A 69468-nucleotide genomic window follows, 5' to 3' on the forward strand; every position below is an offset into this window, starting at 1 on the left:
TCTAAAAATAATTTGTTAGTTTCAATGATAAAAATAAACAGACAAGTATATAATTGTGATTACTTGGAATGATAGTATCAAGATGATCAACCAATCCGAATGATCAATATTCCAGAACCCTAGAGGGAAGCCTCCGCGCGAGTAGCGGTGAACCTCTTTTTTCGGTAAATCAAATGCGAAATGGATGGACAACCAATCCAGATGCAATAAACTGGTGAAAACAAAATTTGAAAATGAATAAAAAGGCAAATGGAGAGCTCGTGGTTTGGTCGACCCTTGTATCAATCACTCATAAAAGTGTCTATATTAAATTTTACATGCATGCACTATGAGCTGGTTTTGCACATGCATGTACTATTTATTTAACATCTTATTGCTACATATGACTCGAATATGCGTGTGTGTGTATATAATCTAAAAATCCAAAAAATAAAAAATTCGAAAACACGAAATAATAGAAAAATATGTTACTTGTCTTTCTTCTTGATCTTCGGTGCAGAGAGAGTAATATGAGTTGAGGCGAGGAAAATATTTTTTCCGCAAGACGAATTTGCTTGCATGTAAGTGGTATACGAAATGACAATCGTCTTCAAAATACAACAACTCTGGTCCAGAATTGCATCACCTCAAATTCTAGATGTTAGTGAACAATATAATATATATGTCTGACAAAATAATCCTACTTGAATAATTAGTTTTAGTTGATTATAAAAAAACTCTTAAAAGTCATCTATAAAATTTTAAATTTTAATACGGTCTCTAATTTTTTTAAATAAAATTACTTGATAAAAATATATAATACACAAAAAAATCCATATTCTTTATGTTTTTTTTAAATGGGTGAGAGACGCGGGACAAATATTGGAACGATGTATCTGCATGTAACGATAAGACTGCTAGTGGTTATGGCCGGTGAACGATACATAAAAATAAATATCAAGGACCCGATTCCATCAAGCGAAGGATCATGTTGAAATTAGATTTTTACTTATATCAATTTTTAATAATATATTATTTATTTATTATAAATTTCATGCACTTTTTTCAAAACTATTTTTATGTGTTATTTACATCTCATTGTTTTTAATTTTAAATATTAAAATGGATAATTGACCATTTCTAATTTATCAGAAAAATATAATCTTCAAAACACTACCCGAATCTTTACTTCCTACATAGTAAATCGCTCTCACAAATGGTTAGTCAAATTGCTAATAACAAAAATATAGAAGTTGAGAACAAAAGTAATCTCGTAAAGATAAAGCACTAAACGAAAATGAGAATAATATTGAAAATATGAATATCGTGTATAAAATAACAATAAGGAAACAGTAACCCAAACCAAAGTCTGTATGAAACAAAATTTCTTAAAACAGATTTATCCCATTCGACGGTGCTTCGAGGATATGGACTTAGCACGAAGTAACTACAGTGACAAACTGAAAATATATATTCACTTTATCACCAAAACTTTAAAGGAGGCCAGATGAAAAGCCAACAATATGAAATGCAAGAGAATATGGAGAGCCAAAAGACACTCTCACATTAACATTAATGAGTCATAACTTTCATTTAAACTATAAATTTGATTCAAATTTCCAACATAAATTTCAATTGCAAAACTAGTAACAATTTGAACAAATAAAACAAGGTCGTGAATTTTACTTGAGGCAGTCATATGAGGGTACCAGCAATAGTCGTAGACTGGTTCTCCCCTCAGTTATAACAATGTTGGCTGCATGTGAAGGTGGCTTCTTTTTTTAGGAGTTGGATAGCCAATAGGTGCTAAAACCCAAACAAAGCCCAATAATTGAATTGTACCACCATATGGGCATATATCGATCGGGCTTCTGTGAAAAAATGAAAGCATTGTATTTGAATCAGAAACACAACATTTTCATAGTTCCCTTAGTCCGAAGCATCGATGTTCAATACAAATAAATACACTATAAGGTATAATTTGATAAAATTTAATTTTCAGTATAAATTCACCAGTTCCGTGTTATCGCGTCCGTCGACAACAAAGTTTATTTCTAATTTTACTCATGCATAATTTGTTCTATAACTTGAATGGTCTGAACTTATTAGTATTTCTTAATTTTTCTTCTATTTTATCTCAAAATTCACGTATTTTTTTATTTTATTTATAGTAAGTAAAATACATGAACACGTGGAAATCACGTGCTATGAATATTGATATGAATTAATCTATGATTATTGATATAAATTAAGAATAAGCATGGGTTGGTTTATCCTCGTTTAAAAATTTGTTTTGGGATGTCCGTTAGGCCATGCTAAACAGCAAGTTCCCGAGGGGATAGCGTGCCAGTCTGTAACTGGATATGAAACCTGTGCCTATTTTAATTCTTTCTTTTTTGGGGAGAAAAAACAAACAAACATAGAAAGATAAGTCAACTCCTTCGTAATGTAGCTCACCAATCAATAAAATTCTAAAATGCGGAAATTCTAATTTAGTTTTGTTTCTTTTTTGGATTTGTTTAATCAACCAAACCGATGTACGTAGGAAATAATATTTGATTTGCAATTTTGTTAAATATGTGTAGATATAGGATATAGCGAATAATCATGGAGTTTCTTTTGAAGCTAAATTATTTTATTTTGATGATTTATAATTTTTATGCTAAATTTGTAATACCGTGGTGATACATTATGATATTCAAGGAGATATGTTCGGCCCATTCTCTGTAGCTCGGGAGAATTCATCTCCAATATCCAGATTCGTTTGGAGTTAATCTTAATAGCTAGGGTTCACTAGGAGGCCATCTCATTCACTAGTATCCATTAGATAATCTTGGGACCCACGTTGGATTCTTTTTACACATATTTGTTGGGAAGTTATCCAAGAGATCACCCCTGTTGACCTCTCATATTTTCATAATTTCGTCGATCAGCAAGACATGGCCTACCTGCCGAGTCGAGCTCCAATTGAAAACTTGAATTGACTCTAATCTCATCGGACAAGCCCATTCCTCAAATGAACTCCTACTCAGATACAACAATATGTAATTCACATAAATAAGGCTCATAAAAATTTAATCTAATATTATCTAAGATTCTGAGAATCTAGATTCCTACCGGAGAAAGATTCTAACTCCGTTAGAATCCTACAAAGACTAGAGTTGTAGCCGTCTAAGAACTCTACTCGCATATATCGTGGCTCTTTTCCTATAAATTACAGGTTCTGATCATTGTATATGCATTCATATATTCACTCATTCTGAACACACATAATACTCTCTCTATTTTCTTATTATCTGACTTGAGCGTCGGAGTACTATGCTAGAACAACCTTTCGGCCCTCTTCTAACGTTCATGTCTGTGCTTCAGATTTGAAAGTCCGACCCGAGCTTCCAATACGAGATCCAACCTCTCAACAAATCTCGCAATTTTCATCAACATTGCATTACATTATATTGTCGTACGCATTATTATATATGTATATATTGTCAAGTGTTTGTTAAATATAAGCTTGAGTATTTTTTTGACTGTCTTCTGCATTAATGCCAACTCGATAAAAAATATTACAAGGTTATAACATTTGTGAATTATAGTTCGAGCCAAATATACATCGCTCGAGTCATCCTAGTTGTGTTAGGATCTAGAGCTAGACAAATAATTGTACAATTAAAGTTGATTCCATAAATAATTCCATATATGTCTCATACATATTCCCCTATAATCGTGAAATTACTGCCCACAAATTTAGAAAAAATCTCATACCTAAAAAGCTATTTTTTCAGAAAAATTGACTTGTTTACGTATCTCCACAACCGGTATGAATATTTGTAGAATTAATTATGTGTGATGTGGTTTGTTGACCATAATGAAAGGGGAATGGGGGAGCAAGCGTGCAAAGTCAATTGGCATCTAATGATTCCCGTGAGAGAAAGCATGAACATTAAAAGTTTCCTCAAAAGATATTATTAATTTAAATAGTATTAGGATAAAATATTAATATTGTATATGGACAAAGAATAACTTATATTTCTATATCCGAGTGGGTGAAGTAGATGTGTTTGATCAATAGTCATGGTTCTATTATTTACCAAAAATTTTTCAGACGAATTTGTCACATAGAGTTGTTCACTGGAATTTATATAACTAATGTAGTTTGCATGCTTCTGTTTTAATTATAAATAAAATAAATTGATTGTTTAAAATTATATAATTGATATTTTGTAATAATACTAATTGTTATAATAAAAAAATCAATTTTCATTACAATGAAATAGTTTGATAGATTAATATTATTATATTGGAAAAGAAGAAGAGTGGATTAGAATAGATGAGTGGTTATGACTTATGAGTGTATGAGTCAGTCACCACCCGGCAAATCAAGTCCAATTATTGCTTTCTTGTCCCCTCGCAAATTATCAATATTTCAACTCCTTTTTTTCCTCTGTCCCCTCTCTCTCTTTTTTTTTTTGCCCCAATAAGTTTCTTATTTTATATTTATATAATATACAAAATTAGTTAATTAAATATTTTTAGGATCTTATTATCTTATTTTGGAAAAAATTATAATTTGTTTTCACACATAACGATGAACTTTCTCTCAATGTATTTCTGGTCGCTCACACGTGTGAAAAAGTTAGAATTAGTTTAAAAATAATAATATATTTATCACCATTTTATAGGGATAACAAAATCAGACACGATACATCAATCCGACACGATTCAATCCAAAAAAATCAGGTTTAGGTTTGGAGTTTTCGGGTTTGGGTCAGGTCGGGTTGGACCCGATAGCTGACTCGGAAAAAATAATCGGGTTGGGTTGGGTTGGATTCGGTTGACCCGAGTTGATCCGAAATTTTTTAATTTTTTTAAAAAATATAGTTAATAAATATTGCATATATTTTTATATATTATAAGTCTGAAAAAATATTTATTGTATATTTATATCATAAATGTTCATAATTTAATATTTATTTTGAATATCTTTTATTTTCTAAACAATTATTTATTTGATTTAGTAAATATATTTTATTTTTCTACGATGAGATTTTCAAATTTAAATCATATATACGAGAGATATTTTGTTATTATGTGTTTAAATTAAAATATTATTTTTTTTGAATTTTATTTAATTTTATTTAATAAAAATTCGAAATCGGGTTAATTGGGTTCAGGTTCGGATTGAGTGTTTTCGAGGTGGCTCGGGTTCAAGTTGAACAATTTTTGAATAGTACTATTAGTCAACTCAACTCAACTCAACCCACTCATCTCACCCAAATTGACACACTTACCATTTTCGCAAGAATCAACAAAACTGTAAAAATAAGTCATAATTTACATATAAACAGAATTAATTATTTTAATCTGATTGTCTTCGAACGGGCGCGATTCACTGACATCGAGAAATCCCAGTCGTTGTTCGGAAGAAAATACAAACGAGGGGCACTTTCGTGATTTAAGTCTGATTCTGGGCTTTAGTTTCTCGGCCGAATAAAAAAACAAATCTCTCCCTCGTGTTTTTGTTAGCTTATTCTGCTGGATTGGAGGGACCTTGAGAAAATCTCTCTGCTTTGCGTTCCCTGCTTTTCGTACAGTTATTCGAAATTCTAGAGCATAATCTGTTTCTAAAGCTGCGTTGTGAGTACTGGCACTTCCATAATCCATTTTCTGGTAAGTAATTTTGTTATTATGCAAATGTAACTTTTCTGTTTTCTTTTTGTTTGATTTGGGTTTGGTGTGCTAAATATTGAGATGAGATCTAGTAATCTTTGGTGTATGGTTTATGTTTGTTCTTAATAACTAGCATGTGTTTGATTTGAACCTGAAATGTGGATCTTCTTTGATTTTTTGTTGGTTTAAGTTTTCTACGCTGTGTAATTTTTTTGGCTGTTTATTTTATTGTCCGTGCTAGTGTTTCGCTTGGCTGTGAGGTTGAGAAGCAAAAAATTTAGCTTAGCGATGAACCAAAAACTATTGAAATTTTGGATTTGAATTCTTTATGTATTAGCGATGAACCAAAAACTATTAGCATATTTAATGAGCAAAAACATATAAATCTGCGAGAAAATTGAAACAAAGGGACGATAAAATTCAATACAGAGGGGAAGCAATGGCCCAGGCAACCAACCCCTCTTACTTGGCCACTGGTTCTGGTAGGTTTTGATATCTGCTGTTTCTATTTTCGTTTTATCTTCAATTTTTCCCGGCAAAAGTTGAAGAGTACTACTTTGATGAAGAGTTTTACATGTCTTCTTTTTAATCTTTCATTGCTATAGTTTTCCCACCTGAATGCAGTTCCTGTTGTTTGTCAAAACAAAATGAGAAGATAACAGTGTATTGCCTTTTTGTTTGCCGACCTTTTTCTGCTTCAGCGTTATGTTTTTATTGAACGGTTTGTTTGAATAGTAAACTTTAATTATTGTTTTTAAAAAGCACTTACTTGAACATTTTCTTGTTTTGAATAAGATACACATGAAACAATTGTTTCCCCGATCCCGGTGGTAAAGTGTCAGGATTTTCTCAGATGATAGTTCCTCGGAGTTAGGTTGATAGGTTTTGAATTAATCAAGTGTGACAACTGAATATTTGTTGTGTTGCAGATTTATAAAACAGCATGTAAAGTTTCGACTTTTATGTCTCCACCATTGTCGGGGGTTGAGGATCAAAGTCGATGTAATGTTTCTTTGATGGCTTCTTCAGCATCAGTTGAATCTATCTCTCAGAATGGCCTGGGGCTAAAAGAGCGCAATTACTTGGGATTGACCGATCGTTCCTCGGTAGACAGCTCTACCATTTCAGATGTAACCCAGGAAACCAAGAAGAATTTAACTATGAAGGCCACAGAGTTGAGGCTTGGTCTTCCTGGATCACAATCCCCTGAACGAGATTCAGGCATTAACCTGAACAGCATGGGGAAGCTTGATGAAAAGCAATTATTTCCCTTGGTTCCATCAAAGGATGGAATCTGCTCATTGTCACAAAAGATAGTTGTTTCTGGGAGTAAAAGAGGATTTTGTGACACTGCAAATGAATTACCAGAATCGAAAAGTTCCTTGTTTGGTGTGGGAAATTGGATGTTCAATTCTGCAGGTTCTGATTCAGGACAATCAAAATTAGCTGGTAATACCGGGACAAATGTCATGTCAGATATACCCGCAAAGGCATCTAAGGAATGCAATAAGAAGGTTATTGACTCTAACACCAACAGTGCACCTGCTGCTAAGTAAGTGCTGAAATTTCATGGGAAAATTTAGGAAATGATTTAAATAATTATGGTTGAATGAGGTAGTTTTATTCTATGGTGCTTGCCTCTGTTATTTTCTATACGGTGTTGCAGGGCACAAGTTGTTGGTTGGCCTCCAATCAGATCTTATAGGAAGAATACTCTGGCCACAACCTTGAAGAACAATGATGAAGTTGATGGTAAACCAGGACCTGGTGCTTTATTTGTCAAGGTCAGCATGGCTACTGCACCTTATCTGAGAAAGGTGGATCTGAGAACATATGCCTCCTATCAAGAACTTTCTACTGGATTGGAGAAAATGTTCGGTTGTTTCACCATAGGTAAGTAGTTTTTTCAGTGTAGGTAATTTCTTTTGTCTTTACAGGTTCTAGGAGAGCATTCTTGTTTCAGGACAATGTGGGTCCACGGGAACCCCAAGTAAGGAGATGCTGAATGAGAGTAAGTTGAAGGATCTTCTGCATGGACCAGATTATGTGCTGACATATGAGGACAAGGATGGTGATTGGATGCTTGTTGGAGATGTGCCATGGGAGTAAGCTTACTTTTCTGCACTTTTATGTACGGAATTTATTGTTTTTTCCGGTTTTTGTTAAATGGAAGATGGATAACACTATAAGTAATCCATATGCTTAACAGTACTGAAATTGGAAAAAGTATCAAGTTGATGCAGTTAGCGAAAAAAAATTGCAGAGTTTTCCTGTGTTTGCTAACTAGACATTCGAGTTTCCCCTAAGAAAAACATGCTACAAAAATGTGATATTTGTCCCAAGGGCCACTGCAACAGGGGACATTTGGAAAAATCCATGTATCCCTGGTGGGTGGACTGCCAGCTGCAGCCCAACCAGCCGCTTCAGCTTCTTTGCTTCTTTTTCTCTTAAAAAAATTATTTATTTATTTATTTTTAATTAAAGTTTCTTTGATATACATGCACCCATGCAAGGCCCATTTCATGCAAGCCCATATTTGTCAAACTTTTGTATTGCTATGTGCTATCATTTTTTTAAAATAAAATTTTAATATTAGATTAATTGTACTATATAATTGTCAAAATATATACATAAATTCAATATTAAATTTAAAATATTAAATTTTTTATATGAAACTAATTAGATTAAAGGTAAATTTAAAAAAGGTATAAATCATTTTATTTAAATGAACTAATAAATGAAGAGTAATTAAATGACAGCTAGACCCATAAATATTTGGTTGGTGGGAAATTTGATAGTGAAATGTGAGATATTTGAGAATGAATGAGGATATTTGATTGATATAGACCAATGGACCTACAAATATTTGGGAGAAATATCCTGACAACTGTGGATGCTCTAATATCCATATGCTATGGAGTTTGTTTTTACATACCTCGTGCTTATTCTTTATTCTCTGTACGTTGGAAAGAACAGATACTTGCCTTCTGCGACTGCTATACTGGTGTTGACTGTTGAATAACGTCCTTAAAAGATAAATATCATTCCCTCACTAGCATAGTAGCATTGCAATGCCTGAGAACTCATGTTCTTCATAAGCCTGCATCCAAATACAACGGTCTTCTTCATAAGCCTGCAACCAAGTACGGTGGTAATTGACTGAGTGTTCACCAATCATAACAATGTTTGATTTTCAGTCGTCAAAATCAATATATTTAAGATAAGTAAATACTGATTGAGAAGTTTGACATCAATCATGAGTATGCTTGTGGCAATTACTACTGCAGTTCATTCATACCAAGGAAACTGTTTTTTTCTGTATACTTTGGGACTCTTCTCTCGATTTAATTGAAGCTCTAACCATAGGCGAGTCTCTTATTATGGGTTTACCAACCTGCAGTTAAAACAAATGCAAGGCCATGAGTTGCAGAATTCACAAGGTTTTCAAAATGTGATTATTTTCACATTTACTTTGTTTGTAAAAAATGATAATTCAATGCATCGATAAGAATCTGAAGGAGACTTGAGACCAAAATCTGCATATAAATGACACAACGATGCATCTTGAAGACATTGTATAGATAGGCGATGGCTAAAATTTTAATTCTCACTGCCGTGTATCTACTTATTTAGCTGCGAAAAATTTAATATTTATCCATGATTTTTTTTTTAAAGAAAAAAAATCTTTCAACTGCAAACTTTTATAAGAATGTGTGATAAATGTCTTGACTGTTGGCATATGTCCAATTTAACTTGCATGAATTGTTCCCATATATGATACAATATGCACCCAATATTCTCATGTAATCGACTACTTTTGCTGTTTTAGGATGTTCATCACTTCTTGCAAGAGGCTCAAAATTATGAAAGGCTCTGATGCTATTGGATTGGGTGAGAAATATTTGTTTCTCTCATCGTTTTTACAAGGGAACAAACCCATTTGAAACTATGGTTTTGTTCTGTTCCACTATGGATGCTGATATCCGCAATCAACAACCGTAAATGAGTTTCATTTTCTCTACAGCTCCCAGGGCCATGGAAAATTCTAAAAGTCGAAACTAGTATCCAACTATCGCCGAGCGCTGCTTTCTGTCTGCACGATTGACGGTAAAATACCCAACATGGCAAACAGAAGAAAGGAGTCGAATGTTTAACTTGATGCAATAATGTGTTCGGTATTGCTTTTATTCTCATGTGTTATTGTGTGCATTATCTCCGACAACTTCATGTTATATTTGTAGTATGTTTTTTTCCTTGGCCTTTTCGTCTGCCCCTTTAGTGTAAAATTGTTTGGAAAACTAAGTTGCATATGCGTGTTGTGTATTAAGTATTAATGAATTTAATGTTTGATGTCGGTTGGAATAATTCACTTGTAAAAATGTCATTAGTAATTAACTGGTCTACTATGTGTTGTCCTATTTTAGCATTTTTTTTCTTGGTGCACGTACGGTACAGAACAGTACATATACGTAGAAACATTAAAATCGGAATGTTTCTAAATTTTATATGGAAGCAGAAATGATGACTAGTTCTATTACTTGAAATAAAAACATAATTATTACATAAGATTTACATATTATGTTATACACACGCAATGTACTAGTGCAATGCCAGTTATTAATTAAGGAAGTGACATGTTTTGATTTACTTAAAATAATTCTATTATTTTAACATTTGCCCCTATTTTTGAAGTACTAATGATTAATGATTATTATTGAAATAAATCAAAATAATCCATCAACTATATTTTATTATTTTTTAAATACATACTTTCTTTGGTAACAATTTTTCAACTTTATTTTGGTGATAACAAATAAAAATATAATTAAAGTATGTAGTTCATATTTTATCCATTATTTTACAAAATATTATAGATTATGAGAACGATTATTTATGACTAGTTTGCAAAAAATATCAGATTAGATTATGGAAAAAACTAGTTTTTATGGCAAATATATATGCATGCGAGACACGCATGTATGTATTAAAAATTAAAATTTGATCTTCGGTATATTAAATTTTTTGTAAAATATAATTTTTTTAATATTATTTTTAAGTTTTGATTTTGTTGTGTTTTACTTAGACTTGACTTTTATCAGACAAGGTCAATAATATAATAGGAATTCATGGTCTGCTGACCATGAACGCCGCTGCTTTTGAAGCTATGAGATTCACATGAAAAGTGTTCTCACACCAATATCCGTCTCTCTCAGCAGGATTCTAAAGACAGCCCACCAATGCCAGGCCCTTCGCCTCCGTGTGCAAGCCCGAAGTCTCACCGGAACGCGACCGTTTGATCTCTACGCCGCCAATCATCTCATCAACAAGAATGCGAAGTGTGGCCGCTTGGATATTGCACACCAACTGTTCAGCCAAATGCCTCACACTAACATTGTTTCTTGGACTGCGCTTATTTCAGGGTACGCCCAGTACGGACACGTGGACGAATGCTTTGGCTTATTTTCTGAGATGTTATTTCATATTAAACCCAATGATTTTGCATATGCGAGCGTGTTTTCGGTTTGTGATTATAAACGCGGTGTTCAAGCACACGGGCTTGCGTTGAAAACAGGTTGTGACGGATTGATTTATGTGGGGAATGCTTTGGTAGGAATGTATTGGAAGAATGGTTCCAATTCAGGTGCTGAGGCTTGTAGGGTGTTCGAAGAAATGGGCATTCGCAATCTTATAACCTATAATTCAATGATTGCAGGTTTTGGAATGCATGGACAAAGTGATAAAGCCATTTCTTTGTTTAAAAGAATGTTTCACGATGGAGTTGATTTTGACCGCGTCACGTTCTTGAGCTTAAATTCTTCGATATGTGGACTTGATAATGTTGTGGGACGCTTGTGTTGCTCGCAATTGCATTGCGTTGGTGTGAAAATAGGGTTGGGACTGGATGTTGGAGTAGCGACTGCTTTAGTAAAAGCTTATTCTACTGTTGGCGGGGACGTTAGTGATTGCCATAAGTTGTTCTTGGAGACAACTTCTTCGCAACGGGATGTTGTTATGTGGACTGGTATCATGACAGCATTTTCCGAGAGGGCTCCAGAAGAAGCTCTTCTCCTTTACAATCAGATGAGTAGGGAGCACTTCCGTCCAGATTGTTACGTTTTTTCCATTTTATTGAAGGCCTGTTCAAATCTCATGACTGAGAGGCATGCCGCAGCCGTGCATTCTCAGGTGATTCGAGTAGGCTTTGTGAACGTTCCAGTGCTCAATAATGCTCTTATTCATGCTTATGCTCGATGTGGTTCTATAGATGACGCGAAGCAAGTATTTCATGAAATGCCACTTAGAGATATCATCTCTTGGAATTCAATGTTGAAGGCTTATGCAATACATGGTGATGCCGAAGCAGCACTAAATTTCTTTGAACAAATGGATGTTGTACCAGATGACACTACCATTGTTGCCCTGCTCTCGTTGTGCAGCCATACTGGGATGGTGAAAGAAGGAACTGAGATGTTTGAAACCATGCTCGAGAAATATGGAGTCGTTCCTCAACTTGATCATTATGCTTGTATGGTTGATATTTTAGGACGAGCTGGACATCTTACAGAAGCCAAAAAGGTCATAACAAATATGCCTATGGAACCGGATTTTGTTGTTTGGAGTGCTTTTCTTGGAGCATGTCGAAAACATGGAGAAACTCGTATGGCCAACTTAGCATCATCAAAGTTAAAGGAGTTAGATCCTGAAAATTCCCTAGGATATGTTATGATCTCCAATATTTATTGCTCAAGCAATAATTTTGATCAAGGAGGTTTAATACGGAATAAAATGAACCGTTTTGGGGTAAGAAAAGAACCAGGTTTGAGCTGGACTGAGGTTGGAAATAGGGTGCACGAGTTTGCATCCGGTGGTCAGCGACACCCTTGGCTAGAAGCGATATGTGTATATTTGGAGGAGCTATTGAGACAACTCAAGAAAATAGGCTACGTTCCTACAACTAGTTTGGTTTTATACGACGTAGAAGAGGAGCATAAAGTGGAGCATCTGTATCACCACAGCGAGAAGTTGGCTTTGGCCTTCTCTTTGATGAATGCAGGTGGGACATTTTCCAATGGGGGCGTTATTAAGATCATGAAAAACATACGAATCTGTATAGACTGTCATAATTTTATGAGAATAGCATCGATATTTGTTCAGAAGGTTATAATTGTAAGAGATGCTAACCGGTTCCATCATTTTAAGGAGGGAGCTTGCTCTTGCAATAACTACTGGTGACCGGATTTGTTTTATAACCCGTCAATGAAATTGGAAGGCCAAGACTTTCAGAGATCATTCGAGGAATGGTTAATGCATATCAAGTTGACTGCATATGTGATCCAACCACCGACTTTGGTCTATTGACTGCCCATCTATATTTTTTTTACGAGGCAGACGTTTGGTCATGTGTGTCCCTATATATGTATCTCACCATCCCGATCGCATTCATTTTGTTAAAAATGTACGATGAATCCAATGTGTTAATCAGGTCGGGTGCAAAAGGTTAATGAGGCTCAACTCTGGCATAGCAAGAGACTGTAGTTACTTGAAGTACAAGTATTGATTCAATAAGTTATTCTTTTACACTCCAACGATTCCAAACCAGCTCTAGTTGTAAAATCCAAGATTTTGTAATCTTGATAATTTTTTTGTAATTTAAGTGTGCAAAGATTATTCAATATTTGGATATCTATCTTATTATTTTATTTAAAACGTAAGATCTGCAAGTTTATGTAAAGTTGTGCGGATAATTATATCGTGTAGAATTTTTTTTGAACTTGAGATAAATAAACAGACTATGATATAAGAAATTAAATAAGGTATTTTTGGATTAAAGAAGGTAAATTTTGAGATATAAATTCAAAGTTGAAAAGATTATACCAGATAGAGATCTAAGGTTGAGATGATATTAATATACATGGATAAAGATCAAGTAAGAGAATAATATGATCCCTAATTTTGAAATCTTGGGGTATTTAATGTATGATTTTCGAAATAGTAGAGATAAGGAAAAATCAACACGATAAAAAAATACAGGCATGAGAAAAACAGATTTTAGGAAAAAATCAGAAGTCCTATTTTTGGGAAAATTTACCGTTAAGTTCGAAATTACCAAAGGACATTTTTTTGGATTTAAGAGTGAAGATTTAATTATACGGGAAAATAAAAGGTCTACCAAATATTGGAAATTAGACAAAAAATTCAAATTTTGCAAGCATGAACAGGATAATATTTCGAATATATATTCAAAGAATGGATGTATGGATTTTGAAATTATCCAGTATCATAGATAAAGAATTATAATTATTCTAGATTTAAAGTTTGATTCAAAAGTTCAAACGAGATGATAATACACGATGAGGATAGTAGTCACCTCTCTATAAATAGAAAAAGCTCTCATTCAGAATTTACACTGAAATTTTCGGGTACATGGAATCCGATCTCTACCGTTTAGAATATGCCTCAATAAGTTTCGATTAACATATCCAAAATTCGACCCAATCCAACGGTTCAATAAGGCGCAATCAATTTTTCAAGATGGTTGATTTTCGCAGTGATGCGCTGCTGCGTTTTCGAAGTATCAGTTGCATGATTCTTCTATGGTTTTTGAATTCTCCATGTTTTCTTGCAGGTCTAAGGTAAGTGGGCTTGTTTTAAATTTAATTTCGGTTATGTATAATTTTCGTTTTCGAAAGTTCGGTCGAGTACAAATTCTTCTTCTACCACCTTCTGGTTACGATTGTCACATGATGTATGTGGGCATTGTGAGGATTCAACTTGATATTTAAGGGAATCTCAAATATATGATATGATACTTACGCGATGGGGATGTAACCGCTATATGACCTCGCCCCTTAGAAGAGTAAAAATTTGGGACTGATATCAGTAAACCATAGAAAGTAGAACAATCTCAGTGTCTAGTCAATGATAATCATATGGTATGAATCATACTATGCATGATATGTGTTTCGAATTTTTATGTATTTTGTTATGTTGTGCTCATTCCATCCCAATACTATGCATGATATGTGCTCATACCATCCCCTTACTCTATCATCCCCAGATAAATCAGAAGAAGAAATAGGGAAAGAAGAATCATACATCAGTTTTGGGACTGATAGTGGACGCATGAAGCATTTTAATTAAGAATATGTTCATGTGAGTTCTAATTAAAGTTATAAACTTTTCCACATATTTTTATCGTTTTTAGAGTTACTATTGTAAAGAAGATTTCATTTTTATGATATAAACTGATTTTGGTTTATACTGTACTACGAAGCTTGTTGTTTAGCAATTATGTTATTGTTGATAACGTCGAGCGTGACACTAAGACCAGATCAAATCGGTTGAAATTCATTTTAATTTGCTAACGTGTTAACGATATATGGATTTAATATTTCAACAATTATTTTATTGTTATCTATAAAAATATAATCGTAATATATAGATTCAAATTCATTCATCTAAATACATCATTAAATTATTGATACTGGATTCAATTCAAAGGTTTTAGATTGGACCGGCCCAAATCGGATTTGATTTCGGTTTGATGGGGTCCGGTTTCACTAGATTGGACTGATGTGGTGTATAAGATGTATAAGCACCAAAAAGCCCCGAATGTCATCAATGGCGGAGGACGCAGCAGTGCCCTTTAAACCCTACTGTCTGAAGCACACTCTGAGCTTCCACAAAAGCGCCGTCGCTAGCGTTAAATTCTCTCCAGACGGCAGTCTCCTCGCCTCCGCGTCCGCCGACAAGACCGCCCGCACCTACCTGGTTTCTTCTCTCTCCACCACCCAGCATGAATTCCATGGCCACGAACTCGGCATCTCCGATCTCGCATTCTCCTCCGACAATCGCTTCCTCGCTACCGCCTCCGACGACTGCACCCTCCGCCTATGGGACGTCACTACTGGGTCCCACATCAAAACCCTAACCGGCCACTCCAACTACGTGTTCTGCGTCAACTTTAACCCACAATCCAACATGCTCGCCTCGGGATCCTTCGATGAAACCGTCCGCATTTGGGATGTTAAGTCTGGGAAATGCTTGAAGGTCCTCCCCGCGCATTCCGACCCTGTAACGGCTGTTGATTTCAATTTGGACGGGACGATTATTGTTTCGAGTAGTTATGACGGGCTTTGCAGGATTTGGGATACCTCCACTGGGCATTGTATGAAGACTCTTATAGACGATGAGCATCCGCCTGTTAGTTTTGTCAAGTTTTCGCCCAACGGGAAATTTATCTTAGTCGGAACTCTGGATAACACTTTGGTTAGCTTCTCTCAATTTCATTTCTTGATATTAATCCTTAATTTATTTAGTTGAGTTCATGACTATATGCTGAATTCTTCTTGATGGAACGAACAGAGTATAACGTGTAAATTTTCAGCTTGGTGAGGACATATAGTTCTTTAAAAATCAGTAGATGGGCACCACTTGTTATAACTTATATTTGAGGCCTGAAACATATTTCGAGTAACTATGCATATTTTTAAGATTTGAGGGAGAGACTGCTAAACATTTAACTCCATCGAGACTGAATTCCTCGAATGATATACAAGTTTTGGTTATAGAGGTGCAAGGTACTTGAATGAAATAAGTTATGGTTTCTCTCTCTGGTTCTATCATGTTTCATGAATATGATGATTTGGTTGGCTGGCATGTGCTCAATTTGATTGTTTAGTGTGTTTCTTTTTCTGAGTTAAGTTTAATTATACCTTGTTCAACTTGAAGTGATCGTCTCAGAATTTATATTTATTAGCTAGGAATTGTGTTATCAAGATAATATTGATATTTAAAGGAGCTCCAAATCTGTCATACAAGTAGATGGTCTAAAACCGAATGATTTGCCAGAATGAGTACTTGGTGAAGAAAAAACATTTTGGCTTGAAGAAAATTTCTACTATTTTGTTACTTTATATGCACCGTCATCTTGCTATACCTCCCAGCTCCCACATAGTAGAAATTTTCTTCAAGCCAAAATGTTTTGTATGCACTATCATCTTGCTATACTTCCCACATGGTACTCAAAATGAACAAGATTTGCTAACTCTTGATTTTAATTCTCTCACATTTGTCACGATCTCTCACGAATCTTATCTGGGTGATAATCTTTATCAATTTTAGAAAATTTAACATATAAAAGGTTCCTATCAGGTTGCCAATTGGTGGTAGCGGTTCAATTTTCTTCGACTGTAGAACCAAAAGTTTTTTTTACCACGGTTTCAGACCCTGTCTGCTTAACGAATATAAATTTATGTTCGCAGATATGTTTATTTTCATGTGAGGTTAAATTTATTTAGAGTTTACAAACAAGCAGGCATGACTTGCTAAATGTTCGATGGTATTCACATCTTTCCCTTGACCGAGAACTTTTAAAATTGTTGCCTAATAAGTAAGATGGAGCGCGCTTTCACTTGGTCTTGTGAATCTGCATTGCATTAGATTGACATTATCGAGTTCTCTCCCATGTAAGATTGAATCATTTGCTTGCAGCGGCTTTGGAACCTGTCCACGGGCAAATTTCTGAAAACATACACGGGCCATGTCAACTCGAAATACTGCATTTCTTCAACATTTTCCATAACAAATGGGAAGTACATTGTTAGTGGATCCGAGGAAAATTGTGTGTACTTGTGGGAGCTCCAGTCCCGGAAAATTGTTCAAAAGCTCGAAGGCCATACAGATGCAGTGGTATCTGTGTCATGCCACCCGACCGAAAATATTATCGCATCTAGCGCTCTTGGGAATGACAAGACGGTCAAGATTTGGACTCAGGAAGAGGATTAATTTAGTTTTGTTGCTTGAATTTTGTAACATAGTTATATCTTGTAATTTAACAACATTCCTGAATGAAGATTACAGAACTGGGCAGTGTTGCAAGATTATAGAGTTCCTGTATGTGTGCACTCAAGCCATTTGCTACAATGGTTATATTCTAACGTCAGCTTTAGAATAATTTAAATCATATTTAAACTACGTGTTCAAATAATCAAAATTTAAGGACGAAATACACGACGTTAAAATGGGATCCAGTCGTAAGCCGTTTACTGAAAAGATTGTTACCATATCACCCCAAAGTCACATTTCTGTTTCAACTTTCATGGCTTTACATAACAAAATGGGATTTGAATCATAATTAGACGTAACTAAAATCCAACTTCGAAATTCCGGGTCTAAAGAACCACCAGCAGCGGTAGAGATGAAGAAGGAAGTGGTGGCGACGGAGGCTGCCATGACTACGGCTGCGGCGGGGGTGGCTCTATTAGTAAGGCATCGGAAGCATCGCAGCGAGTGGCGGTTGAGGCATGCACGACGAATATTTCGAAAGTTCGCGAGGGACTGTGCCACACAAGTTGCGAAGCTTTGACACATCGCCGATGAGCTGGCGTCTGTAATGCAGACGGCACTTGCAGTCGGAATGGATGGCGACAGCAGCCCGCCCTGCCCTGCCCTTGCTCGTCTCTTATCTGGCACCACTTCCCACAGGGTAAAAAAATTTAAAATATTACATTCGAATATTTCAAGAAATTTGATATTCGATTGCATTAATCTTTGACATAAATAATATATATGCGTGACAGGGAAGAAAAAGGAACATATTATGGCATTAACCTGCGGGGAACAAATTTTGTAATGTTGCGAGCCAAATTAGACGACAAGAATGAGCCAGTATCTGAACTGCAACGCCCAGAGGTTCAAATTCCTTCTTCTGTAATGGCGGATACCAATTCTAGCAAGGTGCGTCATGTCTCGATGTGTTAAATATATAAAAACTGTCGAGCATAAAAAAATAAGCTTAAACACTAATGGAACACTTGATCCTCATTTAATTTATTAAAGTTAAATTATCAGGAACTACTAGATTTCATCTCCCTTGAACTGGCTAAATTCGTTTCGATGCATCATGCATGCAAATGAAGGTGAGGCAAGATCAAGAGAACATAAACTGGGATTTACAGTGTCGTTTCCGGCAGATCAAGCTGCCTCATTCACCTCTAAAATCAACTTCGAATCGAAAGATTTGTCAGTCGACGCCACCGTTGAGTACTCTAATTAAACCGATTCGATTATTGCAATGATACGATCACGTAATGTAAGTTTGCCCGCGTATAAATCAGGTTGGCAGGGAATTGAGAGACCAAATCAACATGTCCTTGGAAAAGAACAGTTTAAACATGCAAGTTTTTGCACTCGTAAGTTATACATTCAATTGTGGATTCATTTCAGCTTCATTATAAATATTCGAGTAAAATAGTTGATCATGGAAAGTGGAATGTAGGTTGATACAATTGGAAATTTGGCTGGAGGAAGATATTACAGAAAAAAAAGTGTTGCTGCTGTGAGTTTAGGCATGGCAAGTGATGTTTCTTACAGTGAATCACCCCAACAGGCCTCAAAACTCCTAGCACAGCCACCAAATTCTTCGGAAACGGTACGCAAATATGGAACCACCAATACCCAACTGTATTCAGATTGAGTGAGCTTTATTCTTGGCAGGTTGTTAACATGCAATGGGGAAACTACACGTCCTCCCATCTTCCATTGACAGAGTTCGATGCCTCCTTGGATGTTGAAAGCACGAATCCGGGACACCAGGTAATATTAATTTAGGAGTTGAATTTTCTGAAATCAACTTCAATATAATTTAATGTTTTGTCATTAATATATACTTGAATTCTTGGTATGTTTTCCAGATTTTTGAGAAGCTTATTTCTGGCATGTACTTGGGAGAGATTGTTAGGAGAGTATTATTGAAGATGGCTCGGGAAACTGCTTTATTCGTAGACTGTGTGCCACCTAAACTTGCCATCCCTTTACTTGTTAAAGTAATTAAGAGACTAATATGTACATCTGATTATTATTGAACTCTAATATTTTTGGGTTGAGACTTCAGATTTTAGAAATATATATAAAAATGAAACTCGGGATTTCTTCATTTATCTGTGTTCAGGGTCCCCAGATATGGCTGCATAGCACCAAGATACATCTGAGGATTATGAAGGAGTGAATGAGAAGCTGAAGGAAGTCTTCGAGGTGATGTATGATCTATGTTACATTCCTTAGTTTCTTGAATTGTTATTTGATTAAAGGGGTTGCAATCGCCAATCGAGCCGAGCAAAATGTCGAGGTATAACCTATATATCTCGAAAATATACGCTCGGAATGATATGGGATTTTGTGGGATATAGGATGAGAAACCAGTTTCACCAAAAGCTCGAGATCATTGAAAAAAACATGTTGATAATATTTATATATACTTTTAACACTTATGAGGTGGTTTCAGATAAACAATTCAATTCCGATGGCTAGAGAAATAGTAGCAGAGGTATGCGACGTTGTAGTTGAATGTGGAGCTCGATTGGTCGGAGCTGGAATAGTCGGAGTCGTTAAGAAACTGGGTAGACTCGCAAACAAGAGGAGCGTGATAACGATTGAAGGAGGGCTATTCGAGCATTACCGTATATTCCAAAACTATCTGCACAGCAGTGTGTGGGAAATGCTGGGAAGCGAGCTTTCAAATAATGTGATCATTGAGCACTCGCACGGTGCTTCTGGGACTGGCTCTATCTTCTTGGCTGCTGCACAAACACAATATATTGCACACCCCTGATATATATGTTATATATATCTTCTTCTTTTTTGGAGCTAGTTTAGTGATCATTGATATCTCATGAACATTTGTCTCCTCGAGTATTCTAGGTAACATACTTGGATTGACAACAGTAAACACTTGATTCGACATTGAAGTGACTGGGCATCGAGTTTCATCAGTCTGATAATTTCTCAAAAGGTTGTCTTTGTTCCACAACCTGCTTATTTGGACACAGAAGATTGATTCGTCTTAACCGGTTAGATTGTTGTGCTTCCAAAGTCTCATTCAAGAATTGCTTCAAGGTCATGATCATCATCCTTCCCATGTCCTCAAATTTCTCACCTATTATTCATTACCTCCAACTTAGAGCAGGGACTTACTTGCATGTCCCCATCTCTCAGCATATTATCCTCAAATCGATTCACAATTTCCTGGGCTTATTTTCTCCCACTGGACGTGCCAATTTGTTTTCCAAGAAAATTTGAAGGCGTGTCAAATGTCACTTTTGACACCCATTTTTTTGGGTGAGATTGGATATGACTTTTAATCAAACCATGCAGGTTTCAATTTGGTTGATGATCATGACTTATTTGATTATGACAAAACAATAAAACCGAAAGAAATGCTGAAATAACTAAAAAATAATAGAAAGAAACCCCACCCTCAAAACGACATGAATATATAATTATGCCATTAAGGATGGACTTTTAACATATTTTTACAACCTAAGACTCACAAATATGAACAAAGGATTAACTTGCAAACGAAAATGGAATGCTAACTATGAAAGCAACAGGATATGCAAACTAACTGTTGAAAATAAAATGAAAATAGCATGAGCAAAACTAAATTGGAAATATTGCAGAATTTTGTGGGTGAGTTGTCTCCTTCTTTCCTTGAATCTCTTTCATTTTGTTCGATCTCTCAAACTGATCCATTCGACTTTTCCCCACGTTCTGTTAACTGTTCCATTCAAAATCTGATAATCCCGATTATTCTATTGGGCCTGAAGTCCACTTGGTCTTTAACTCGGGCTTATATTAAATTTGGCTACAACAAAAATATTTCTATATTAAAAAAAAATAGTTTTTTTCAATACTAAATTAACAAATTTTATTACATGAATTTTTTATATCAATGTAGTAGGTTTATTAAATAATAATAATATTAATAATAATAATAATAAGTAAATATGTGACCTAGGTTTATATTAACATAAATAATAGAGACGATTTCTGACAGGGATTGATTAGTCATTTTCTTGGCTTCGCACTTATTAGGCAAAAAAGTAGTTCAGTTCTCACTCTCAGTCTGTCGTTCGCCTGCTTGGTCCCGTATATCATGCCACGAATGGGATGGAGCAATGAGGTCATTATTGTCTTTTCATTGGAAGTAATCAAAGGGGGTAAATTGATAATACGGCTAATAACAGCAAATTTTAAAAGTTTAAATTTGGTGCTGTAAAAGCGGCATCACTCATGCAAATCCACATCAGTCAAACCTTTTGTTTGACCCGTGACTTTATCAAAAAACAAACCAATTCTTTTATTAAAAAAATAAAAAAAAATCTGTTTAAAATTAATACAATCTGGAATTCAATTTTCTAAATTTCATAAAATAATACATGTATGTATTTTTTAAAAAATTAATGTACATAGGTTTTCACGCATTTTTAAATGTTTCAGAGTTTTCTTGGATTTATTTAGTACCAGTTTACTTGGTATATTTCGACAACCTTCCAACAAGCATTTTCAGTCTTCAACTATCTTAAAGAGTAACTTCTCAAAGTAGAGATTAGAATTTTCTCCGCGCAATCGAGCCAGTAAAGAAAATCTGAAATGAAGACGGAGATTTTTTATTTTTTCGGGTTTGAGTTTGGAGATTTTTTTAAATCTTCAAAATAGTTCAGGACAAGTATAGGGATATAATCCTCATCTCCAAACACGTTCCGAAAATAATATGAATAATAATATTATTATTATTAACATTATTTTAAAAAAATATTAATAATAATGTTATTATTAATATTGATATTCATTTAATAATAATATAATAATATGTTCGGGTTTGAGGATTCTTCGAACTCGTCCTATTAATATTTTTGAAACGGAGATAATGTTTTGGTCTTCGCTGATCGAACCTAAAAAAAGGGGATAGGATGGGTATGAAATTCGGGGACATGGATGAAGATGAGGATGAGAAACATGCTCTTGCCATACTTCGTTGTCATTTATATTTCAAATATTAGTTTCTTAATAAGTATCTAATATTAATATTATAATTAATAATAAAATAATAATAAGAAGTTTGGATTCGGAGATTCCTTGAACACATTTCCGCCTTGTACGATTAATATTTTTGAAACGAAGATAGGGATTGGATCCCTAGGCTCGTGTTCGAGATTCTCCGGACCTGAAAAAGCGGGTATCAGGCGGGTACGGAATTCGAGGATAAAGATGAGGATGACAAACTCGTCTACGTCCCGCCCTACCCCATTGTTATCCTTATTTCGGACATTTGTTATTTAATAGTATCTCACTTGTGCGATACACGAAGTATTAAAATTATGAATTTTTAAAATACTTAAAAATTTTGATATAATGAATATATTTAATTGTTGTTAAAAAAAATTTATATCATTTGATATCATATTCAAATATGGATAACAATCATGCCATCGAATTAGATTATTTATCATTGCATTTAATACATTGATTGAGTATAATTCTCACTAATAAAAAGAATAGAAAAATGTGTTTAAAAATCATATATTATTTGTATATCAAAATTTTAAATAATAAATAAATATTTTTCAAATAATAATAATTTATTATATGAAAGTTTTGACAAATTATGGACCTGGGAGAGCCGCCGACTTGACTGTATATGGTTTCATTCCGTGTGCTCGGGGTAGAATTTGTGTGCTCGGGGTAGAAGTTTTGTATAAATGTATCGCGATGCTATTGCTATTAAGTATTTTTATTTAAGATCTTGGTAAACAACTATTTGTAACTTGACATAGGGTTTTAAAAAATCAAAACATCTCAAGATAGATAGACTCAAAGGAATTGAAGGGGGTCCCCGCACAATCGGTGGAGCATGTGGTTTAATTCGATGCAAAGCAAAGACCTTACCAGGGCTTCACATGCCGCGAATTCTCTTGAAAGAGAGGGGTGCCTTCGGAAACGCAGACAGAGGTGGTGCATGCCGTAAGGTGTTGGTTTAAGTCCCGCAATGAGCGCAACCCTCGTGTTTAGTTGCCATCGTTGAGTTTGGAACCCTGAACAGACTGCCGGTGATAAGCCCGAGGAAGGTGAGGATGACGTCAAGTCATCATGCCCCTTATATATTGGGCGACACACTTGTTAAAAATTAAATTATTTTGTAACATTTTAAAAAATATTTATATTAAAGTTTTAATAAAATAATAATAATAATAATAATAATAATAATAATAATAATGATAATAATATCGATGCATGGACAAATAATATACCAAGAATTCACGATAACATTCTTCACTAAAAAGTTAAAACCATAATATTATATAAAAATTTTATAGCTCATTTAATATTTTAGAGAGTACAAAGAAATAAATATGTAAAAGTTACAAAAAAAAACCAAAAACAACAATCGAAAATAAATAAAATGACATGATCAATGTAATCATTTAAAAAAAATGTAATTTAGAACTAACATTTTAAAATATAATTAGGTTATGATCAAACGCTAATCAATAGACTAAAAGTTATAGTTATTAGCCAAGACACAATTTTATTTTATTACTCTTGTGACACTCCATGATGCACCTATTTTTCATGTATTATCTCATGCTTCAACAAAAAATTTTGTTTAGATCATTTTTTGGACGCCAAATTTTTAAAAAGCATGGGATGAAATATAAAAAAAGAAAAAAAGAAAAAAAAAATAAAGCATCACTTGATAGGAAAATTTTGAAATAAAAAATAAATTAAGACGAGCTAATAAAAATTAGTTTAATTAATAATTTTTTATTTTATTTCACACATATTTTCATATTTATGGATAATTAAAATTTTAGTTATAATTTTTTTAATAACTAAAGTTCTTGATAACATATATAAGGAACCAAGACTACTAATAAATGTATAAAAAAACAATTAATTGTAACGATATTATTATCTAATTATACTAAAAAATAAATGTGAAGAGTACATTTAACAAATAATAGAATGTAAATATGGTTTTACTATCGAGAAATTGGCCTTCAGTCCCCAGCCGTCGATTTTTTTTGTGTTCAGTCCCTGGATACTTTTTTAGTACCACATTTCCACATTAAGTGTATCACATTTTCACATGAAGTATACCACATTTTGTATGACATAGTACCACAATTTTGTGGGTAGGGAGTGAACTCAAAGAAATATTTTGATTGAGGATTTTTCACCAACTTCTCCTTCTCCTATATATGTACAAATTATGTAAAAATATAATCGTATGATCATAATTTTATTATTTATAAAATGAAGAAAGCAAAAATACAAAGAACAAAAAGATGATTCCCTAGACAAACTTCAGATAATGAAAATCCGTTCAATCTTTTTCCTGAACGTACTCCAGATATTCAAAATCTTCTTGCCCTAATATTCCCCGAACCACAATCCCGTGTAAAAGACAAACTAATGTCAATTAATGTTTTTTTTTTAAAAAAAAGCCCTTTTTAGTCACTACAATTATAATTATTATTTTTACCCCGAAGAATAATCTTTTTTATTATTTATATTTAAATATTATATTTTTTCTAAACCGATACTCGTTAATTTTATATTTTACAAAACAAAGCACCATTTCTCCATATAAAAAATATTATATACAAGTTTTGTGAAAAATTTACATAATTCATAATAGTTAGTGTACTTTTTTTTTAAAAAGATTATTATAATTTAGAATATAAGATTAACCAACAGGCAATAATAACTACACTGACACATGGTAAATCACTAAATCATGAGGAGATTTGTGTGAGCGCATGAGTTCGAATCATATTGACACATTGCAAGTTATACTTACAGCGGGTGGAAGGCAAAATCTACGTTATATGTTGAGGTTGTGCTAACGGCTCGGCCTATAGTTTACATGATACAGATGTCTTCGAGTTTGGGATGCGATATCGAGTTTAAGATCTAATTATTTTAAACTTCTTTCCCAACTATAAAAAATATAAAAACTGTAATAAGATCAAATTTATCGGGGTTAGACTTGGCTACGGTTCGGGTTTGACATGGACCCGAACCGGACCCTAGCTGTTGCCAACGGATCGGTCTATTGGGTCAACGTGTTTGACCTTGAACCGTGACCTTAAACGCTCATATAGGGATCGGTTACGAGTTTCAGATCTAGAACTCGTTTAACCGACATGTTGATGATATATGTTTTTTATTTGTTTGAAATAAAATAGATGAATGTCTTATTCTGTATCATAACCGTTATTTAGGAATTTAATTAATCGGGGTTTGTGTTGGAGGAAGCTCACTTCTTTGTAAGATTGTGTAGAGTTGTTGCTAGCATGTATAAAATATAATGATTCAAAATTGATTTGAATATGTTAGATTTATTAGAATATATTGATGTCATGTAATCAAATTAAAATTGGACGTTGTATATGGTAGGAGGTAATTTTAGTATAAATAATATATTTTGGATTTTAAATTAAAAATATACATAAAGAGATAATGTAGGTAGACACAGATATCAGCAATTAAAAAAAAAAATATAGTAAATTAAAAAGAAAGACTTTATTTAAAGCTTAGAAATGCTTAAATCTAAAACCAAACTCCCCCCCATGTTCTCATCCTCCTCCAGCTCCACTCCCTAAAGTAACACTGAATAAAACGACAAAATTCAAAGGCTGAGACACAACACACAAAATGCGTTTTCTCCTACTCTTCTTCCTCATCCTCCATCTCCATCTCCGCCACTCCGCCGCCTCTAGGAGGCCGAGGTTGCCAGAGTTCCGCGTTCTCCTCTCCATAAAAGCTTCGATCACCGAAGACCCACAATCCGCCTTAGCCTCATGGAACGCCACCACCAGCCACTGCACATGGAAGGGCGTCACCTGCGACTCCTCCACCCGTCGAGTGACTGCCCTCGACATATCGAATCTTAGCCTTGTCGGCACGCTTTCTGCAGACGTTGGCCAACTCCGGTTTCTCTATAACCTCTCTGTTGCCGCTAACGGCCTATTTGGTCCAGTTCCTCCACAAATCGGTGACATTGTTAGCCTGCGTTATCTTAATCTCTCTAACAATGTCTTCAGTGACAGCTTTCCCACTCATCTATACGGTCTGAAAAATCTCCGGGTCCTCGACCTTTATAACAATAACATGACGGGGGAATTCCCTTCGCAAGCCTTTTTACTTACCGAACTTCGCCATTTGCATCTTGGAGGAAACTTCTTTACTGGGGAAATTCCACCGGAGTTTGGTTCTTTTCCACATCTGGAATACCTCGCCGTTTCGGGGAATGAATTAACGGGGAGTGTTCCACCTGAGTTAGGGAAAATGTCTCAGCTGAAAGAGCTGTACATTGGGTATTTCAACGCGTTTTCAGGTGGGATACCGAAAGAGATTGGGAATTTGTCCAACTTGATAAGGTTTGATGCTGCCAACTGTGGGCTTTCCGGTGAGATTCCGGCGGAGATCGGAAATTTACTGACTTTGGACACCCTTTTTCTCCAGGTGAATGGGTTTTCCGGGCCTTTGACTTCGGAGCTTGGGAACCTGAAAAGTCTGAAATCCATGGATCTTTCAAACAACGTTTTCTCTGGCGAGATACCACTCTCATTTTCGCAGCTTAAAAACTTGACCCTCTTAAACCTTTTCAGGAATAAGCTCACCGGCTCTATTCTTGATTTCATCTGCGAGTTACCGGAGCTTCAGGTGTTGCAGTTGTGGGAGAACAATTTCACGGGAAGTATTCCCCAGAATCTTGGGATTAATGGTAATCTGCAAGAAGTAGATGTTAGTTCAAACAAGTTGACCGGAAATTTACCATTGAACTTGTGTAATGGTAAACAGCTACACACGTTGATTACTCTTGGAAACTCCTTGTTTGGCCCGATTCCTGAATCATTAGGTCAGTGCGACTCATTGAATCGGGTACGCATGGGCGACAACTTTCTCAATGGCTCCATTCCGAAAGGGCTGTTCAGTTTGCCTCAGCTAACTCAAATCGAGCTTCAGAATAATCTTCTCTCTGGTTCATTTCCAGAGACTAATGTGACATCCACTACTCTGGGCCAGATTAGTCTTTCCAACAATCACCTAACAGGGCCGTTGCCACCGAGTATTGGTAATTTTGTGGCTGTACAGAAGCTTCTGCTCGATGGTAATACTTTCTCAGGGAGCATACCATCTGACATAGGGAAGTTACAGCAGCTGTCAAAATTGGATTTCAGCCACAACGAATTTGCGGGCCCAATTTCGCCTGAGATAAGCTCGTGCAAGCTGCTAACTTTCGTTGATCTTAGCCGGAATCAAATCTCCGGTGAGATTCCGGCTGAGATAACTGGTTTGAGGATTTTGAACTACTTGAATTTTTCTCGAAACAAATTGGTGGGCAGCATCCCCTCTTCAATTGCTAGTATGCAGAGCTTAACATCTGTTGATTTTTCGTATAATAATCTGTCTGGTTTGGTTCCCAATACTGGTCAGTTTAGTTACTTTAACTACACTTCGTTTTTGGGCAATCCCAATCTTTGCGGACACTATCTGGGGCCTTGTAAAGGTGGTGTTTCTGATGGGGTTGAAAGACCTCATGAGAAAGGGACTTTGTCTCCATCGATGAAGCTTTTACTTGTTATCGGATTGCTAGTCTGTTCCATTATATTTGCCGTGGCAGCTATAGTTAAGGCTCGATCCTTAAAGAAAGCGAGCGACTCGCGTGCCTGGAAGCTTACCGCCTTCCAAAGATTGGATTTCAGTTGTGATGATGTCTTAGATTGTCTGAAAGAAGATAATATAATAGGGAAGGGTGGTGCCGGAATAGTTTACAAGGGAGTCATGCCCGATGGTGAACAGGTGGCTGTTAAAAGATTGCCCGTGATGAGTCGTGGTTCGTCCCATGATCATGGGTTCAATGCTGAGATACAGACTCTAGGGAGAATCAGGCATAGGCACATTGTTAGATTGTTGGGGTTCTGTTCAAATCATGAAACTAATCTTTTGGTTTACGAGTACATGCCTAATGGAAGCTTGGGAGAAGTGCTTCATGGCAAGAAAGGAGGTCATTTACTTTGGGATACACGGTATACGATAGCGGTGGAGGCTGCAAAGGGCCTCTGCTATCTTCATCATGACTGCTCACCTTTGATCATTCACCGCGATGTTAAATCGAACAATATCCTTCTTGATTCCAATTTCGAAGCCCATGTAGCTGATTTTGGACTAGCCAAGTTCTTGCAAGATTCGGGATCTTCCGAGTGCATGTCAGCTATTGCTGGCTCTTATGGATATATTGCTCCAGGTATTAATACAATTCAAACTAAATAATTACTGATATTATGGCTTTTGTTAATGATGTATTGATCCTAACGTTTTTTGTGTGGTTACAATCTTAAGTTGGGATCTATTAGTAAGTCATTATGGTCTGAATTGACTTATGGCCTTATGGGGATTCATTTAACATGATACTAACATGATTTCAGTCTCTTTCAATGTGGTATGTATTCAACCACCTTTGGAAAAATAGTTTGAGATGTATATTAATCAGTCTACTTTGACTGAAAAATATTAATGATAGGATGGTCACCAATAAAATGACAGTAAACAACTTAGGTTCTATTTTGGTTGGAAAATTTACAAATTTTATAGCATCCTTGAATTGCAAACTCTCTGGCTAAATTTCCCGCCATATAATTTACGTCCCTATCTAAGTGTTACTAACTTTCTGGCCTCGTTTGTGTTTAACAATCTTGGTAGATTAATTAATATCATGATATTTTAGAGTATGCATACACACTCAAGGTCGACGAGAAGAGCGATGTATACAGCTTCGGTGTGGTTCTCTTGGAACTTGTATCCGGAAGAAAGCCGGTGGGGGAGTTCGGCGATGGAGTAGACATTGTTCAATGGGTAAGAAAAATGACTAATGGAAACAAGGAAGGAGTACTCAAGGTTCTGGATACAAGACTCCCGACTGTCCCCCTCCACGAGGTGATGCATGTTTTCTACGTAGCCATGCTTTGCGTGGAAGAACAGGCAGTTGAGCGCCCCACCATGCGAGAGGTGGTGCAAATACTCACCGAGCTTCCAAAGTCGCCTAGCTCCAAGCTCGGGGATGAGGCATCAGGTGTCGAATCCGACACGGCAGACGCAAAGAGCCATGAACCTCAGCCAACTCAATCACCACCACCAGATCTTCTCAGCATATGACGCTTGCTCTCTAATGGATTTGCAAGTGAATTTCTTTCCCTCTTGGCCATTTTCAAATTGGAGTAGCTTCAAAATTTGGGGTTTTGTTTATTTCCTAAGTTTATCAATTTTTCTTGTTTCCCTTTAAGGGTTGGGTACTAGCATGGTAGCATTTACTTTAATGTCATGATTTTGGTGGTAATGTCCTCCTTTTCATAATTTGTGTACAAAAATATTGGTGGTGGGCCTTTTGCAAATCTAAGCCTAAATTATCTTTACTGGCCTGTACTTAATTTTCTATCTTATTTTGCAAAGTGGGTGACAAATGAAATATCAATGGCCCATATCCCATCACTCATCATGTTAGCTATAGAAATTAGTAGACTCAACCAAAAACCAAATATATATATATATATATATATATTTGGTTATTNCTATCATCATTATTATAATTTATAGGTGTTTGGTTTATAGATACGTGTGTTTAAAAATGAACAATTAGCCTAGAAAAGGGTGACTGACTTATATTGAGCAATGTGCAATTTGTTCCAATTACCAAGAAAAGAGGCGTGAGATTCAACTTGAAAACCACAATGCGATTTTGCAAAGAATCAGGATTCAGAATGAGAAATGAATGCAAGTGAAGAAGCATACATGAGTCCAAGACACTAACTCTTCTGCATTTGCCTTAAAGTGAAGTCAAGAGTTCTCTCTCCATTAAATGTGGGAGTAATTAATAATTATTGTCAACATATAATATCAAAATATTAACCTTAGGATAAAGGAATGGACCATTTATAATTTTGTCCATTTGGTTTTATTTCCGGGAAAAATTTCTTCAAATGGGGTATTAGAACATGTGCCTCTCTAGATTTCAAAGCTTTAAACAAAGGCTCCATTGATTGGAGTGGAGCTACACTTGCATCCCAATATTTCAATTATTATATCACAATTCACATAGGGAGCAATTATTGCTCTGTTAAAAACAATTATATATTCTCCTAAAAAGGATAATTATATGATTTAAAAAAACATCAAAATGGTAAAAAAAAAATTTTGAGAAGTAATTAGTTTTTTTATGATCGGCCGAATAAAATGGAGAAGTAGTAAGTTTTTTTTTTATCAGTGGAAAAAAGAACTAATAATAATCCATATAAATAAATTTATTTAGTTTTTGAGTATGTCTTTTTTTGAAACAGTCTCACGAATCTTTATCAATGAGATGAGTCAATGATACCGATATTCACAATAAAAAGTAATACTGTTAACACAAAAAATAATACTTTTTCATATATGATCCAAATAAGAGACTTGTTTCACAAAGTACGACCAATGATATTTTTTTACACAATTTTTTACCTAAGTTTTTAGCTTTGCGAAATAATTCCATCAGTCAGTTCTTAATTCAATGAGTAATCATAATGATTTCAGTCGGTGAATGATATGATTTGACAAAGGCGAATAATCTGCTGACTTGGCAGGCCCATAACCGTTGATGCATCTTGGTGGCAGTATTATGCCTGAGAGCGTACCTGGTTGATTGATTGGACGGATGTGATTTCACCATGTTTATTTATTTAATTATTATTTAAAAGTCTATCATGTCAAAATATAAGCTTTTTCCCCTAAATTTCCTTCGAGTTTGCTTCAAACTCCCCTATATTTATTATATCTAAGTTTCATTATAAAAACCTCTTAATTTGATTACTGATTTTTTTTAAAGTTCTCAAATAATTAATAAATTTAATTGTAACATCAAAATTTTTCATCGAGAATTTAATGTAAATGAGACATTATAAAAATAATTATTACTGTTTCATTTTATTAAAATAAAAAATCATTTTTTTTGCTTAAACAAAATATTTATTTTGAAAGCAAGCGTAAGATAGCAAGAGTGACAATACGATGTGTCACATAATTTTCTCCGACGTTGAGTGTAATAAATTCATGGTGCCAATTGCAATCAATTACTATCCCTTTACCTAAAATCATTAATAATTAAATGCAAAAGGCCATAATTTCATTTTATTTCCTTAAAAAAAAAAAGAATAATGATAATAATGATAAGCAAAATGTAAAATTAATTTTGTCGAACATTGGATGCAACTTCAGCAATGAAGCCACGTTCTTGTCTCTTTTCTTGACCCCTTTCTCTTTTGTGTATGTTGACAACACAACCATTCTCTGGATTGGATAGCAAGCATTTCCAAAAATTTTGAATAAATTATTAAACATGGTAATCAATGAACAGTTCGGTCAAAACTCGACTCAACATAAGCTAATGAAAACTCATCTGAGTTCAAGCTCGGAAACATTTTCGGTTCGAACCCGAGTAGGGCACTCCTATAACTAATTATTGTTGAACATAGATTCCAGAATTGTTGACCTATATTTGCACAAGCGCGATTGCACTATAAGTTCATATAACAACGATTTCGTATTCATTATTATTTTACAAAAATAATTAACTAAAGTTATTATAAAAAGTCATTACATCGGCTTATAAACCATTTTAAACTACTATTTATAACCAACACAGGACAAGGGAATCGCAACCTCGTTTCAAACCATAACCAACATGATTAGAAACTAGAACCAAACCCGTAGAGACCAATATCGGAACCATATACAAACAAATCCGTTTCAATTTCACCTTTCATTATAATCAAAACTGCTGATTTTAGAACCATACTTAGGCATAATCACACGACTCTCAAGAATTTTGGGAAGAGGCTTAATTCCATAATATGTACAAAGATATCTACTATATGCCGAGTTCCTGTTCGTGCAATTCTTACAGGTCCACTGATACCAACAAGAAAAGGTAGAATGCGATGCGTAATAATTGCGTGTACTGCAGGTCACACTTGCAAGACTGGTGAAAATAATTAATTAAGTGGGATATATAGTTTAATCAATTATAATTTCACTTTAATCATCAATTATCAAAACAAAAAAACATTTCAGCCTGTATTAATTGGTGTAAACAGACACATATGAATGAATGTGAGTCAAATGTTAAAAAATGTTATCTCATCATTGGTCTTTTTATTTGTCACACACCAACAATACAAGAATAGTTCCCTTGATCCCTACCTATAATTTGGCCTTCGAATCCAAGGATATCGAGCTGGACCCTGGCTATAATTTGAAACAGAGTTCTTGAGATCTTGACAGATTTTATTTTAAAAGATAACTGGTAAACTTCAAGCTCGATTAAAATCATAGAGAGCATTTAATTTCCTTTCAAGAACGCTTCACTGCTAATAAAATACATATTCATTTACGATTTACGACTTGGTTCAGACGACTTGAGCTTTATTCGTATGGAGAAAAGGGTAACAAGGTGGAAAATTCTTCCCTACAGGCACTCACTTGTTCACAAAGGAAATGCCCTTCTCTATGCTTGAGGCCAACTCTTTCTTTGCCTTCTCTAATCCAACCCTGAAACACAAAAAAAAGAAACATCAGAAGGCCTGAAACTCCTTCTGTTTTGTAAATTAAAGCTAATTTCCAATTGATGCACGTATGATACAAATAGCCCTGAAACTAAATGAAAAGGACTTAGTTCGAAAAAAGTGCAAATGATTATTAGAGCTGAACTCGACTTTCAGTTCTTGAATAAAATAGTTGAATTGGCTTGCTAGCCGTTTTCATTTACTTCTGATTGTGAAACTATAGCTCTTTGCAGTTTGGTCCTTGGTTTGTCGAGTAAAATAATTAACACATACATACGCCCGAGAAACTATATCACTGATTTGAAAACAGCTGGGATTTACGTCTATATCCTTTTCACAGAGAAATTTTTGCATATTTTTAGATTTTATATGCGTGTTGTAATCAGTTTAACCAAATATTTATCCAAAAAAGCTCGTAATGCATAATGGAAGATCACGAGTTCTTTCTTTCGCACCTCTCATATTCATTAAGTGGACCGAGTGAGTATATTGTCTCCACTCCATTGCGCCCGAGTTGTACTTTTGAAGCAAAGAAAGGAAGTTCAGTAACCTGAAAGACCAAAAAGAATAGTTTCATTCCAGTGGATACAAAAGACAGGTGAATTTCACAGATCGAGTATTTAAATACATGCCTGAGACGAAACAAAAGCACACTCAACGACACCTGCATCTCCCCTCATGCCTCGCAAGCACGCATCAGCAAATTTTACCGCAGAATATGCCTGTAACGTTTTTCACAGTTATCATTTAGCTCACTGGCTTAGAAAATAACGGTGAAACCTGTTTCATGGTAGAATTCAGTTAAAATGATGGTAATATTGCAAACACTGGAGCCTACCATTGAGAGTGTTGCAGATCCAGCTCCAGCTTTGGCCTGTTGCATAAAAAAACCATAATTTATCTTAAAAACCAATGTGCAGGCCTTTGCCTTGCATAACTCTACTTCCTCTGACGGCCATTTCATGTGTGCAATTTCTTGATTGAAATATTGATTCACATAATTCTCAACGTCTGAAGCCACCAATTCTATTTTCCAAGCTTAATCAATAGTTTATTTGATCGCATCATTTTGTACTTTATAGAGCAAACTTAAAACATGAAATAATTTGTTGATATTTTTTTTTTTTAAAAAGATCGAGTTCAGCCAAAAGCCACCTAAGATTTCCAGATGGCATCAATGTAAAAGGAAGGGTGTTCAGTTTGAAATTCAAAGCAAGAAACATGCTTACCTCAACAACTTCGGTCCCTCCATTCTGAATGCGAGAAGTCAGATGCTCAGTTTCCTCTTGGGTGAAAGAAACAAAAGGTTTAACCTACATTCCACAATATAATTTATCGGCAAATTGTCACTAAGAGAGTTCCTATTGGGAAATTGTATAGTTCAACCTGGGAGAGAACAGGTAAAATTGTCACACCAGCGTGGCCTCCTATGACCGGGACATCAACCTCCCGCGGATCTAGCCCCAAAACTTCAGCCTTCAAACATAGACGTTCCATTCCATATAAAATGGAAAATATAGATAAAGAACAGAAAATATACTCACAGGCAAAACAGAGAATTAAGGTGTGAAGGGCATGCAAATTAAATCCCACGCAATACAGTTAACTAGTCACAATTAACAGAACACATAGATCGATTAAGGATAAATTAAGTACGAAATTAGATTCAACTATAGACAACAGAGATAAAATTTCTTACCACAAATGTATTAGCTCTGACTACATCAAGCTTCGTGACACCAAGTAGTCGTCTAGGGTCAAAAGTGCCAGCTTTCTTGAAAACCTCAGCTGCAATTGGAACTGTGGAGTTCACAGGATTACTAATTAAGTTGACAATGGCCTTTGGACAGCACTTAGCAATTCCCAAACAAAGAGTTTTAACTATCCCTGCATTGATGTTGAAAAGATCGTCCCTTGTCATTCCCGGTTTCCTGGGAACACCAGCAGGAATGATTATAAGGTCCATGCCAGTTAGTGCATCCTCCAACTGTTGTTGACCAAGAAAACCACGGACCTACATATCCATAAGTTGAGAGTCATATTCAAGTAGCCTAGTTTTTTCATTGCGGTAAGATCATCTTCAGAGATGTATGAGGACATAAATGACGTTTTCAATACCAGTTTGGATTTCAAATATAAGCTGACAAGTGACAAGAATCAGTCATTTGACAGATTTTATTTCACTTATTAGATATGAAAACATGTTTCACTGGATCATGAACGAGTTTCTTCGAATAAAGTAACCAAAATGTGTTAAATGGGGAAATGCTAGACCTAGGAAGCACCATGGGAAACTTTAGCACAAAGATATGCAATGCATCACATCGGACCATTTTTATTCTGCCAATGAATTGAAACCATATAATAAATTAATTGAAAACAGCAGATTGAATTCTTCCAGCTACTTAAGCATAAGGAACTAAAAAAAAAACAGAAATTATAACGAGATTAAAGTTGAAATTACCACAGCACCAGTATCCATATGGCTGATATCTGATGTTACGCCTGGAGTGTTGACAACATCATACAAATGAAGCACAGAAACCAAAGGATTCATCTTCATCAGCATTGCCAAAGGCTGTCCTATGCCTCCGGCCGCCCCCAATATCGCCACTTTGAATCCCACAGACCCACCTTTTGCCCGGCAATCCACACGACTTATACTCGAACTCCCCCTAATCTTTATGCACACATACATACAGGAATAACAAGCATCGGGGATGAATAAAAAATTCAGAATGAACGTCTTCTTGTATTTTGGGATCCAAATTAACAAGAAATTCTAAGTTTGTTTTCTATTTTTTGGGAAGGAGCAATGCTAGGGTATACAGGCTTAGAAGTTATTTTTCCCAAAGATTTTCAAGTGAAAATAATTCAGAATCCTAAACCAGCCAGAACAAACAAGTTTTTCATAGAAAATCAGAAATTACCTGATCAAGAACTTAATCAATCGTAAAAATTACAAATTGAAGTAAACTGAATCCATTAAACTAAGAACTTCTCAACTTAGCACAGTCATTCCATATCGATAATAAAGCCCCCGCGAATTGAAAAAAAATCAAAGGGAAATGAAATCAAACGTTAATCACATACCTGAAGTTCGTCCATAGGAGGATTAAGGTGAGCTGATATTCTCGCAATGCGTTGACGAACATCCGAACCCTGATGCATGATTGTGATTGAACCGGAGCAGCAAATTACGGAAAGATGATCGATCAGAGAAAAATGAAAGCTACTGTTACGTTGAAAATGCCCAGAAATTGGATTTCTTGGAACGATGACGCAAGATTTTGCTTGGGATGCGTGAAACTGATTATGTTCTGGGCTTTGAACATTTGAACTTTGAAGAGATAATTTGATAATATACACAAGAAATTTTTCCTGTAATAATAATTTATGGACTGTAGTTATGCTTGCTATCATTTTTCTGTTTTACTAAAATATTACATTAATCAAATTCTAACATATATGTTATTTAATTTTTTAAAACGTGCGGATTTAAAGCGTGAATTATAATAAATATGAGTATGTCTCTTATGAGACGGTTTCACGAATCTTTATCTGTGAAACTGATCAATCCTATCGATATTCACAATAAAAAGTAACACTCTTAGCATAAAAAATAATATTTTTCATGGATGACCCAAATAAGATATCTGTATCACAAAATACGACCCGTGAGACCGTCTCACAAAAATTTTTGTCAATAAAATATATGTTTTCATCTCCTTTGCAGGTGGATTTGTATATAATATCATATTATATAAGAATAAGATATTACAAGTCTCGATAATATTTAGAGACCTACGGTCTCACGAATCTTTATCCGTGAGACGGGTCAACTCTATCGATATTCACAATAAAAAGTAATACTCTTAGCATAAAAAGTAATACTTTTCAATAATAACCCAAATAAGATATCCATTTCACAAAATACGACCCGTGAGACCGTCTCACACAAGTTTTTATCATATTTAAAAGTTAGAGTAATAAATCAATATATCATTAATATATATACATTGTTCATAAATTCATAATTCCAACAAGACGATGCCTCGAGATCATATTAATCTTAAACCCAATGTTCAAAAATCTATAATATCTTTAAGGATCCAAATTTTAAGGTTTCATTATGATTTGAAATAACTCATCGTCTCAAATATATAAACTTGTTTATTTTTCACATAAATTAAAAAAAAAATCATCGGAATAGTAAAATTTACAGCAAATTTTCTTTTTTATTCTTATTTAATTCATAAAAATGATCGTACGTTTTTTCATATTTAATAATATAGATAAATTATTAAAAAATAATTATATAGAAATTGAATTATATATTGAAAAAAATATCGTATAATTTGGGCAAGGGAGCAAATGGTAATTTGCCTGGTGCTTTGTGATGTCATATGGATGTTTAGAAAATATTTGACACGTCGGATCCAATTAATAAATTCAACCATATATTCTGATAAAGTGGGCCGTTTATTATTTACTTAAGGCCCAAATTTGGTTTAATGGACAGATCAATATTTTGAACTTTAAATAAGTTTCACGTGCTCACCAAAATTAAAACCGAGTAAGTATCAGTAGGGGGTACACAATTGATCGAATGGATTATGGATCACGTCAAAATAGTTAAAAATCGATTAAACCGAATCTTTTTCATCAAATATACTTGTCTACATTTTTCAGGAATCAAATAATCTGAATCGATTTAAAATCAGTTGGTTCGATATACTGACTAAACCGATATATTGTTGAGAAAAAAATCTGGAACACCCAATAATTCAATCGGTCATTTGAGTTTAATCGAAATCTTGTTCACTCTTATTTTAAAGACTTGATATTGAGATTTGGATCTAACTCAATTCCAAAAGTTAGCTCAATGGAAGATATTGTTCACGTCAATATAAACAACTCCCAAGAATTTAATTGAGACGGTGTGAGACATTTAACACACTCTTCACACACATGAATGAACAACTGAAGCGTTTAGTTTACAATACATTATCGGATTGTCATAGGACAGTCCAACACATAACGAGGAGTCTGAGCCAGGATCATAACATGTCTCTGATATTATGTTAAGATTGAGACATGGACATAACCCAACCCAAAATACTATCTTTAAGAGATGAGAATTATACAAGTCTTATGTTGAGTTCAAAATGCAGATGTTGGGGAGGGGACAACGCCAAGTGTGGAGCTATTCAAAGGTTCAATGATGGATGTCTTTTACTCTTTGGATATTTGATGTCAATTTGATATTCGAACCAATTCTTTTCCACTCACAGTGCCTGTCTCTCCTAAATTATGATATAATTTTTATAAAATTAAAAAAATATAGTGTATTTTGTTTTTATTATATGTTTGATATTTATTTGAATGCATATTTAAGAGTTTCCTGAATAAAATTTGAATTTTATTCAGCTCAAAAGTTATGAATGTATCGATCACCATTCAAAATGTCAGTGAGCATTTTATTAAATTATTATTATTTTGTTTAATATAATAGAGAATGTTTATTAATGTTTAAATTTTCATATCTTATAATTATAGATATAGAAAAACCATCTTATTAAATCTTATATAACATTTAATTTTATGAATATCATCGGTCTTACAGATCTTTATTCGCGAGAGAGGTCAATTATACTCATATTTACAATAAAAATTAATATTTTTTCGTAGATGACACAAATAGAATATACGTCTCATAAAATTGACCCGCGAAATCATATCACAAGAATTTTTGTGTTGAATGTATTTACATATGTGTCCGCTGTCTTAATCATAATTGAATTGATCTACTTTTACTTAATTGTAATAAATAATATTTTAATTTGAACTTAATTTTCAACAATATGATCTTAAATCTTATAAGAGAAAATGAAGATAATTGAAATAATTTTTAAAATTTTTTTTGTAAATAACAATGAGAATGTGGAAATAATAATGAAAGAAAAGAGAATGAGTGGCAGTGAGGAAATCCATATAGGGAACAACGCAACAGTTGGAGCAGTGAATGTTGTATGGATAATTCATCAAATCATTGATGAGTCTATTGAATGGAAGCGAAAAGGTTATTGTATCTTACCAGAAAACGGACCTATTTCAAATATTGAAAGGACGGTCTCAACACCCACAAGTGTACGTATAACATTATTTGTAGCTATGGATAATAAATACTACAAGTCTACAATATGAAAAGTAAAAAAAAATTGTCACGATTGATGTAAGAACGATCGTTTGTCAATTTTATCAAAAGTTATAACTGATTATTACAATGTAAATCAAATATTTTATATAGTAAAACAATCTAGGCAACATGTTTCTATCTGTTTCGTAACATGAGCAATTCTTGCTTTGTAGTAAGTAGTAACACATTTCCGTATTGGGAGCTGAAATTCCTATCTCAACATATTATTGCAGTAAATGTATTTTATGTTGTTGAGAATGCAACCAAAGCCTCATATTGGAAATACAATGAGAAGACCATGTGTTGATAAGATGGAAGAATATCTTCATTGATATGAAGTCTTTTGAGTAAAGACCAAAAGCAAATACATGTGAGCTTAGGCTCAAAGTAGACAACAATTATGGAGCTATGTAACTTTCATGACACAATAAGTAGCGTAGTCTGCGGAAAACAGAGTCATGATCTAAATCAATCCATGTGAGTGAAATCCTCGGATACTTAAACGAAAGATGTGAGGACTCCTAATAAATCCATGATGAGATCGAGGTAGGCAATGCTCCAAGTATTTCATGTAAGGCGTGCGGTCCCAACAAAGTGGATATGAGCGGCCTCTATGATGAACATATGAGATTGAGGGGAAGCCCAGATCATGGGATGAATGATGTTTTTTTGTTTGAGGTAAGGATTGTTGACAATGCAACCAAAGTCTCATACAAAGGAAATACTTTTGTTTAACAATTAGTTGGAATGATATCTTCATTAATGGGATTTTTTTTTTGGTAAAGACCAAAAGTAAATCTATTAGAACTCATGCTCAAAGTGTATAACATCATACAATTGAGCAAATATATAACTTCCATGACACAAAGATATGCATCAACATATAAAGTTGCTCCAAAATTGAAATCATAATAAATTAATAACATTTTAATATTTCTTTGATTTTAGCTTCTTTAAAGAAATTACCAAAGTTTATTGGCATCGGAAATATTATATATCTTAACTATGAATTTAAAAATAATACAAGGAGTTTTCACTTATAGTTGATATTTTACATAATCTTTAAATTTTATATGAATAATAAGAGGGATCAACATGCAATTTACTGCAGGCATGTGATATAATAGATTATAAATTTGGAATCGTGTTCCAATAACCAGAAAACCTGGCGCTCGTGATTTGAAATAGACGCGTCTTTCCTTCCACGGCGACTGCGAGCTTTGTCTTCCATTTCCTCCGCCTCCTCCCACTCTCCAACGCCGAAGAAAGTGAGGTCATAACTCATTGACCGCGGCAGCGTGGCGGAGGAGGAGGAGGAGGAGGAGGAGGACATGAGATAATTCTATCTTCACAAGAAAGCCCTTCTCCCTTCCTACCTCATATTTCATTTTCATTTTTCTCAATAAATTATGACTGATCTACACCCTCGTTCACTGACATGGAGAACAGCTCTCCACCGGGGTTCGTAGGCCCTCGATGTTCATTTCCTATCAGTTCTGATCTCATCTCAAGTTGACGAAAGCAGTATCGATTTATCTCGTTATTTGTGGGTTCTGAGGTTTACTGGTTAATATTTGTCCTGAAAAACTTTGGAAAGGCAGACAGAATGGAGCCAGGCATGCAGTACACACACATATTATTACGACCTTAATTAATTTCAGGCTTAGTTTCTTATTATGGAGATTTCTTCTCTTCGTAATTTTTTTTGGATTAAATTAATGAATATTTGCTTCTTTTATCAGCCACTGTGATTATGTGAATCACTTAATTCAAGAAATGTTATTCTCTTCATCTTTACGTAGCTGTATTTCATTTGAATCCAGAGAGGTGAAACTCTCTTTTTTTCTTCCTTCCTTTCTTTGACATATCAAGGATTGAGCTGCTGCTCGAACTAATTATTAGCCCGTATTGTTTCATGGGAACGACGTTGGGATGTCGAGGCCGCTCGATAGGATGAAATCTTCTGCTACATAATAAGATATATCTTACGAAAGTCCCATTCTTAATTCCTTTATCAATTCACGACTTTAGCCAATTTTAATATTTGTAGCAGAAGATTTCTTCCAAGATATCTAATGCGATTGTCCCTCGTGATTAATGCCCATCTGGGTTGCTACGTCGTTCAAGAAAATTGCAAACGACAGCCATTGCCACTATTATTTTGATAGGTTCGTTCACACAGGCATAAAGTCTGTGGTTCGAACAAATTTTTATAAAATAAATTAAATGTTGAAATCTAATTTAAAAAGAGAGATATTTGATTTTTTTTTTAAAAAAATTTATTCAATATACAGTTCATGCTTTATACGGAAAAGGTTGATTTTTTTTAAAATAATAATTTATAAGTTTATAGAATTTAAATTTGGAATCGCAAGTACAATTAGAATTAAAGTTATTGTTGGTATTACCTCAAAAATCAAATTGTACAATTTTTAATTAATTTATTAAAATAGACTCAAATAATTGTTGGCATTAATTTTTTCAGGTGGTGTTACAAATTATTTTATTATACAAAATTTCCATTCCTTTTTTTTTTAATACTCTAATTAGCTAAAAAAAATTTTAAAAAAAAACAACTAAGAGAAATTCAAGGGGGTAAAACAAAGAGAGAGCCGCGGCCTACTCTCCAGCCCATAACCCGTTTCTACGGCCAACCTTATTATACAAAACCCGACCCAGAACCGAGAGAGGTGACCGAGGAATTTTTTTAAAAAAAAGGAAAAGAAAAGAAAAAAAATGTAACAGAGAGTTTAGAATGTGATTTGATCGTATTGTTGTTCTCCGAGGGGGCGCGATTGCATTAGGCGTGCAAGGTGAGAATGGATTTGAACCTGATTTCATTTTTTCCTAATTCAATTGCAAAACTGCAAAGGGACTAGGTCAGAATTATTGATTCAAATCTGGTTTCTGAGCATTTGTTGTTTTTTATCCGTTTTCTTCCATAAATTTGTTAAAATAAGTTCAAAATCGAATTCTGTGTTGGATTGTGTGGTGTTTGAGTATCCTACTTGATTTTATGAGTTGGACAGATACTCTAATCTGATTTCATGCTTTCAACTTTACGATGATTTGCCCTGGTTTTGTTGGAATTCACGTTAGCTATGAGTTAATTGAAGATTGCCTTTTGGATTGATACAAAGTGGAAGATAGGGCAGAATTCTGTTCAGAATTCTTTTTTACGTATCAAGACTTTGGTTCTGTTTCATCTCGAGAATTATGTTAAAAGAGGTTCATGACCAAGTTGAGGAAAATCGTGGTACTTTATGTAATGAAATTAAATCCTTGAAGCGTGATATGATATCTCTACATGCACGACTGAATCTAAAACTCGAGCTGGTGTAAGCCATTAGTTAAGGTTGTTTTGGGTCAATCTTGCATTTTGCTCAATTTCATGCTGAATTGGTGAAATAGGGCAGCTCATAATGTGAGATTGAATGTTGGAAATGCTAATACATTGTTCCTTATTCGAGAATAAGATGAAGTTAGGAAGGTTGCTCTCGGTAGTCTGCAACTCGAGAAGTTTTCAGTTCTTCAACTAGACACCTGCAAATATGATTTTACTAGCTATCAAATGAGATTGTATCACTCTTTTTTTTTCAATTGATTTTGAGTGTGAATTTGGTTGTGTGTTGTCTTACGTAGATAAAGGTTACCAAACATTTTTCTTCTCTAAACTTGCAATGATGAGATTGGTGGCTTATTATTTCCAAAAAAAATTTCCCCAAAGAACATCAAGTTAAAATGAACTAATTAAGAAATATCACGATATTTTTTTAAACAAATTGATAAGTCAGTTTAGTAATTTTTTAACTAATATATTGAATTACTATTGATCTTTTAAAAACTAAACGAAACATAGTAGTATGGATTTGCTAATAGCACCTTTTTAGTTCAAAATAACATTCCTATATCCGTATAAAAACTGTTACAAAACTCTTTTATTTAAATTAAGTTAGTTTGTTAGTTCAATATAGTCATTAATGAATTTTACTTCTCATTTTCATTCGTCCAATTCCCAGATTATTCTAGTGGACTGAACCCTAGCAAGGAAAGTTGAAAGAAATGGCTTCTGGTTGGGGGATAACTGGAAACAAGGGGAGATGTTACGATTTCTGGATGGATTTTAGCGAATGCATGTCCCGTTGTCGCGAGCCCAAGGATTGTGCCCTCCTTCGTGAAGACTATTTCGAGTGCCTCCACCACTCCAAAGAGGTTTGTTTTCTTTTTGCTTCCGTCTCTTTTGATTTCAGGTATTGATTCTGTTAAAAGGTGCATATATTGGGGTCTCCAACTCGATTTCCATCGCCCCACTTACGTTAGATTTTTGCCCTTTTTTGTGTTTATTTCCGATCAAGATTAAGTTTCTGATTTGTGGTGTTTAATGCCATTGGTCAACCAGTAAAAGAGTGCTTGGTATATCAAGGAATGAAGCTTTGAGCATTGGAATTAGAATTCAGAACTACTTCAAATCGAATCTGAATATGTTTCTTACAGATTCTAATTTAACGAGTTCAATGGATCCAAACACGCTACAAGTTCATTGCCTTTGATTCTTATGCGTCCTTCATTGGATTGGAGGTTGGTCTGTGTCTACTTGATATGATTTGGTGAAATCTATGGGATTAGTGTTATGACTTGTTGTCACGTGGTGGCGGTGAATTCTTTTCACGTGCCTGTATTTCTATTTTTATTATTTATGAACCAAAAATCCCAGTTGCAAAATCACAGCTTGGGTATTAAATAGCTCGAGGTTATTCACCTTGTTTCTGCATTTCCCTTTCTAAAGCATTAGCTTTTATCTGGTGTTTTGGTCGGTCTTAGGTACAACTCTTGGCGACCAATATGGGCATTGGTTTTCCAACTTTTTCTATCAATTACGATTAGGAAATGGGTTACAAGCCATTCATAACGTATAAGATACTTGTGAACTGAACTATAAGGTTTATAGAAACTGTTTATTTCCATGATAGACGGTTGTTGGCCACCTCCACCTCTCATTTTCCTAATGATGCATTTAATATTTTTGCATTTATTGCAGTTTCAACGAAGAAACCGAATCTACAAGGAGGAGCAGCGTCAATTAAGAGCAGCTACAGAGAAGGGTAAGGAACACGGAGATGGTGCTCATCACTGAGGATCCTGAATGGCTGTCTTCTATTTGAGCAATTGAAACGGGGAACTATGCCATCTTTTTGAGAACTTTGTTATCAATAATGATCATATACATTGTATTCATGTGTTGTTGGATGCTCAAGAACAACAATTCTAAATCTCCCAAATGGGATTTGTTGGAGCAAAGTTTGAGGTGTATTTTTTTCCTATCATGCATTGAAGCGTGCACTGTTTCAACATTTGGTATGCTTTTCCTTGTGAAGCTCGTCTTGTTTCCCTCGCAGTCTAGTCAAGGAATTCGATGTGCATTTGTCTCCATATTCACAAGTGAATTGAGAACACGACGTGTACGAGAAACCATTTTCTTCAACACCTTTCTACAAAATGATCGAAGTTGGTTTTTTCTTAGATCCCTCTCTATTGTTATTATGTCGCTAAAATATTGAAGGCTTATAGAAGTCGAGGCTGGTGAAATATATANTCGGGATTATGGTATATATTAATTATGGCGTTTTAACTGATCCATATATGACATTTTAAATCATGTACCCATTTGCTTGTTGGGACAGTTTTAAGTCTTCTTGGTCAATAATTTATTTATTTTATTTTTCACTAAACCCATCAAACAATACCCATTTTAATGAAGAAAATCATATTTTTTTAGAATGAATGTTTGTAAATAATCATTGTCTTAATTCTCCCTTGCTCACACATCACGTACGTGAATCGACCCGAGTCTAATTTAAACATTAAGAAACTACTCGGTTAATTGGTTGGTCTTTGGCCACATTGAGAAAGTTTGGGATAAAAAAAATTACTCAGAATATTGCAAAGTTTCACAGTTAACACTATACTTTAATCTGTTTGAACAGACATCAAAAGCAAGAAGATAAAGGGTGTAGCATATTACATTGTCACCACAGTCGCCTATGCAATTGTAGGAAAGAAAACAAGAAAATATAAGAGGAAAAAAAATGGAAAACAAAACATGGAACCTAAGAATCTTGAACAAAGAATAAGCAACGAATGCGACTAAGCAACGGCATCTTTAGATTCCAATCCCGACTCTGGAAGAGTATCAAGATTCGTACGAGCTTCTTTCTCATCCTGAGGAATCGAAGAAGCCTCATGGCTAGAATCAGCATCCATGTCTGTGCCTCGAGTTGAGTCATCATTAACAGTACTTAAAGTATCAGATGAATTTTCGGATGTTTTTTGGCCTTGCTCGGCCCCGTTACTGTCATTATACGATATTGCCTTCCCATCTGTTTCCGAATCATTATCAAGATTCTGTTGCTCGCTAAAATTGTGACTCCCATTTTGATCAGCCGATGTTGCAGTATCATTTTTTAGGTCTGGGGCATTCTTGGAATCATCATTCTGCCCATCTCCTGTGTTATCATGATCAGAGCCCTTTGAATCTCGTTCTGAAATGACCAAATTTTCGGTTGTTGTGGAGGGAGACTTCGCATCTCTCTTCTCACCTTGGGTAAGAGTCTGTTCATCTTGTTCCTGTTGGCTATGAGCAGAATCATTGGTAGATTTATCATTATCTTGATCGTGTTTATCATTATCATCAGTAGTTTCAGCAATGGAATCGTGGTTCTGAGAATCCATATGTTCATCGCTTTTAGACAAATTATTCTTCTCCATCATCCCATCGTTAAGGTCGCTTGATTTCAACTCTTCATGATCGTCGTTGCTCTTCAAATGATCCTCCCTGTCACTTCGGTCCACATTCACAGACTTATACTCCCCTTTCAAGCCATCCAAACCAACTCTCCGTGTTTCTGTAAAATTTTGCGAATCTTGAACCATACCATCACTTGAAAGATTTTCTCCCTTGGCATTTTCTTCTTTCGTTCCCGAGTTATCAGCTCCACCATGACTTTCCACATCTGATGCGCTCGAATTTTCGGTCGAGCCATCTTTATTCTCATCTCTCATGTTGTTTCCCTCGTGCTCTTCTATATCTTCTGCACTATTCTTTCCATTCCTCTCCTCCGAATCTTTCTCTTCATTATCATGTTTTTCTCCACTTCCATTTTCTTCCTTTTTATCACCAGTTCTGCTCTCGTACTCTGTCGATTCTTCATTTTTGTTCTCTGTACCAACCCCTTCATCAACGACCTTCTCTTCATCAACTTTCTCCTCGTTCCTTGTTTCATCAATTTTCGGACCTTCATTCTCACTACTGTCAACCTTACCTTCTTCAATATCTAGCTCCACATTTGCCTTTTCCTCACCTTCGTCCCCCTTGCTTTCTTCGCCATTCTCTCCACCTTGATATGTTTCGTCAAATTTCACACGTTCATTGTCGCTATCGTCAACCTTGCCCTCTTCAACATCAGGCTCCACATTTGCCTTCTCCTCACCTTCTTTTTCATTATTTTCTACATTTTCCTCTTCTTTACTTCCTTCACCATTTATTTTACTTTCATCATTCACATTAGTACTTTCAGTCTCTTCACTCTCTCGATTTTCACTTCCCTCTTCTGTATTTTCTTGATCTCGCCCCCGGTCTTCAAGCTTATTTTCGTCATCAAAATGCATTTGTTTTTCCTCAGAAGTCTCCTCCTTAGGCTTCTCATCTACGGTGTCTTCTTCTTCTTCTTCTTCTGTTTTAGGCAAAAGATCCTTTCTCCCTAGCTTAATGGTGTCGACTTCGTCCTGCACCTTCTCTGAAACATTTGTATTTTCTCGATAGGATTCCTTCTTGTCACGGGAGTGCTGGACTTGGTAGAGCAACCAAATCCCCACTCCAAGAAGCAAACATAGCTGCAGAACATGCTTCACTTTGAATCCTTTACTTCTTGGGTTCCTGCGTGGCGATTGCCGAAACATGGTGAATTCAACTTAATCTTGACTAACGAATAGATTTAATCGTTCAAAAAGCTCAGATTCCCAGATTGTTCTGTCAAAGAAAGAGCGATAAGAAATTATAAACTAAGTTTTAGAAACATAAAATTGACGGAGGACATAAGCAAGCTTCGTAAACCACAGAGAACACAAAATAATTAAGGCTTCGATATTGGCTCAAGTGCAAACAAGCTCAACAGTTGGTGACAATTCCAAAGAACCACTTTCTTGAAGCAATCCGGCACAAAAGGACAGTTTATGTTACCAATGCCACGATATTAAATTTGACCACTTTGTTCATCTTGCGGAAAGATCCGAGGCTACATTATTCGAAACCTTGTATATACTTGGAAAAGATTCTTCGTTGGTATGTTCACTGATTATAAAAATGTTTAATATCAGAAAATGAAAATTTTATTATCTGGAGCACCCTTTACAGATAATCGAAAAGTAGGCCGACCACAATTTGAATTGACTTACTGTTCGATTTCGTTTTCAGAATAAATACGAAACAATAAATCAATCTTAAGTTCTAAGAATCGAAGTACATGTAACCAATTAAATTTGTACAAGTTCAACTCCTAAATTCACATCCAATAAAATCAAGCTGTACTTTTAATTTGAAATTTCGACTCAATTCGAGCCATAACCAAATCTAAATCAAAACCATCACAAACGAAACTCTAATTCACATTCTCTCGTAAGTGGATGGTCAGTTCCAAATTCGAAAACACCAGTCTCATAGCAATGGTCAGGCGTGGTATACACCAACACCAAACAATGTCACAGTGATAGTTTATCTTACAGCCCATACCTGAACCAAAAATTCATTCATAACAAAGACATGTTTAACTGATCCGGGAGCAAAGAAACCACATCAAACAATTAAACAATCAAGAGTTCCTTTTTTTGTTCATTTCAAACTCTAACTGAATCAAGCATTACAAGTTCATGTTTTCACAGAAGTACAAGAAACCCAACTTCCCTTTTTAGTTAAAAGACCTCATAAACAGTGAAAAAATAGCAAAATCTTGTCAATTTTAAGCCAACCTAGAACAAGATAGTACAAGAAACTAATATAGAAAGGTAATTAAAATCAACTAATGCCAATTAAGAGTTAAACATTCCCAAACCCAGCAACAGATTCACATTAAACCAATGCCCATAAAAAAGAAAAAACTTCCTACATTTTCAAATAGAGTCACATTCCTTTTCAAAAAAATAAAATCTTGAAAATGCAAACAACAGATCAAGAAAGTTTAGAACCGAAATCATGCCTGATGCCGCAAAAAAAAAAACCTTTTTAAGCTTCTGATTAGCCCCCAAGAACTGAGAATGAGAATTTAATAACCAGTGATCAATGATTGCTTTAAATACAGTGGGCAACGGGGAAAAGGGAATCGAATCCGTACCGTAGTTAAAATTAAATATTAACTTTTGGTGGGTGTGGATCATATTCAGAAAGTTAAATGAAACTATCAAAAGGGATTGAGAGCAATTCGCAAATGTTTGTCGGTTGAAATAGATCTGAAATCCGCATCATTCTGTTTATGCCACCTGTGCTGTCATCGTGTGTAGACGTACAGTCAGTTTTGTTGGCTATCAATCACACTCTCATTCATCCAGCAATGTAACTCATCTTTTAAATTTGGTAAAAGATATCAAAATTATATATTTAGGTATATTTTGGTATGATCTATAAGACAGAGATCGATAAATAATCTTCTTTATTTCACGTTTGTATTTTTTTAGAAATCTCATGATAATAATATGGGCCTGTGATAAATAATTTTATACAAGTATAAAATATCTCTTTTATGATATGTGATAATTTTAATTTAATGATAAAAACACCACAAATGACTTAATTGCCCTCAATATATAAAAATTTTAAACTTTATCGTTATCTCATTTCAATGCTCCATAAAATAAATAAATAAATATATATAAANGAACTCAAGCAACAATTTTGAAATTAAAAAATTTATTATGATAAGGTTAATTTTGTCGTTACAATCTAATATATAAATTTAATCACTCTTATTAAAATCATACCAAACATTAAATATAATATCATACATCTTATTTATCATTAACTTATCTTCATATTATATATCACATGTTAATCTTATTATGTGTACCAAATTATGCCTTAATATGTAAATATTATCATCATGAATGGTGGACAATAAAAAAATGCACGTGTATATACATATATATACACACACATTTATTTTTTCATGGATTGAGTCAGATGTCTGTCTAATAAAATTAGGGAAAATTTTGCAAAATAATCTTGGTTAACTATTTATTTAAGAAAATAACAACTTCAAGTGTATTTGAACAATGTTAAAAAACAAAATACCCCCATAAAATTGACTTATCAAACAACCTCATTAATTTTTTTGTGAAATAATCAAATAAATATACTTCGAGGACATAATCAGATATTTCAAATATTTTATTCTAAATTTGAGCTAAATTAAGACTTGATATATAAATTTAAAATCAAATCTTTAATTCCAAATGCAACATTTATTNTAAAAATTATGTTTGGAAAGTGAATTGTTGTTCCTTGTAGGTTCAAAACATTTTTCACAATTTGATAGGAGATCGATAAAATAATTCTTGCTCTGCTATTTTCTAATTAAACATGATATTAATATATGAATCTGATGAAGAATAAGTTTGATATAAATATTGGGCTAAAATGCATATTAATGCTTTCAAAGGCAATCTCATACAAGAGATTTACAAATATATATATTAAAAAAACTTATATGAGATCGTCTCACGGGTTAATATTGAGAGATAGATCTCTGGTCCGACTGATTATGAAAATATATTATTTTTTATCTCAAAAATATTATTTTTCACTATAAATATGGATTGTACGATCCATCTCATATAAGACCTATTATTTCAAATATGAGGGGTTGGATATTAAAATTTAAACGCTCATTTTAATTTATGTCTATACATTTCTTATAATATATAATAAAAGATGCAATTTGGATGGGAATTTTTTTTAGAATCGCTCACTATTTTTTCTGAATGAAATAATCAATGATAACTCTTTTTCTACATTTCAATTCACCTTTTTTTTAACTTATAATTTTATTTCACTTGTAAATAGGATATTGATCACAACAAAAAACTAGCTCATAAATATTTAACAAGAAATGGATTAATTTATAAATTACACATCATATGAAAAAAATTGATATCTGCTCTAAAACATATAATAATCCAACTAAGAACAAAATCCAACAACATAACAAAAGAAGATTCGATAAAAATTGAATTTTGAAATTTTAGCTTTAATATTTAAGACTTGAGCTAACAAAATTTCAAATTCGCAACGTAATTTCATTTCCATTTCTAAAACATCAAATTATTTTGTTGAAGTTGAAAATAAGTTTTAATATTAAATTTATTTATGAAATATAAGAAATTAAAATATAATTTATAAATATAACTATATATATTTATATTTAAAATAGAACTTGGGGACTTGGCTGGGCTCAATATCCCCTAATATACCTAGTACCTACGCCCCCAGACTTATACACATATCGTGAAATACTGGTGAAACATTTATGTCTAATATGGTGGAAATGAGGAAAATTTAAGATTAAATTGTCATTTTATAACATAGACGATAAAAATCGCAAAATCTCGAACACATAAAATCAAAAATATAATCTTTCCGATGAAATTGTGTATGAAAAATTTACGAGAATAATGGGCGGTAAAAACATGTAAACGAACAAAATGATTGAATATCTAAGAAGACGAATGAACGGACCCTACATCCGGCGCCTTGCCGTAAAAATTCATCATCTTTACGAGATGTCTTTTTCTTTTGGAGATTTATAAAAAATAATATATTTTTTTATAAATAATCAAAATAAAATATATGTATCGAAAAATTAAATCGTAAAACTTTTTCACAAAAATTTTTGTGATAAATAAATACCGATGAGGAAATTTTGATAACATAACTAGAGTTTTCAGGTTAAAAAATAAAATCGAATTATATATATTTTTAAATATTTTAACACTATAATCTATATTTATGGACTAATATTTATGGACTAGAATAATTTGAGCCCGCGTCCCAACTCCATGTACTTTGATGGATTGGTGAAGGGATTATACAAGTGCCGCGTTGAAGCTTATCGTATAAGAGCTCTTCGCCCCGTTTTCTGCTACGCCGCCGCCGCCTCCATGAATCCTCTCACACGACGGGCACATAGTCAGACTGGCCGCCGGTAGGTGCATGTACACTGGCTGCGCTGATTTCAGATCCTTTAACTCTTTAAGCTCCTTGTGCAGCCGCCGGTTCTCATCTGTCAGTCTGTCGCAGCATTTCCTCAAGAATTGACAGTCTAATTCCGTTTGCTTCAACTTTGTCCTGCAAAAATTTCCCAATAAAAGTTCGGCAAAAGTCTCACACAAGAAAACAAGACTTCAGAAATGGAAATAACCACCATTTCTGAATACCATATTTTCGTTTCCATCTCAAAAACCGTAAAATTATTGAATAATCGTACGATTAAGGATACGAATACCAAACCTGGCTCTTCTGTTTTGAAACCAGACTTCGACCTGGCGAGGTCTCAGCATCAACTCCCTCGCCAACTCTTGCTTTTGCTTCTGCAAATAAACATTACACAAAGTTTTATCAGAAAACTTTAGGATCAGAATAAAAAAAATCTTTAAAGTACAGTAGATTAAAATCCAGAAAATCAGAATTTAAAATATACAGGATTAAGAGTGCTGTGGCGTTTGAAGCTATCTTCCAAACGAGCAGACTGAATCTTATTGAGTCTAAGCTTCTTCCTTTCACCAAACCCTTCATCTTCTCCACAAGAAATTCTCTGTATTTCAACCTCTTCACAGCTGCCATGTTCTCTTTCCCTCTTCACACTCAAGTTGGAGAAAGACGAAGCACCTGTACTATCTTGTCTGAATAGATCATCAGTCTCACGATCCTTAAAAACCCTATTGAAATAATCACAATCTACCGTTTTAGCCGCATGAATCTGATTATGGGTTTCAACACACAAGCTTAGAGTCAACGAAGGCTCGTGTGTTTTCCAGAAACGATCAATATCTTGGGCTGCGGCTGCTGGTAGTTTTCTTGAATTGCGTGCGTCTGTTAGTGTTGATGAAATTCCCAGTCCCAAAACAAGGCGTGTTTTGGATGATTCATCGAAACCCATTTCTGTGTTTTCAAGATTGGAGGTTTTTGTTGTGGAAATAAATTAATTTCCGAGCTCTGCGTTTGAAAAATGGCGTTTGCAGATATATATCGAAAGAAGCTGCCCTTTTCCCCAAGGTAATGACGGAATAATATTTATATGTTTCTAATTTATATTTTATGTTAGGGATTTTAACCAAAATTATTGGTTAGAGTAGCATAGTTTTCTTAATGTTGCGCTCTAATTAATCATCTCTGTGGACCTTTTTCGTCTCAGTTACGTATTGGAAGTGGTTTGATTTTTAGGTCACAGCTGGAAAAAAGCGATAATTTTGAATGTAATGGCTTATTATTATCATTATTATCTATTATAATATTAGGTTGGGGTGGAGACGTAGGAGTTTTTTTTTCTTTTAAATGATTTTGTATCGACGTCTTTTCGTACATTAGTGTGAGACGGATCTTTATTTGGATCATCCATGAAAAATATTAATTTTATGTTAAGAGTATTACTTTTTATTATGAATATCGGTAGGGTTGACCCGTCTTACAGATAAAGATTCGTGAGACCGTCTCACAAGAGACCTACTCTCGTCCAAATTGCAATATCAAATATTGTTGGTTTATACACAGGGCTTCAATGTGACATAAATTTATATATTACAATTCAATTTTTTAATATTTATAATTCGATTTTTTTAATATTTTACTTTCCATATTAAATGAGAAAACTAGTTACTAAGAAATTTGTATTTTGTGGAGAAAATGAGGATTATTTTAAATAATTTCAAAATCGATTAGTAATCTTTTCTTCTTGAAATTAGTAGTAGTCAAATATGAGCGGGCTATTTAATTATCAAACATGGAAAAACATTTCCGGTAAATGTCTGTCGCTTAACTTACAGTATTTTTATATTATTATTTTGTTAATCTTATGAGTGAAAGATAAGGTAATTATTTTCTTGGACCAAGCATCAATGTCATTTCGAAATGAGAAATGTTGGGATGTAATAATTAATGATCTTATTATAGAGATAACGTAACACAACGTTTCAACTATTGTAAAATTTGAAATATTAGAGTTTTATTGTTATCGTAAAATATAGTTTTTGACGTAACAATTAACAACAAACATTTGTCATTAAACATTCGTCTTTTGTAATGAAATACTTATTGTTGTTATGAATAACTAAGTTGTTTAAATATTTTATTAAAAAAAATTGATATTATTTTCATTATGCGTCTATATTTTAAATTATTTAACTGGAATAAACTTAAAAGATTAGCCAGATTACAGATGATCAGCAAAGAGATATAGTAAAATTTTAAATACACACAGAGATGTAGCGTTCATGTGAAACTTTTATTTACGGAGAATCTAACTTTTTAAAAAAAAAATGTTACTTTTTCAGGAAAAAATTTATTTGGGAAAGTGTTCTTCTTGATAAATACTTTCGATAAACCAGAACTAAAGAGTCCATAAATCAGATTTTAGGCTTCTATTTCAATTTATCTTTAACAATTAAACAACTTCTCTTTTACTTCTTTTTTTAATCGCCACATCCAAACATAAAATTGTTTTATAATTCCTAAAAAAAACTATTTTTTAAAAAGTACTTTATAAATTAAAGTTTAAACTTTTATATCAAAATTTACCCTAACTCATACTAAAATAACAAATAAAAATTATCTCATCGGTTGACAATTTGAACCCCACTTTACTCCTAATCTCCAATAATATTATATACGCCCATCAATGAGGAAACTAAAAGAAGCCCTTTTTCCTTTCAAAAGACAAAAAACAAAAAACAAAAAAGAAAAAAGAAAGAAGCCCCTTTTAACATGTCAACTAGAATCATTGTAAATAATGAAATGGTGGGAGACGCGCACATAAATATGGGTTGGGAGATGACAAGACAAAACAAGGTGGTGATGTGTGCGTCTCCCACCAATTCAATATATACACACGCACACACATTATTGTTAATCGGCTTTTTTTATTGTCTTATTTTGAAATTCTTAGATTGTTGATAGGTTAATAGATATGGTTATAAATAGGGGGCGGGAAAAAATACCGAATTTTCGATATACCGATATTATCGTACCGAAAAATACCGAATTTATCGAAATTTTTGGTATACTGAAATTTTCGGTACGGTATGGTACCGATACCGAAATATTCAGTTCTCTAACGGTATAGAAATTGAAATTTTCGGTAAGTACCAAAATACGGAAATAATATATATAAATTAAAAAATATATAATATTTTTAAATAATAAAGTTAAATTTTTAAAAAGATAAAGTGTTTTTTTTTTTAAGAAAACGATATATATCGATACCGTACAAAAATAAAGAATTTAACTTTTGTTTGGACTCATCATGTTGGAATAGTCCAAATCAAAGTTCAGTGGAGCAGCTCGACTCATCGTTGAACTGTTGAGAAGTCTTATCTCTGTCGCCTAACCTTACAGCTAGCCAGATGACTGGATGCTGGGTCTTGATTTGTTAAAAAGGCTTCAGAAATCACAGGACCTCAGACATTGTTGCAAAGATAACAGATGAAGAAGTCGCACGTGTTGCGGTTGAAATTTACTGGTGTTCATTGATGTCTTGGATCTCTAGACACATGTTGCGGTTGGTGTTTATTGTCTTGATGGATTTGTTTTAACATATATATTTTCTGATCTTTTTGACGGTCTCGAGAGACCAAATTATTTTTTTGAGATTAGACTTCGAAATTCGATTATTTGATTATATATATCTTTTTTATTCTGTACGTGGGGTTGGAAACTATCTTGTTTGCAATAATTATATTTGTTAAATAGATTAATCGAAATGTGATGTTTTAACTGCTGTACAATTTAAAAGATTTGAGTTGTACGATTACCATCAGCTAAACTTTTGGTAATATGACAAACATTTGGTCCTACAATTGATATCAAAATTAAAGTCACATGTTCGATTCTCATTGATTGCAAGAAATTCAATTATTGAAGATGACATTGTTGAGTGCAATAATTGTCTATGTTAAGTAGAACAATCGAAAGTGGTATCGGAGCTGTTGTACGACTTAACATATTTGAGTTGAACTGTTATCATCAGCTATAAATTTTAGTAAAACGGTAATCGCTCGATCATACCAATGATTTTTTTAAAAAAAAAAGTATAAACACAAATATTAATTGGCTTATAAATAACGTGATATATGAATGTATTAATTACGATTATTTTTGTGGAATGGGAAAGTGGGAAGTGTTATCATTGTATTGGATAGTGAACATATCCAATTATGCATGGTCGGATTTGGTCATTATGAAGTTTGGTTCGTTAATTCAAACGAACAATATACCATTAATGCACGCTTTCTCAGTTTTGTGTCACATCATCAACATTTCAAATATTTATCAAACCTAACTTTATACCAAACAAATAATAAATTACGATCAAATACATTTAAATTTTGAGATATTTTTGTTTCTTGATAATTATTTAATCACATGAAAATTATTCTGAACCCATAATATTTATTTTTTAAAAAAATAAACAGTGTTATTTTTTTTACTCTTAATTGTCGAGGTTTGAATGTGTAAACAAGTTGAATTTGGTCCGATGCACTTGATCTCAAGTTTTTCGCTTTAACGCAAATTTGAACACACATATCTCCAACAAAAAATGATGTTTATACCTCTTCATTCAACAAACAATGACCTAAATATTTTGGAAATAATAATAATAATAAACATTAAATCTAGTGGACAAGTAATGAACTTTGACTAAGTCAATTCTCAATCTTTAAAAAATTTGGAACGAATTCGCAAGTTCTTTTTGAATTTGTTATTCAAAAAATAATCGATATTTGTCATAAAACTCCTATCAAACCGTCGTACGTTTTAATTTATGAAACGAATCTCTGACTCATGAGTAATATTATTATTTATGTTAAAAATATTATTTTTAAATATAAATATAGATCAAATCGATGTATATATATACATAAGAAACTCACTTGTTTGATTGTTATTAAGACTAAGATATTGTATTTTTTAAATTTATTTGTTTGATTAGACAAAAAGGACCCGCCAATGATTTGATATTAATGATCAAACTAATTGACAAACTATATTTCTGACAGGATAAGGTTTCGTGGTGTCCGTCGTTAGTTCCTTTTTTTGCGCTCAGCCAGCCAACGTTGGCCATTCCAAGTCTTCAGTCCACTTGGTCGGGGGATTCTGTTTTTAGATAGTGGGTCCGTTGTTTCGTGTAATTTTAATTTTTAAAATTATACATAATTTCATGTTATATTCTAATTATTTTTTCTTCTTTTTTATGATTACACTTTTTGTAACACATTAAAATCAAATACGTTATTTTGACTTTGATATTCATTTTACGATATAATATTTTTTATTTTATCAAAAGTCATAATCGATTATAACAATTCAACTCAAATTTTTTAACTCGTACATATTTTGATTTCTCTCACATCATATTTATATTGTGTTTGTGACATGAAGTAATGCCATGCCTGTAATTATCATATAATCGGATCGTATAAAATCGTTTAAATTAAAGTAATATCTCAAGCATATTGTGGGGATATGCATGAATTATTCTCTTCTAAAGAAAGAATTTTATATTGGTTGATATTCATATATTAAACAATGAATACGTAAAACTTCAAAATATTAGTCAATCCATACAAAAAATACGTCATTGTTTGCGCAAATTATTACTTTTGAATTCTTCTTTCCAATCCCAAAATTAGTTTGAGGATCACACAGGTTTCATCAGGATACCTCGGTTTCGTGCGCTCGTTGGTCAAGAAATTCGTCCCGTCTAAGGGCTTACAGCTCGACCCATTAACACCTTTGTGGTACAACCCTTCATGCCCATGTGTCTCTCAACGTGGATCTATGTGCTTCCATATTTTAAAAAATAAAATAAAGTTACGTATCAATTAACAACGGTAATTTTTGACCAAGTGATGAGCACTTAATTATGACATTTTTCGATATCGAATTTTTATGCGCATAACTTAATTTGGTCGCGACAAACAAATACATTATAAAATGATAAAAACTCAAATTTAAAAGTACATATATATAATAAAATGTATGTGCATCATAATTATTTTTCATCCTTACATAGTGAATGATGATAAGGATTGTTATACGCCATTTACATGAAAATAGAATAACTTTGATTGTGCCAATAGAAAAGTACACCTTATCTTTTCACCTCAATAGGTAAAAGGGATTATCATGTAGCAAAGACTTTTTACTAAAGCAAAGCCTTTTGGCACTACCAGCCTCTCAGTTTCTATCCTCTATTCTTACCCTCAATCTTTTTTTCTTTTTTTTCAAAATGTTCATCATGTCATAATTCTATAAATCATAAAGATTTTTTGTCATATATAACTCGTAAAAAGAAATATCAATCGTAATTTGACCTGATTTTAGGTGTGTCACACTTTTGGCCACAAATGACTATCTAAATCGCAAAATGATTTAATACTAGGACTAATTTATTAAACCACGACTATAGAATATTATACAACATCAAACTCGAATAATAACTCTGTCGTTTCGTTGAATCATATTATATTTCATCCAGTTGTATTAAATATAAGATTCAAATATATATTTTTTTGTGAAATAAAGAATCTTAACATATCATTTCATCATAGCATTGGAAGACTCTTTTGTGGGATTAGATTACTTATGGAAGCATCATTCTTTCGTTTAAAAGTAGGGAAATTCCTATCCATATTCCCATACCACCCACCACACCTTTCGACCCAACTTCACCTTTTGGTTTATCACTTTTATTTATACTTGCTCAGTGAAAATGCAAACGAGAATACATACATATAATATATATAAATTATTAAAATCGTCTTGTAAGTTGATATATTTCGATTTTGGTTATTGAGTTAATATACGTTGGATATTGTGATATGATGTTTGATAATTCTAACATGTTTAGCGCCAAATCTTTATTCCAGCAAAAACAGACACAATAAAAGTAAAGAAAAACCAAGTTATCAAACTAAAGACTAAATTTNTATATATGTATGTATGTATGTACGTATGTATGTATGTCTGTGTGTGTGTGTGTGTGAAGTATTTACATTTAAAAAATGTTATTTCTATATGGCATCTGTGAGTCGGGCATATGAGAAGGGGAAGAGAAAGAACATTCTTTAAAAAAGACTTTGAAAAGAGCAACTTACATTATATATTAAACTATTTGTACATATTTCTTGAATTCGTCACAAATCATGGAATGTCAACCGATTCTTCATTTGGATACTTAACACACAAAATATTTTTCAACAGCACAAATGAATCGAACCTTTTCACTGTGATTCAAAGCATAAACATAGAATACAATTTTCCTTAATTTACACAAATTAAAGATGACGCTAATTAAGATTCCTAACTCAATCAAATCTAACAATATCTATATAGTTTGACATTATGGTTAACCTTTAGGTCTTGAACATAAGAGCTTACATGCTATTCGTCTCCATTGTCTCAATTTATTGAATTCGCCTCTAGGATAATATAATAGAATCTGATTTTATTCCCATACATACGCCGTTGAAACATTTGGTACATTATAAAATTATTTCACACAAAATATGAGGCTGGAAACATATTTGAAATAAAAATTCCAAGAGAGGAAAATTTGTCATATTCAATCAAAGAATTGATTGGAATCAATTCTACGGAAATGCCTCTATGAAATGTGGCTCTAATCAGATTCAGATTCGAATTAATTTGAACTCAGTCCAGTTAGGATAGTTATGAGCTAGTGTATATGAAAAGTTCAAAAAGACGATANAACTATCAATTTGAAAATAATATAATCTTTTTATTTTATTAATTATAAATTTTGTTGTGCTAATGGCATGTTCACAATCAATCGACGTAGCGGAACGAAAGTGGGAAAACACGAGTAAAGAAAATAGGAAATAAACACTGATAGAGAAACATGATCAGTTTTAACAGCAAGAAGCCGAAACTCGGCTCTGACTTGTCGTAGTCCGAAACATGGCGAGCTTATGAGTATTAACTATTGATATTACTTACACATTCATATTCAACCGAACCGAGTTTAACGTATTATGAAAGCTAAGAACTTACAGTGAAGACGATTATTAACAAAGAACGATGCTCTTCTCTGAGCTTTCATTAACCTCTGTTACACTTCAATTTATAGCCACCTTCTCCGAAACCTCACTGTCTTTTGCAACTCCATCATTTTCCATACGAGCATCTGGTGCTAAACGGTCAGAAGATTCAGCATAAGCGTTCTCTTGTGCCTCTACTTCTTCATGTTCAGTCATGTTTTCATCTTTATTTTCCGCTTTCGTATCTTGAGCAGCTTCAAAAGTTTTGTCAGTCTGATTTACTTCACTAAACTCATCTTTCTTAATTGTTTCTTTCCCTTCAGTATCTGCAAGTAAATCATTCTTGTAACCTCTAAGGAGTTCTTTATCTTCAAAATTTAATACGACATTCTTCTCTGTACTTGCAGCTACTTCAAAACCTTTGGCACTATGGTGATCGTCTCCTTTCCCCGTGAAACATCCATCTCCCTGAACGTTCTCTTCACTGAAATATTCATCATTGTCCTCCATCGAATGAGCTTCATCACCATGGCTCTCCTTTTCATTTTCTTTTTCAGATTCGTTCTCTACTACCTCCTCATTATTCTCATCACCTGTGTTTCCCCTCCATTCTAGACGCCGCATCCGCCTTCTCAAATCACCCAACTCCCTCTCCATCAAGTACAATCTTTCCTTCAAAATCAGATTCTCCTCCTCCAATTGAGCGATATGGGCATCCTGATCGTCCACTCGATTCTCCAGCACATTATGATACTCCATCCCACCAACACTGTTTGGATTATATATCATCTCGAAACGGCTCAAGTCATGATCCAATCTCCTCTCCACCTCGACGTGCTCCTCCACATCACTCTCGCTGGAACATCCTTCATCTTCCTCCTCATCCTCATGAGCCTCGATTTCATGCCCGGGCAATCTTAACCTAATCAACCCCTTCATCGACCCATATCCATCAACACCCCATTCTTCCTTAGCCATATCCACCAAAACCTCCCTGGATGGAGAGAATGTAGGAGTCGGCAAAACTGCAGGGGTCACTGGACATGGAGAAACTAAGGAAGCGATACCACCACTCTTCTTTGCTCTGATTAAAAAGGAAGTCGTATTCCTTGGAGCAAATGGAGCAGATCTGCTATTATTGTTGTTGTTAGTACCACCGACATTCACATGCGTTATATAGTTCTTATTATACTTCTTTTTGGGGAAGAATTTCCAGGTTTTTATTTGATTCTGATGCTGCAACTCATTCAAAGTTGGAGGCTTGTAGTTATTAAAATTCGAACTCCCAACACCACCAGCACTAATGGTCTTGACACCTCCACCAATTCCACCAGCATTAGAGCCAGCCATTAAGGACTTCTGCTGCTCCTTTCTCCTCTTGTCTACCTTTTTGCCCTTCCAACTATTCCTTGGCCCCAATGCTTTATTAAAGGTAGAATGCGGCGGTTGTATTGCACCATGATTAGCGTTATGAAACTGTGAGGGAGGAGCCCACAAGCCATAACTCCAATTCATCTGAGCCATCTGCCGACAAGACGCATGACCAATCAGATTACCCAAATTAGAACTAAATGGAGGATTTGCAAAGGGTTTAATAAAGGTTAAACACTACCTGTGGCTGTTGGAGCGGATTCATTTGATTCATACCGATTATATTCTTCATGTTTATCAATTGCTGTTGCTGTTGCTTCATCATTGCTGCTTGCTCGTTCATCTCAATGTTAACTGCCGATCGATCAAATTGGAAGAAAAGAAAATACAAAAGCCGTAAATCGGATCCCTAAACCTGACAAATTCAAGAATTATTATATGCATTGACATGACAATGAAATGCAGACAACAGATTTCAACTAAACAAGTAACATCACATAAGAACAACAAAAACATATCACGTTGGTTACAAATACATGTAGTATGTTACCCTATTTTTTTATGTTTTCCTTTACCAGAGGCTAAAAAAATTCCCCTAGATTGTATAGCTAAAGGAAAAGTAAAGAAATTGAAAAACAGGGGCTGCCGCTATGCAATCAAACAATATATATTCCAGCAATCAAGAAATGTCTACTTGTACGGATAAAGTAATTCTAACGACCATGATTCTTTAATTCCATTTCATAGCTTGTTCGATGACGAAAACTTTGTTTCTTGAATCTAGGGACATAGCATAAAATTGTGAATCATTCTTAATATAGCATCTTCAAGCTGTGAACCATCAGATCACCTAATCCTTGGTGAGATAAAATACATCAATTATTGGAATAACCTGGCTTAGAGATTCAGAATTCCAAAGTAAACATTATCAATTAATATCGGCATATCTCATATTTCCGTTAATCTAAACTGAACACGACAAGTTCAAGACTCAATACGAGATCTTGTATAATGCTTAAATTTTGAAATAGAAATAGAAATAGAAAATTGTTGAGCCGTTCCTTACATTTTCAGTTTGATTCTTGATAAATCGCCATAAATTGTTTGAATTTAAAGATCTAAGGATCCATAGCCATGAATTTTTAGGATAATCCCTCAGAAAGTTGAGAAACTTACCCCCAAACAGTAGCTGGTAGCGTAGAAAACACTGATTCGAAGCTTAAATGGAGCTCCCAGCTTGAATTTTGGAAGAAATCCCACGAGGAAAATCAGGGTTTTTCTCTATTTCCAATTTTCCACCCGTTGGTAAAGTTTGTTACGCGGTTTTTTAATTAAATAATAACTAATATATAATATTTAAGTACACAAATAAATATAATAAATATTGATATTAGTATATTTCTAATATTATACTCAATTTTTTTTTATCAAATCTAAAATAATTTATTCTATATATATGTTTCAAATTTTCAATATTTTGTAATAAATTTTATAAGAAAAAATAATTGTAAAACCAAGGAGTGCATTTTGTCTGAATAGGACCGTAGAGAAGGTTTAGATATGACATTTTAACTATTCTCATAGGAATTTAAAAGCAAGTCTCTCATAATAATACAAATACAAATACAAATAATAAAAAAACATACAAAAAAAAATTAAATGTAATAAACCGGGGTCCAAAACCCGGCCTCCTCGTATTTTTTTATTTTCTACATTATATTTTAAAATTATTAAAATCGTTATTATTTTTAAAGTATTATTATTATTAGTAATAAAATATGAGAAAATTCAATTTTTTAAAATAATATACTATTATTAAAATATAAATGTAACAAATAAATAAGTTATATTATGATTATTAACCAGAATAAACTAACAATAATATAACAATTTGTCATTAAGCCTCCAGCTGCATATTAATGGAGACAATAATATAAACTAACAATAATATAATAATATAAAAATGTTGGTCCAAACACTCGATTCAGAAGCATTATGTGATTATTATGCTACACAACAACGAAATCAGCGCATGCGTACTTGTACAAGCCTATACGATTTACATTCTTGACCTATGTTCGTGTCTAAGAAAAGATAACAATCCACAACGAAAGAACACAGCACGTCTGCAAAATCAACAGCTTCAAAAACCTGCACCAAATGTGAATAATAATTTGTCATTAAGATTATGATCAAACGAATTTAATATACAAATTTATATTTAAGACTAATATTTGCCACCTTGCTGAGACAGAATGAAGCAGATATGCAAGGATTTGTAGAGTTGGTCCTTTCAAATCTTGCCATTAGTTAATATCTCTAAGCAGCCATTGTTCTTCGCTTTTTCATCGTCCTGTCGGGATGCAGTTTCCTGTATAAATTCAGCCATTTGTCTCATAAAAACGGCCCAAAGAAAAGTAGAAAACTATTCAAAAAGATAGAGTTGCAAAGTCCAATGCAAATCTCTTTTCAAAATACAAGTAAATAAAGATAGCATACCAACATAAAATCAAAGATGACCAAAAAAGGAAAAAAAACCTCGATGTCTATGATGTTGCATGTAAACAATCACCCACAAATGCATATGTACGACACGGAATTTGTTGGTGAGCCACAAAAAATGATTGACTTATAACCAGAAACTACCTTAGAGTCTCCAATGGTTCTTTCAACAGCAACAGCATGAGCAACTGCTATTACATCTCGAACAGTGATTATTTTATCTATACATACACTTGTTTTTTCTGCACCAATGAGAGTCTGATCAAATGGCACCACAACATTATCAATCTCGGGGGCCCTTAAGTTCTCACACAAACTGCACAGAAGGGAAAAGAATGAACTTGCATAGAGAACAAATATGCAACATGAATTGATGAATCCAAGAGTACCGTAGGGTGGCAGCTTCTACTTCAAGTTGTGTTGTCACATCTTTCTCTTTTCTTCTCTTTTTGTTACTTGGCTTTTGCTCCAGCAAGGTATCAGCACACCGTTTCAGCCATGAAAAAGCAGTGATAGGCGAAGATGACTTGAGAGACTTCATTACATCATGTTCAAACCCATTGCTAATGTTACCGTTTTGATCCAAGGGTAATTTATTTTGTGGATTCAAAAAGCTTGAAGATTTCTGAATATATGCCTGCAAAGTGGATAGGTGCATCTCCTTTTCAGCAATGCTATCTAATCTCTCTTTCAAATCTTCCAATTTTTTCAAACTATCTATCTGAGCAAGAATCTCCTCTCTATCTGCACGTAGCAATTCCCTTTGTTTCCCCAGCTTCTCTCTCTGCACCTTAAGCTCGTCTATAGAATTATTCAGCTCTGCCCATTCCTGGTCCCTCTTCTCCCGATCCAGATTTATTTCCTCTCTCTCATTATCAAGTCTCTTCATTGCAGACTTAACATGTTCTAGTTCCTTTTGCACAGTTTCTTTGAGAGAATTAATATGTCGAAGTTCTTTCTTTTTGTCTTCCTCAATCTCTGTTTCTCTTTCTTTAAGATAGCTCTCAATTTCCTCAAGTCTATTACAAACAGAACTCTCCAGCTCTTCTTTCTGCAACTCCATATCGAGCAAGAAATCTGCACGTTCTTTCTGAAACTTACTGAACCACTCAGAGCGTTCATGCTCAAGTTCACTCATAAATGCTTCGCGATCACGGGAAAGTGACTCAAGATCTTGTTTATATTGGTCTCTCATTGCAGTTCTCTCTGCTGTCAACCTCTCACGCTCATCCTTCAGAAATTTAGAGATGATAAACTTCTCTTCAGCAATAAGCTCGGCTTGTCTTGCCAGCTCCTCTCTTTTCTCATCAATTAACTCCCACTCAGCTTCAAATTTCGCCTTCTCTTCTTTTAAATGATCTGCCTCATCCTCAAGTTCCCGCTTTTGAGCACTTATAGTGTCTATCTCTTCTTTGAGTCTCAATTCAAGCACAAGAGATTCATTTGTTTCACTCTTCATCGCCTTTACTTTCTCTTCTGCGTCATTAACAAATTTTTTCTTCTCCTCCAGAGAATCCAAAGACTTTTGAAGGTCGATCATTTTCTGACTGATTTCTTCTTTCTCCAGTTGGAGAGAGCGTTTCTTAGATTCCAACTCTTCTTCAGCAGTGAAAAGATTCTTCTCTTTCTCTTCAACTAAACTTGACCTCTCTTCCAGTTCGTTTTCACGTTCTTGAAGACGTTTTGATTCAATATCCAGTTCAAGTTCTCTTTCTGATATATAATCCTCTCTTTGCCTCATATCTAGCTCTCTTAGCTCCCATGCACGTCTCTTCACATTCATTTCATCTTCCATCAATTTGTGTCTATTAACTAATTCTGCCTCAAAAGCAGAGTTCTTCTTTTGAAGAGTGGCTTCATGATTAGAAATTACTTCTTGGACATTATCCTGCAATGTACCAATAGGAAAATTGAGGGGGGATAAATTGAGGGGGGATACAGAAGGTTCCAGGGTAATAGCACTAGCAAATTGATGCTCATGCTGCATACACAAATATGATTACATACATACAGTGATACACTGAAAAATATATATAAAACAATATTGATATATTTTTAAAAATACATGATATATAAAGAATATTCCAAGTCAATAATACATGAATTACATGGGGCGTGAGGGGAAAAAAGAAGTTAATACTACCTCCATAGGTAATGTCTTTGCCAACCTGTGCAGTATCTCAACGGTCAATTTACTTAATATACATAAACAGCATAAGAAGTGGAAATTTCAAAAATTTAAAATATCTAATATGCAAATAATCACTAATATATAGACTAGCCATGACTTTATGCTGAAGCAAAAGCAAGAATCTAGGCTCCATAACTGCACTAAAGAGTATGTTGAAAGGTTTTCAGGGAAAATACTTGTACAAAAATGAGGATTTTGGAGATGTCTATCACTATTTAAAGTGTTAGGTCAGCTAGAAATAGTATCCTTTCAGGGGTACAGAGCCTAGCAGCGTACGCCTATTACAACAAGACACTAATCTTGGGGACTTCATAGTATAAAACGTTATTTTTTTTACAATAGCTTGGCATGTCAGGTATATCTGTAACATGCTTTTGATCAATGAATTATAATTTTTACTTATAAAAAAAACATCACCACTGCTACTGTAAGATAAAAAAAATGCTTTGACAATGAAGAATTTGTAGCAATAATTACATTGTGTAAAAGTGCAAGACGGTGGTTTAAATACCATGTTTAACTACAAAAGAAAATTCTTTACCCTAAAAAAAGAAATTCAATATACACAATGATTGACTTAGAACTTCAGTCATCAGTTCCAATAATCAAATTGACCATTTGTATCCTAATTTATTTCATTTAGAGGAGTTTACTTACAGATTCTTTGCTGGCAAGTTTAGCTTGTAACGGAAGTAAATCTTCCTCCTTCTTGAGAAGATCACACTCTCGTCTGATGGCAGCCTAGAACCAAGTAAAATTTTAGAAAAATTACCGTGCGGATAATCCTATATCCAGGATTACCGATACAGGGAACAAAGAAGAGAGGTAATAATGCAATATATCAGCATATTGGGTTATTGACAACCAAATAAATCGAAAGTCATGTGTCAACCTCCTCTCTTGCTGATAAAGAACTTGCCCTCAATTCCAGGGCTAGTTTTTCCTCATTCAGGGATCTTTGGTCTTTCTCCAAGCTTAACTTCAAATCCTCCAACTTCTTTTCAAATCTCTCCAACTCTTTAGTTCTAGTGAAGACATATTCCTCTCTCTGATTTAGCAAGCCCTGCCCTTCAAGTAGCCTTTCTTGTGTAAGCTGCTGAGCTTTCTGCCTTTCGAATAGGGATAGCTTCTCATGCTGGATGTCTTTCTCTTTGGCATCAAGCCTGCATAATATCGACAAACAAGGATATCGTCAACCACTTCAGAAAGTTAATAAATGAACTAAAAACTTACTCAGACTTCAATGTCGTCATACGCCCCCTTAAATCATCTTCACGTTCTTCAACTTCAAGCAACTTCCTTTCAGCCATTCGATGGTAGCGACTCGCCTCTAATTCCAACAATTCAGCCGCTCTTCGTTTCTCATCGGCCTCTAACAACTTATTATTACCATCTTCCACCATATTTTGTGCCTCAGCGTATTTACTTTCTGCAGAAACTTTCACCTCTGCATATTCCACCCGCATCTCATGCAATGTCTTCTCAATCTGAGGAAATTATTGAGTCAGTAACACGTTGAGATGAATCATAAATACTCATGCAAATTATATATCGTAACAAAATTACATTCTTAAGACATTCTTTCTCAATTCCAAGTGCCTTCCTCAGACTATCTTCCCGCTTCTTGGCATCAGCCAAATCCGAGGCATGAAAAGACTGTAACCGTTTATACTTAAGTTCAGTGGATTCAGCCGCAGATTTTGCTTCCTCGAACTTTGAAAGCCACTCTTTTTTCTCCAGAATGAGAAGGCCCATGTGATGTTGGTGGTCATATATCTATAAAAGCCGGTGCAGGTAACGTCAATGACTAACAAATAATACATGCGCAAAATTTTAAACTTATTTACACCAATACACTCGCGGAAAAGATAAAGATATTAAAATATCCAATATAGTGAGTAATTAATGAAAAATTTCCCGCTGTAATATTTAAAACAAAAATCCAAGCATAAATGCTCAGAAACAAACACCCATTTTCCGAATATTCTCCAGCAAGGAAGAACGAACGGAAAACAAAACCCGCCCACCGAATCTTTAAAGTGCTAAAATTAAAACCAAAAAAAAAATCGAGAAGTACTCCAAAAAAGTAGAACACAGAAAGCACACAAGAAAGAAAACTCAAACGTAAATTTATACCTCAGCTTCAAGTTTCGCGATGTAAGCTATTAACGCAGATTTATCCCTCCGTTTTATGGACTCTTCATCAAACCCTGATTCTTTCAACCGTTTCCACAAAACTTCATCGGTCAAAGGGGTTTTCAAAACCCTAACGGAACCTGGATTCGGAGAAAGCGCAACTGTGGAAGGTGCCCTGGGAATCAATGCTAACTTCTCCGTTTGAGAACTAGAGCTAGCCATCAATTGATCGAACCCTATAATCGCAATGCTTCAAAAACTTACCCTTTTCTCAATTTTCTGCTACCAAGTTGCTGAATTTTGAGATGGGTTTGGTTCTTCAGCAGAGAAAGGTGTGGACTCCACCACCTACTTTTCCACCATTTTATGACTTATTATTATGCCGTCTCTCGGTATACGACGCCGTTTCTGGGTTTAAGAATGGGAAGTAGAATCGGGCGGGTTGTCAAAGTATAATTTAATTTACAAGTTAATAATTATTGCCTTAATTAGATTATGAAATCTAAACTATGAAAATTTGAAATATTATTTCAGATTTATTCATGGCGGTTGACCAACGATTACATATGTAAAATCGATAACCTTGTAGAAGGAATATCAAAGGGTTCGATAATATTTATAGTGAGTTTGAAAACTTTTTTTCGTGTATATTTAAAAGTTATATTAAAATTTAAAATTTTATTGAGACGGTGTGACGTTATATCTATATTATTATATTATTAAGTTTAAGACATTTAGTGTAATTAATTTGGTTTCATTGTTTGTTTTAATAATTATATATATTAATAAAATGTTAAAACTTTGATACAAGTCATATGAGGCTTGACGAACAGAGTTTTTATTTTCTAACCATCAATTTGTAAATTCACTATTTTTTGTAATTAGATTTTTTATTCTCATTTAAATATAAATGAAATGAAGTATAAAAAGTATTGTACAAGCACACAATGAGTGCATCGATATACTAGTATATGATTAAGAGAGAGACAATAACATTAAATGATGTTGATGAAAATCGCAAGGTTTGTTGGGAGGTCGGAACTCGTTTTGGAAGCTCGGGTCAGATCTTCGGATATGGAAGCACAAACAAGAACGTTAGAAGGGGACTAGAAGGTTGTTCCGACGTAGTCGCTCAACGTTCAAGTCAGAGAATATGAAAATAGAGATAGTACTGTGTGTGTTCAGAATGAGTGAATATATGAATGAATAAACAATGACCGAAACTTGATATTTATAGGAAAAGAGTCACGATACGAATAGAGTTCTTAGAAGACTACAACTCTATTTATCGTAAAATTCTAAATCCGTTGGAATCGTTACCCTGTTGGACTTTGGATTCTCAGAATATCAGATAAGGTTAGATTAAATCTTTACGAGTCTTATTTTTGTGGATTACATATTGATGTTTATGAGTGAGAGCTCGTTTGAGGCATGAGCTTATCTTACGTGTACTGAACCAGTCCAAGTTTTTAATGGGAACTCGGCTCGGGAGGTCGGCCAAGACTTTCTCAATCGTTGCGATGATATGTGCTGGGAGGTCGGATAAGACCTTGATGAGAGGTCGGTCACGCTTTGCTGATAGACGATTATGTAATTATGGGAGGTCGACTAGAGTGATCTCCCGCATGACCTCCCAACGAATCTGGGTAAATGGAGCGCAAGGTAGGTAC

At 34.1% G+C, this 69468-nt stretch overlaps 10 protein-coding genes and 1 pseudogene across 17 annotated transcripts; 6 read left to right on the plus strand and 5 right to left on the minus strand.

The window, feature by feature from the left end:
* The first annotated feature begins 5393 nt into the window (after nucleotides 1-5393).
* LOC140958242 (auxin-responsive protein IAA9-like) lies at nucleotides 5394-10064 on the plus strand. Of its 2 annotated transcripts, none has more exons than XM_073415623.1 (6): nucleotides 5394-5646; nucleotides 6576-7198; nucleotides 7313-7539; nucleotides 7610-7751; nucleotides 9476-9562; nucleotides 9608-10064. In XM_073415623.1, exons 2-6 carry the CDS (start codon nucleotides 6609-6611, stop codon nucleotides 9624-9626), a joined length of 1065 nt encoding a protein of 354 aa, XP_073271724.1. In that variant the 5' UTR covers nucleotides 5394-5646; nucleotides 6576-6608; the 3' UTR covers nucleotides 9627-10064. The 2 variants fall into 2 exon arrangements, with proteins under 2 accessions (XP_073271724.1, XP_073271725.1); XM_073415624.1 differs by having other exon boundaries at nucleotides 9476-9537; nucleotides 9671-10064.
* Nucleotides 10065-10734: 670 nt separating this feature from the next.
* LOC140958241 (pentatricopeptide repeat-containing protein At1g71420) lies at nucleotides 10735-13222 on the plus strand. The gene has a single exon (XM_073415622.1). The coding sequence runs from the start codon at nucleotides 10822-10824 to the stop codon at nucleotides 12877-12879; it is 2058 nt and encodes a 685-aa protein (XP_073271723.1). The 5' UTR covers nucleotides 10735-10821; the 3' UTR covers nucleotides 12880-13222.
* Nucleotides 13223-15130: 1908 nt separating this feature from the next.
* LOC140960555 (COMPASS-like H3K4 histone methylase component WDR5A) lies at nucleotides 15131-17586 on the plus strand. Its single transcript, XM_073418860.1, has 2 exons — nucleotides 15131-15915; nucleotides 17140-17586. Exons 1-2 carry the CDS (start codon nucleotides 15220-15222, stop codon nucleotides 17431-17433), a joined length of 990 nt encoding a protein of 329 aa, XP_073274961.1. The 5' UTR covers nucleotides 15131-15219; the 3' UTR covers nucleotides 17434-17586.
* A 259-nt stretch (nucleotides 17587-17845) lies between these two features.
* On the plus strand, nucleotides 17846-20422 carry LOC140958259 (probable hexokinase-like 2 protein; annotated as a pseudogene).
* Nucleotides 20423-26039: 5617 nt separating this feature from the next.
* Nucleotides 26040-29847, plus strand: LOC140958917 (uncharacterized). Its single transcript, XM_073416513.1, has 2 exons — nucleotides 26040-28741; nucleotides 29222-29847. Exons 1-2 carry the CDS (start codon nucleotides 26146-26148, stop codon nucleotides 29647-29649), a joined length of 3024 nt encoding a protein of 1007 aa, XP_073272614.1. The 5' UTR covers nucleotides 26040-26145; the 3' UTR covers nucleotides 29650-29847.
* Nucleotides 29848-32671: 2824 nt separating this feature from the next.
* On the minus strand, nucleotides 32672-36433 carry LOC140959778 (malate dehydrogenase, glyoxysomal-like). The gene is made up of 9 exons (XM_073417791.1): nucleotides 36180-36433; nucleotides 35551-35766; nucleotides 34786-35100; nucleotides 34473-34562; nucleotides 34316-34399; nucleotides 33925-33960; nucleotides 33719-33808; nucleotides 33542-33636; nucleotides 32672-33072 (listed from the first exon to the last, which is right to left on the minus strand). The coding sequence occupies exons 1-9, from the start codon at nucleotides 36255-36257 to the stop codon at nucleotides 33000-33002; spliced, it is 1077 nt and encodes a 358-aa protein (XP_073273892.1). The 5' UTR covers nucleotides 36258-36433; the 3' UTR covers nucleotides 32672-32999.
* A 5512-nt stretch (nucleotides 36434-41945) lies between these two features.
* Nucleotides 41946-44736, plus strand: LOC140958459 (NADH dehydrogenase [ubiquinone] iron-sulfur protein 5-B). Of its 3 annotated transcripts, none has more exons than XM_073415905.1 (3): nucleotides 41946-42098; nucleotides 43305-43497; nucleotides 44324-44736. In XM_073415905.1, exons 2-3 carry the CDS (start codon nucleotides 43348-43350, stop codon nucleotides 44417-44419), a joined length of 246 nt encoding a protein of 81 aa, XP_073272006.1. In that variant the 5' UTR covers nucleotides 41946-42098; nucleotides 43305-43347; the 3' UTR covers nucleotides 44420-44736. The 3 variants fall into 3 exon arrangements, with proteins under 3 accessions (XP_073272006.1, XP_073272007.1, XP_073272008.1); XM_073415906.1 differs by having other exon boundaries at nucleotides 41980-42164; XM_073415907.1 differs by lacking the exon at nucleotides 41946-42098 and adding an exon at nucleotides 42229-42541.
* A 486-nt stretch (nucleotides 44737-45222) lies between these two features.
* On the minus strand, nucleotides 45223-48812 carry LOC140960044 (uncharacterized). Of its 2 annotated transcripts, none has more exons than XM_073418159.1 (2): nucleotides 48556-48812; nucleotides 45223-47311 (listed from the first exon to the last, which is right to left on the minus strand). In XM_073418159.1, the coding sequence occupies exon 2, from the start codon at nucleotides 47239-47241 to the stop codon at nucleotides 45430-45432; it is 1812 nt and encodes a 603-aa protein (XP_073274260.1). In that variant the 5' UTR covers nucleotides 47242-47311; nucleotides 48556-48812; the 3' UTR covers nucleotides 45223-45429. The 2 variants fall into 2 exon arrangements, with proteins under 2 accessions (XP_073274260.1, XP_073274261.1); XM_073418160.1 differs by having other exon boundaries at nucleotides 48534-48812.
* Nucleotides 48813-51202: 2390 nt separating this feature from the next.
* Nucleotides 51203-52610, minus strand: LOC140959823 (homeobox-leucine zipper protein HAT22-like). The gene is made up of 3 exons (XM_073417843.1): nucleotides 52026-52610; nucleotides 51836-51915; nucleotides 51203-51673 (listed from the first exon to the last, which is right to left on the minus strand). The coding sequence occupies exons 1-3, from the start codon at nucleotides 52482-52484 to the stop codon at nucleotides 51412-51414; spliced, it is 801 nt and encodes a 266-aa protein (XP_073273944.1). The 5' UTR covers nucleotides 52485-52610; the 3' UTR covers nucleotides 51203-51411.
* Nucleotides 52611-59428: 6818 nt separating this feature from the next.
* Nucleotides 59429-62305, minus strand: LOC140959985 (uncharacterized). 3 transcript variants are annotated; one of them, XM_073418075.1, is made up of 3 exons: nucleotides 62146-62305; nucleotides 61211-61384; nucleotides 59429-61122 (listed from the first exon to the last, which is right to left on the minus strand). In XM_073418075.1, the coding sequence occupies exons 2-3, from the start codon at nucleotides 61310-61312 to the stop codon at nucleotides 59677-59679; spliced, it is 1548 nt and encodes a 515-aa protein (XP_073274176.1). In that variant the 5' UTR covers nucleotides 61313-61384; nucleotides 62146-62305; the 3' UTR covers nucleotides 59429-59676. The 3 variants fall into 3 exon arrangements, with proteins under 3 accessions (XP_073274176.1, XP_073274178.1, XP_073274177.1); XM_073418077.1 differs by having other exon boundaries at nucleotides 61211-61323; nucleotides 62146-62278; XM_073418076.1 differs by having other exon boundaries at nucleotides 61211-61378; nucleotides 62146-62278.
* A 598-nt stretch (nucleotides 62306-62903) lies between these two features.
* Nucleotides 62904-68177, minus strand: LOC140959008 (uncharacterized). 2 transcript variants are annotated; one of them, XM_073416690.1, is made up of 9 exons: nucleotides 67799-68177; nucleotides 67229-67438; nucleotides 66896-67149; nucleotides 66555-66825; nucleotides 66320-66403; nucleotides 63861-65359; nucleotides 63616-63787; nucleotides 63208-63340; nucleotides 62904-63120 (listed from the first exon to the last, which is right to left on the minus strand). In XM_073416690.1, the coding sequence occupies exons 1-8, from the start codon at nucleotides 68018-68020 to the stop codon at nucleotides 63263-63265; spliced, it is 2790 nt and encodes a 929-aa protein (XP_073272791.1). In that variant the 5' UTR covers nucleotides 68021-68177; the 3' UTR covers nucleotides 62904-63120; nucleotides 63208-63262. The 2 variants fall into 2 exon arrangements, with proteins under 2 accessions (XP_073272791.1, XP_073272790.1); XM_073416689.1 differs by having other exon boundaries at nucleotides 63211-63340; nucleotides 67799-68176.
* Between the last annotated feature and the right edge of the window lie 1291 nt (nucleotides 68178-69468).

The sequence above is a fragment of the Primulina huaijiensis genome, chromosome 15 (genome assembly GCF_012295235.1).
Source record: "Primulina huaijiensis isolate GDHJ02 chromosome 15, ASM1229523v2, whole genome shotgun sequence".
NCBI classification, from domain to species: Eukaryota; Viridiplantae; Streptophyta; class Magnoliopsida; order Lamiales; family Gesneriaceae; genus Primulina; species Primulina huaijiensis.

Bases quoted from the DNA above. Each gene is read 5' to 3' on its own strand.
- LOC140959985 (XM_073418075.1), bottom strand. From the start codon at position 61,312: ATGAACGAGCAAGCAGCAATGATGAAGCAACAGCAACAGCAATTGATA. The intron at 61,123-61,210 runs GTAGTGTTTAAC...TCTTGTCGGCAG, and splicing joins ATCCGCTCCAACAGCCACAG to ATGGCTCAGATGAATTGGAG.
- LOC140958241 (XM_073415622.1), top strand. From the start codon at position 10,822: ATGAAAAGTGTTCTCACACCAATATCCGTCTCTCTCAGCAGGATTCTA.
- LOC140958917 (XM_073416513.1), top strand. From the start codon at position 26,146: ATGCGTTTTCTCCTACTCTTCTTCCTCATCCTCCATCTCCATCTCCGC. The intron at 28,742-29,221 runs GTATTAATACAA...ATGATATTTTAG, and splicing joins TTATGGATATATTGCTCCAG to AGTATGCATACACACTCAAG.
- LOC140959778 (XM_073417791.1), bottom strand. From the start codon at position 36,257: ATGCATCAGGGTTCGGATGTTCGTCAACGCATTGCGAGAATATCAGCT. The intron at 35,767-36,179 runs GTATGTGATTAA...GTGTGCATAAAG, and splicing joins CTCCTATGGACGAACTTCAG to ATTAGGGGGAGTTCGAGTAT. The intron at 34,400-34,472 runs GTTGAACTATAC...TGTGGAATGTAG, and splicing joins TTTTACCTGTTCTCTCCCAG to GTTAAACCTTTTGTTTCTTT.
- LOC140960044 (XM_073418159.1), bottom strand. From the start codon at position 47,241: ATGTTTCGGCAATCGCCACGCAGGAACCCAAGAAGTAAAGGATTCAAA.
- LOC140958459 (XM_073415905.1), top strand. From the start codon at position 43,348: ATGGCTTCTGGTTGGGGGATAACTGGAAACAAGGGGAGATGTTACGAT. The intron at 43,498-44,323 runs GTTTGTTTTCTT...CATTTATTGCAG, and splicing joins GCCTCCACCACTCCAAAGAG to TTTCAACGAAGAAACCGAAT.
- LOC140959008 (XM_073416690.1), bottom strand. From the start codon at position 68,020: ATGGCTAGCTCTAGTTCTCAAACGGAGAAGTTAGCATTGATTCCCAGG. The intron at 67,150-67,228 runs GTAATTTTGTTA...TAATTTCCTCAG, and splicing joins AGAAAGAATGTCTTAAGAAT to ATTGAGAAGACATTGCATGA. The intron at 65,360-66,319 runs GTAAGTAAACTC...GGTACATTGCAG, and splicing joins AACTTGCCAGCAAAGAATCT to GATAATGTCCAAGAAGTAAT.
- LOC140958242 (XM_073415623.1), top strand. From the start codon at position 6,609: ATGTCTCCACCATTGTCGGGGGTTGAGGATCAAAGTCGATGTAATGTT. The intron at 7,199-7,312 runs GTAAGTGCTGAA...ACGGTGTTGCAG, and splicing joins AACAGTGCACCTGCTGCTAA to GGCACAAGTTGTTGGTTGGC. The intron at 7,540-7,609 runs GTAAGTAGTTTT...TTCTTGTTTCAG, and splicing joins GTTCGGTTGTTTCACCATAG to GACAATGTGGGTCCACGGGA.
- LOC140959823 (XM_073417843.1), bottom strand. From the start codon at position 52,484: ATGGGTTTCGATGAATCATCCAAAACACGCCTTGTTTTGGGACTGGGA. The intron at 51,916-52,025 runs GTATATTTTAAA...GTTTATTTGCAG, and splicing joins GCCACAGCACTCTTAATCCT to AAGCAAAAGCAAGAGTTGGC. The intron at 51,674-51,835 runs GTTTGGTATTCG...AAATTTTTGCAG, and splicing joins TTTCAAAACAGAAGAGCCAG to GACAAAGTTGAAGCAAACGG.
- LOC140960555 (XM_073418860.1), top strand. From the start codon at position 15,220: ATGTGGTGTATAAGATGTATAAGCACCAAAAAGCCCCGAATGTCATCA. The intron at 15,916-17,139 runs GTTAGCTTCTCT...ATTTGCTTGCAG, and splicing joins GAACTCTGGATAACACTTTG to CGGCTTTGGAACCTGTCCAC.